The following is a 72,089-nucleotide window of genomic DNA, read 5'->3' as shown; positions in this document are numbered from 1 at the left end:
GGCTGGATGTAGTCAAGGACTATGATTGTGAGATCCTTTACCATCCTGGTAAAGCGAATGTGGTTACGGACGCTTTGAGCCGCAAGTCAGCTGGGTCTTCGACCCCGGCAAGGTGTATGAGGATAGCGGTGGATTCCCCGTTGGTGGGTTTGGTCAGGGATGCTCAGATTGAGGGTATGAGACCAGAGAACTGGAAGCTGGAGAGGATTAAGGGCGAAAGCGCCCGGTTTGTTCAGGATGGCCGCGAATTGTTGACTCGTTACGGTCGGGTTTGGGTTTCGATGTCCGGAGGGGTCCGACAGACAGTGATGGAGGAGGCTCATAAGTCTCACTTTTCTATACACCCGGGGGCCACCAAGATGTACCGGGATCTGAGTTTGAGCTACTGGTGGCCATGCATGAAGCGAGAAATCACTGGGTATGTTGAGAGGTGCTTGACCTGTAGGATGGTCAAGGCCGAGCATCAGAGGCCGCATGGCAAGCTGCAGCCTCTGGAGATTCCCATGTGGAAATGGGAGCAGATCACGATGGATTTCATTACAAAGTTGCCGAGGACGGCGAAGGGGTTTGATGCTATATGGGTCATCGTGGATCGGTTGACCAAGAGTGCCCATTTCTTGGCCATACGGGAGAGTTCGTCGGCAGAGAAATTGGCCGACATGTATGTCAGCGAGATTGTCTCTCGCCATGGGGTTCTAGTTTCTATCGTTTCCGATCGGGATGTTAGGTTTACTTCCCGTTTTTGGCAGAAGTTCCATGAGGAACTGGGTACGCGACTACATTTTAGTATAACATTCCATCCGCAGACCGATGGGCAGAGTGAGCGGACCATTCAGACCCTCGAGGATCTGTTGAGGGCGTGCGTCATTGACTTTGGTGGGAGTTGGGATTCCCACCTACTGCTTGCAGAGTTCGCCTACAACAACAACTATCATTCCAGTATTGGCGCCCCGCCTTTCGAGCTGTTGTATGGGCGGAAGTGTAGGACCCCAGTCTGCTGGGGCGAGGTTGGGCACAGGGTGATGGGTCGGATAGAGGTAGTCTTGCAAACTACCGAGATGATACAGCAGATTAGACAGCGACTGCAGACCGCTCAGAGTCGGCAGAAAAGTTATGCCGACCGACGCCGATCTGAGCTGGAATTTCAGGTGGGTGACATGGTTCTCCTGAAGGTCTCACCCTGGAAGGGAGTGATCCACTTCAGGAAGAGGGGAAAATTGGGTCCCCGTTACATTGGGCCGTTCAGGATTGTGGCCAGGGTTGGCAGGGTGGCTTATAGGCTAGAGCTTCCGGAGGAGCTTATCCGGATCCACAACACATTTCATGTTTCGCAATTGCGAAAATGCATTATGGACCAGGAGGCAGTGGTGTCGTTGGATGACATTCAGGTCGATGAGCGCCTGAACTATGTGGAGAGGCATGTGGCTATTTTGGAAAGGAAGAAGAAGATTCTACGGAACAAGGAAATACCTTTATTAAAGGTACAGTGGGAACATCGGAAGGGATCCGAGTGGACATGGGAGTCGGAGGCGGAGATGCGCGAGCATTACCCGACATTGTTTATTCCAGCGGACTTCGAGGGCGAAGTCTAGTTCAAGTGGGGGAGAGTTGTAACGCCCCGATTCTCAGGTATTGTTTAAATAAGAATTATTGGGTTAAGCTCTACTCGACGAGTTGGTTGACCTACTCGTCGAGTAGCAACGGGTGGGATCGCGTGTTAAGTGACCTACTCGACGAGTCCATGTTGGGACTCGGCGAGTAGGAGCTGGCAGATGAAACCCTAAATTCCGGGGTTTGCACCTCTATTTAAAGGAGCCTCAGCCTCCTTTGGCCTCTTTGCAGTCCTTGAGAGCTCCTTAAAACCCTAATATGCGTGTGTGTGTGTGTGCCATTGTGTGTTTGAAGCTTGAAAAGAGGATCTTTGGAGGGGGAAGGCTTGGAGGAGAAGGAGATTGGAGCAAGTAGAGTGTAGGAATCAACACTTATCTCAGTTATCATCTTCTGGAGGTAACCAAATCACCTTTTCCTTGTGAATCTCTTCTATTGGTTGAGTTTTAGGATTTTTGGTGAGATATTAAGTTGGAAAGATGAGCTATGGGCTAGATCTGAGGTTGTAACTTCAGATCTGGACCCTCCTTGGATTCTAGAATCATAAAGTTGTTGTATTGGTCGTGATTGAGGTCCCTCTTGGGGATGAAGCCCCATTAAGAACTTAAAATAGACATTTAGAGCCTTTATAGCCATGCATGCACGTAAAGTTTGCAACTTTACGTGATAAGCATGACCTAGAAGCTTGGATCTGTGATTTGGAGCCACTGCATGGCTCAAAACAAGTCTGTATGGAAAGAGGACTAAATGGACTCGGCGAGTCGCAAGGTTGACTCGGCGAGTCACATGAAGATGGCCGTGAACTCGACGAGTTGGATGAACAACTCGGCGAGTCCGATGATGATTGCCACAAACTCGACGAGTTGAAGAACAAATCGGCGATTCGCATGAGTTTTCCCTGGATTATGTATGCGTGTGTATCCGTCGAGTTGCAAGGAGGGAACTCGACGTGTGGCCTTAAGGTTTAAGCGAGGATCGAAGGAACTCGACGAGTGACCCTGATGACTCGGCGAGTTGGATTGTACTTCAAGGAACTCGACGAGTAGCCGAGGGTACTCGACGAGTTGGGGTCAACAGGGACTGTTGACCTTGACTGAGGACTTTGACTTTCACCAGGGGTTGACTGGTGGGTTATGGGGTACCTTATAAGGTTAAGGACTTATGAGTATATTGTACTATGATCATAGGTGGTGGAGCCTGTGTCAAGTGATCCGAGAGTTGGAGTGTATCTTCCGAGTCGACATCTGCAAGGTGAGTTATCATCACTGTATCGATAGGGTCTACGGCACCAAGGCCGACCCTTTAGTTGTTATTGTTATGGTATGCTACATGTGGTTATGATCTGAGATCGGAATCAGGGTAGACAGTATGTTATGCTCTTATGATCTGTGAGGATTGGTATGTTAGTGACCTGCTAGGTCGGTACTCTAGATACGAGAGAATTCTATGATTGATGATCAGTGTGATGGATATGTTTGATGCTTGTATATGCCATTATGTGATAGTTATGCGCACTTGGATATTTGCTTGTTGGTTGGGTTGAGGCGGTCCTGCTTTGTGCTGTAGGCCAACATACCCTATGAGCGGTCCGGGGAGACTGCAGGCCCACGTGGCGGACTAGTCATGCCGAAGGCTCGGGATAGATTCAGATAGACTGTAGGCCCAGTAGGGCGGTCCAGTCAGGCCGATGGCCCAGTATGCATGTTGATTGATTGATTGATTGTTACTGCTATGGCATTGTCAGTGTGGTATTGGTAGTTTGGGGGTACCTCACTAAGCCCTCGGGCTTACAGTTTTCAGTTTATTGTTTCAGGTACTTCAGGAGATCATGGCAAGGCGAAGGCGTGACTGTACCGCTCCTCATCCTTATGTTATGATTTTGGGACACTCTGATGGATATTGATTCGAAAACATTTTGTAAACGATGCTATTTGATTTTTATTCATGATCGAAAAAGTTTAAATTTGGCGTAAAATTTATGGATGTTACAGCTATGAAACGCATAAGAAGCTTGGATCGCCAATTTGCATTTGAAGGTTTCTTCATCTGGATCTGAAAGAGTATAATGCAGGTAATCTCTCATATTCAACAAGGTTGGTTGTTTTTATCAATGCATGTTAATATGCTATTGCTTTAAAAGAGTATGGGCTAAGGGGTTGTTTCTTTTTTGACTTAATGATTCTAATGGGTTTATACATGTATGTTTCTTTTTGACTTAACGATTTTGACCAAAAAACCTGGATTAATGGGTTAAAACACTAACTTTTTACGTATTTTCCATTCTTTTGTTTTCCTCCCAACTTCTCTCACGTTAAAACTGATAAATATTGAGATTTGTTTTTGTGAAATGTACTAGGAAAATAGTCATTTATTCTCAATCAGACGGTTTATTCAGTCTCATTTGACATGCATCATTACCCATTCAACCAATTTATTTATATAGGGCTTAATACAAAAACAATCATTGTTTCATGTTTAAATGATATAGCGTAAAACATTGACATTCATTTTACCAATATTGGAATCCCTAATAAATGGACTAGAGAAAGCATCAAGGAGAATTGGATATGCTACAACCCCGACAATTCATGTGCTTCTAGCTACCAGGGAATTAGTGTAACATCGCCTAAGGGAGCCCAATCTGGATCGCGAGTACGCGGGGCGTACGAGCCGAGTATGCTAGGCGTACTCGGTCTGGGTTTACTTTTCTTGACCCGTTGACTTTGACCAAGGTTGACCAAGTTTGACTTAAGGGTATTTTGGGTATTTTGAGCTATAGTTGAGCCTTGGTCTCTGTCTGTTGAATATGTGACCTGTAGAGTCGGTATTTGGAGCGGTTATTCGTTTAGCTTTTCGTCAGACTGTGAGGTGAGTTTTCCTCACTGTACTTACGGGTCGAAGGCGCCAAGGTAGGCCCATTGGATTGATATCCTGCTATACACTGATATGCTGAGTATGGGATAAATCTATATGAATATATGCTAGTTGCTAATATGCGTAGACCGGTAGATCTATAGGACTACCTGTGATTTCTGACTGCATGATTATCTGTCTATGGATTATGTTTGTTATCTGTTATATGTTGACATATTGTGTTGGGTTGAGACTTTACTACTTTGTGCGCAAGTCAACAGACCGGGGGTATTCCAGTCCGATGACTGAGTGGACCCGAAGGTATTCCAATCCGATGACTGAGTGGGCCTACTGTATATTGGTGTTCCAGTCGGATGACTGAGTGGACCTGTTGTATATTGGCATTCCAGTCCGATGACTGATTGGGCCAGGAGGGGGTAATCCAACCTCATGGTTGTGGACCCGTGGGTATTCCATTCCGATGATTGATTGGACCCATCATGCTTGTTCGTTTATGATATGTGTTTTGTGTGGTGGTACTTTGTGGGAACTCACTAAGCGTTGGCTTACCATTTTTGGTTATGGTTTCAGGTACTTTCGAGGATCATGGGAAGGCGAAGGCGAAGGCGTGACCGTACACATCCTAATTTTATGTTGTTGATGTTGGGAAACTCTATTTTGAACAATGTTTTGAAAACAATGATTTTGTAAGAACTTTTATTTTAAAATGGGTTGATTTGGAAAGTTTAAATTGGTTGTGATTCTTGAGATGTTACAAGTTGGTATCAGAGCCTTGGTTTGATCGAATTGGATGAACACCCGTGTGAATCCAGTCTCAAACTAAGGAACTGCAAAGGTTTTAAAAAGGATTTTCAAAATTGTTATAAACAAAATAATAATCAAGAAAGATGTGATGTGTACGATCATCCGGAGGCAGTAAGTAGACCCTAAGTTACCACACTGTTATTTGATATTATGTTATGTTAGAAAAGAATGCTCGTGATAGGCTAGAGATCTTCAGGAACTGCATGATAAAATTGCCTGATTATATGATGCCTGCTTGCCTAGAGTTCTTCTTTATATGAAATTGACATCATTACTGTAGTTGCTTAGTGTATGCATAAAAATTGTACATAACTAAGATTTTATAGCATGAGAATGTTTGATTAGCCTTATTTCGTGTTCCTTGTTTGATTGTGGGCTTAGGGTACAATCAAGTATTCGATTGTCTATAGGATCCAGTGTTATGTATGATTAGCACACACGAGTGCTGCAGGTGTAACGGCGTAAATTTTAAAAACATTTTTTCATTTTTAAAACATGCTTCTATTCATAAAATATCAGAGTAATCCAATGTATCACATGTTATCATAATACACATCCCAAGATCTCCAAATACATAAATCCTCTCAATGTGTACGAATCATGCCGACGCCTTCCCCCGGTCCTCGCTAGTACCTGAAACACATATCACCACAACTGTAAGCATAAATGCTTAGTGAGTTCCCCAAAATACCACATACAACACATACGCCACTCGAGGCTACAGTACGACCCTCCGGTCGATGTGTCTCAGTGGGACCCTCCAGTCCCGTAGCTCGTTGGACCCTCTGGTGCGGTCATAGCTCGTTGGACCCTTCGGTCCGGTCTGTATCGTTGGACCCTTCGGTCCGGTCTATATCGTTGGACCCTTCGGTCCGGTCTATACAACACATAACATGCATATATCACATAACATAAAATCTCATACATACACATAGCACACAAGACCCTCCGGTCTACACATAGATACCACTCTAGGTAATGTATAGTGAGAAGACTCACCTCGTATGATGTCTAGTAACTCACGTGCTCGAAAATCCTGAATCTCAAAATAACGACCTAGCCCCGCCTAATCACAGAAAGTAATTATTTCCAATCATTAACGGCTCTCAAGGCTAGACTAAATCCCTTTCTACAATCCCACAGAAGGGTAAAAGACCATTTTACCCCTCCCTGACCCAAAAGTCCACATGTTGACCAAAACCCTAAAAGTCAACGAAAGTCAACAGCAAGCAGTACGCGGGGCGTACCAGCTCTTGTACGCGGGGCGTACTCCAGCGATCCAGAATCGGGGTCTCGGACCCTTACGATGCGCGTACTGAGAGTTATGCCCAGCGTAAGTCTCAGTTTCAGCCATTCCAAGGTTTTTGGTCTTAAATGGTTAAGACACTTCTTCAACTTCCAGATCTGACTCTCCTTAAGCCTCTTATCCCATAAAGTCGGAACCTTTAAGCCTTTGCATGGCTGTAAAGGTCCCTACACCCTCTAACACCTTTCCTTTCTCCTCCAAAGGTCTAGATCTAATGCATGGCTCAATATTTACGTCCAAGATTGCATTTTTATGAACATACAACTCATCTAGTCCTGAAATATGATAGATCTAGGCCAATGGAGACCATTTGCTCATAAAGTCTCCATCTTGGGACCAATAACCCTAGAAATTGGTCCAAGAAGCACACAACACAAAAGACGAGGCAAGTTTTGAGCTTTTTACCTCAGGAAGAAGCTCCAACCTCTGAAAAGCTCGGATCTACTCTTTCCCACAAAATTCTAGCTTCCAAAATGGCCTCTTCTTCTCTTCCACCACCTTGAAATGACACTTAGAAGCTTAGAACACCAACACACTAGCTAGAAACGAAGGAGGACTCTCTTTTAGGGTTTCACTCTCTGGAATGGAGGCTGAGGTCAAGGCCATAGCATTCCTTTTATAGTGTACAAGCCCTAAATTAGGGTTTTCACCTGGGTCGGTTACGCCCGGCGTAACCTTGGGTACGCCCAGCGTACCTAGGCGCCTCCGCGTCCAAAATAAGCGCATGAGTACGCGCAACATACTCTTGAGTACGCCCAGCGTACTCATTTGCTACAAATTCCACTTAAGGACTAATCTTGACAATTTGACAAAAGAGAAGGGTTAAATAGTTGTACCTGAATTTTGGGATGTTACAGCAGGGTTGGTGGAAGTTTCATGGATGAGTTATGTGGGGTCAGCCGACCATTCAACGGATGTCTAGCATTTCTCTAGGAGGTGAGAATAGGGTGTATGTGTATTCTAGTGAGTGTTTCTAGGGTCGTTGTGATGATCCCCTGAAACAAATACGGGTAGGTGCGGAAGGTTGTATGGGCCCGTACTACTGGAAGCACATGACCCGTATGCATAATAGGGAAGTCACAACCCCTAGGGTTTTGTTGGGAATTGATTCCTATGGTATGATATGTGTTTTATCTGATATCTCCCTGGTTTATTTTCAGTGTGATGGTTACAAGATGATTTGAGTCAGGATCCGGATCCAGAGCTGGAGTAGGTGGCCAGGATGGGCCAGGATTGACTTAGGACCGGGTTAGGGACATCGTTCGTGAGGAGGTTGTTCTATTGTTCGGGAGCAGATACCGGAGTTGTTTAGGTCTATCAAGACCGTTATGATGGAGTTCTTCGATGACCGATACACTGCACTTTCTGAGACTGTCGTTGTTGCAGCTATCGCGGCCGTCGCTGTGGCAGGGATTGGCGCTAGAAGATCTTTCCAGTACCGAGACTTTGACAATACGAAGCCCCCGATGTTTGATGGGGTTCAGGATTCGATCATTTCCATGAGGTGGCAGTCGGATGTTGAGGTATGTTTCTTTACTTGCTCTTGCCCAGCTGAACAGAAGGTCAAGTACGCTCTGAACTTTCTTCGGTCTGGAGCGAAAGATTGGTGGAGACTGGTTACTAGTTCATACACACAAGAGCAGCGAGTTGCAGTGTCATGGGAGCAGTTGTCTGAGATGTTCCGCTCGATATATGTTCCATTGGTGGAGCGGGAGAGGCTGGCACATGAGAATTTGGATCTGAGGCAGGGGACTGAGTCGGTGACGGATATCACCAAGATGTTCACAGAGAGAGCTACGTTTTTCCCTGAGTTTGCTTCTTCTGAGCAAGCTCAGATGACCTGGTACTTGATCAGGCTCAATGTGAGAACAAAATAGATCTGATGCGTAGGGACAAGGTTTGAGAACTCAAACCTTGAGTGACTGCTTAAGATCAATGTCTGCTTGCTAATAAATATTCAAGTCAAGCCTGGAAAGACCAGTCAAGTCTTAGATAATATATTCAACAAATGATCAAGTCATTAAATGAGGAATGAGAATGAATGATCAAGGTAAAGCTAATAAATGAAGAACAAGAAGAATGTTGAAAGAAGTTTGAAATAACTTAGTAAATGCCAAAAGTTGAGTGAAATATCCGTTTTTGACTTTGCATTGAAAGCTCTTATAAATAGGAGTGAAGGTTACAACGAATTAACTAGAATACTTACATAGGACTGGACAATAGAAATGTTCCTGACATTCTGATTGTCTAATATTAAAAAAGACTAAGTCCTATGAAATGTCACATCAATACAAAGACAAACTTAATAAATGCACAAAGACAAAATATTGTTACTCCGGATCAACATCCATTCCGTACATGAGAATCATTCCGGAATTACTTCAGCTTCGCATCTTCTTCTCTTTTGGTCTGGACAGATTCCGGACCACTCTTCACAATTGACTCCGGACCATTTACTTCGGAACATGTGTTCTTCGGAATTCGGACTTAGGATTGCTATAGGTTCACTTTCAGGTTCCAACAATCTCCGCCTAAGTGAACTTAGCAATCCATCCATTTATGCTGCTTCTTCCTTGATGAAAGTGAAAGCTCGAAACAACCATTCTCTGACTTCAATGTACCAGGTCAGTTGACTTACAAACTTTGCTTTGACCTGTTCTGGAGCTTCAGACTTTGACGCACGAGAGATGAACTTCCAGAGTGCTTTGGTCGGAACTAGGTGTTTGTCAAGGACACGGAAAAAGTCCTTCTTGTTTGTCTTCTTGGTTGTGTAGACAAACCCTAGAACCGGGTCATCGATTGGACCATCTTCAAGCAGATCAGCTTCCGTAAGAACATAGGTGATCTTCGCAACGAAGTCTTCAATTCCGTAGAGATGAGCCAGCTCATAGTCGCATCTACAAAATTCCGCGACGTAATCTTTGAGGAAGCTTAGAGCAGCATAAAAAGCACCCATGCCAATATCGTTGTTTTGCATTCCTCGAAAGTGAGCAGCCAGAGTCAGAATGTCGTTCAGATTCATGGAAGGGAAGTCCACATCAGTAATGGTTCAGTAGTTAGGTTTGTTCCGGAAGACGTGAAATCGAAATAGTGGGCAGTTGAGTTCGAATTTCACTAGGATTTTTGTTGCAAATCCATGGACTTTGGTGATTCTTTTTCTAGTCCATACTTCCTTAAATGGTTAAGCATTCTTGGAGTAGAATGTCTCAAGCCTTGCTCTTTCAGTCAGGAGGATCACTTCCGGATCATCATTTGGGTGAAGAGGAGAAAATTTGATGTAGTACTTGTTGTATGGAGAGAGAGAGGAAGATCGAGCTATTCTGAATCGTTGGTAGGAACATCGTAGTACATATACGGAATGATTTCATGATCCCGGAGAATGCCTTCACGGCAAAGAGGAGATTTCCCACGCATCAAATCAGGATTATCCTTAAGAGCTTGGATCCGGATGTTGTCCTCTAACGCCTTGTTGATTTCCTCCTGAGACCATCTTTGTTTTTGCTTGAGAGGATGTCCGGAGTGAAAGGCTTGTTGTTTAGCAGTCATTGGCATTTTGCCTTTGTCTCCTTTTAGTGCAGTCATGATGAGCTGTATGTTTTCATCCACCACAAATTCCGGAGTGGGGTTCGGAAGAGGGTCTTTTGGAATGTCATCAGGGATCCGGAGTGGATAGCCCTGGTCTATTTCAGTAATTTTTGGTGCCGGAATTGGTGGGAGGATAGAAGGAGTGGCTCGGAAGGCTTCAGCTGTGAGGAAGGATTTGGCTTTGGCCATTTGAATGGCCCTTTGAAGAACATCTGGTAAAGAGGATGGCCAAGAGGTTGTGGACCATATCCTCTTCTCTTCCTCAGTCAACACCTTATGGAATAGCTTATTTCAGAGCTTTGAGGCCTAGAACTCCTTTGGTGGCATATTTTTCTTCTTCACTGTCTTCTTCATCATCAGAGGAAATTCCAAGAAGTCCGGACACAACTTGGACTTCATCGTCGGAATTCAAGTCTTCATCTCGGAGTGTGAACTCCGAGGCAGGTTTCCATGGTCTGCTTGGACCTTCTCCCCCTCTTGCATCGGTGGATCTCGGAACCGGTGCAAGTGCTAAAGATTCCTTTAGATCGTCAAACTTGGAGAAGACTTTCTGAAGGCCTGTATTGAGTTGAAGAGTGAGGGTATCGTATGCTTCGGAAGTAGGAGCTTGAGCAGAAAGGTGATCGAATAGATGACTGAGAACAGCTAACATCTCATCAAACTTTCGATTCGGAACACCAACGATGTTCCAAGTGGATCGAAGTAGCTTGATGAGGACTTGTTGAATTATAAGGTTCATCTCATCCTTCTTCTTGATCTCCTTCTCCAGCCTTTGAATTTGTTTCTCAAGACGAATATAGGTCTTCTTGATAAGATCGTTGGTAGCAGACACCAAGTCATCATGGACTTTGAGCATAGAGGTGATTGTGTTGAGATAGTGGTCAACCGAAGCATCATATCTGGCTTTAACTTCTTCCATTGAATGCTTGAGTCGGAGAGAGATCAGTTAATCTAGTTGGGCTTCTCGTTCCGCAACTGAAGGTCTGGACTGTTGTGAGAGAGACTGGAGGATAGCATCGAGTTTGGAATCAAGTCCGGAAACCTTTTGATCCATTTTTGTGTTGAGCTCTGTTACATATGTTTCGATTGAGGAGACCTTCTTCATAGTATCTGACACATTGGGTTGAATGTCGAGGAGAGAAAAAGGATCAATGTGATAACCAGCAGAGGATTTAGAGTCAGAGTCTGAGTGTTGCAGAGGAGCTTGTCGTGATGAAGTATGTGTGGATGGACCAGGCTTAGTGATAGCATCATCGTCATGTAGCTTGGAGTTGGGTCCACCATCCGGAGTGGTTGAAGAAGATGATCCGAAGTCAAAAGCAGACTTGGAGGTTGATGGCTTGGATTGAAAGCGGATGGATGACATGAAGTTGGGGTCCGGAACAGATTTGCCTTCATCAGTGATCATTATTTCTTCGGAGATTTCTTCATCCGAATTAGTTTGGAATACATTGGTATGAGTGGTGATTGGAGGTTGTTCCGAAGCTAGTTCTCGATTGGCATCATCATTTGTAGGAGGAACATACGGAAGATTGCTTTGATGAGCTCTGTTGTACATTGAAGTAAGAGTGGCCTCCACTTGAGCTCTTGTTAGATCTGGACATCTGGAAACAGCCCTGTTAACATAATCTTCCCATTGGGGATCGTTAACACCTGGTCGTCCTGTACACCTTCCGGTTATCAGACCAGTTGAGGCATCCGGAGTCGGAGGGACTGCTCCAGCTCCGGAGTGCTTAGGGTCCGGAACAGGGGTTCCGGAGTGTGTGCTTGTGTGAGAAACGAGAGGGATATCAAATGAGACTCGTGGGTGTGTTCCAGGGGGGCTGTAAGGAACTATTGTCAACACTGGCATCACCTTTTTGGGAAGGTGAGGGTGGATTATGTGGAGACTCCCCGTGAGTGTGTGCAGGTGATGTTGAAACATTGAGGGGGACCTCATATGAGTACGATGGAGGGGTGTTCGGACGGCCAGAGTCAGCCTGAATGTCATGAGCATCTTCCTTTGGAGAGGAAGAGTTGACTTTGGTTCTATTTTTAGGCTTTGGCTTCGTGGGGGAACTCTTCCGTTTCGCAGATTTCTTAATCTTAGGTCCGGACGTGGGAAGATTGGCCTCTTCCAAAGTGGGCTCAACTGAGACTGGGGCAGGTGGTGTTGGGTCAAACAGAACCGAAGTCTCTAAATGTTGTTTCAGATAAACAGAATCGGAAGGGATTTAGGCCAACATGTGGTCCGGAAGTCCTCTAACCGGACCAAAGGAGGATTGGTCCGGAATCCTATAAGCCTTGACAACTTTGAAAGAAACACATACCTCCGGAGGAACTGAGGTGACTGGAATTGGTTCAGAAAGCTCATTGAAGAGTTGTTGAATCGTCAGTGCCCAGAATCTAGGGCTCAAAACTTCGTTGTCCTTCCTTTTGATGGAAAATTTGCAGAAATCTTGCCATAGGACCTCTGGAAGATCAACCGCGTTGTCACGTCCGGAGTAGATGCTATAGACAACATGAAGCCATTCCTTGCTAAGTGTATCGGTTCCTCCGTGCTTACCAGATAGCCCTCGAATGATGAAGTGCATCAGTACAGTCCAGAGTCCAGAGACGGCTGATTTCTTGAAGTCTTTTGCTCTGTAGTCTTGATTATAGCCAATGTGATTCAGAAACGTCTGAAACTCTTCAGTGGTGGGTTCTTGGACTTTGAATCCCTTGGGGTTTGGTTTCACACTGATTGCTTTGAGAAAAGTAGATTTGTAGATGGGCACAATTCGATCTCCAATGATTTGCGTCTCCAACACACCGTCGACTTCTTTGATTCTTGTGAAAGCCCTGTGGAGATGATGAGGTGGAAGAGGTGGTTTAGGAACTTTAGTGAGAGGGATGGAGATGGGATGATTCACAGTGAACTCCACCATAACACAGACAGATTCATCGTAATCTTCAGGGTTTAGGGAAAACAGTTGCGTCGTGTCCCTTAGAAACGGTTCAGGGGAGGTTGATGAAGATGAACCTTTTGATCGTTTCTTCTTGGCCATGGACTTCTAGGGAGTTGAAGCGGTTGGGGCAGTTTTTGGTGGTGAAGGAGGGGAAGTCATTGTTGCAGAGTGATGAATGCTTGATGAACACGAAGAACTCAGAGATAAATTAAGGGTTTTTGGAAGTATTGGGCGCGTAAAGAGGTAAAAGGGGTTGTTAATTGGTATTTATAGGTAAGGGAAGTGGGTCGGGTCGGTGGGTGTAATGATGAGGATCCAAGTTCGAAACGGGTTGCATTAAATGAGTAACTGGTTTAGGGGGCTGAGTTGATCTGGGAGGTGAAAGGTAAGGTTGTTTGTAACTGGAAATGGAAAACCCTAAACGACGATTCGATGGTTGCTTTATGGGGGCGTGCATTCGTGTCACGAAATTCAAGGAAGATAGGATAAGGATCTTCCTAAAAATTAACCGTTGAAAAAAACGTTTCACCTTATTAAACTTTGGAATTCCGGATGAGCGGTTCCGGACAGAGTATGATCCGGAGGATAAAGAGTTGTGTTCCGGTACATGCTTGTTTTGAAAAGTGGTCCGGAATGAGAAATAATTCGGAGAGAGTTTCAATTCCGGAGTCAAGAATTTAGTGTCATTTCGGAAAAGATTTGAGATTCCGGAGCAAAAATTCAGTTCGATTTGGAAAAGGTTTGTGATCCCGGAACAGAAATTTCGGAATAATGATTTTCAAGTATTTCCGGAGTGAATTTGAAAAAGTTTCCGGAACATAATTGGGAAAGCATTCCGGAGTGAGATTTTAAATAAAATTCCGGAGCAAGATTTGTAAAACATTCCGGGGTGAGATATGAGAAACCTTCCGGAGTGAATTTTGAAATTCCGGAGTGCAGAAGGCAATACCTTTCCGGAGTGGAATTCCGGGATGCCATTATGAAGTATATTCCGATATGAAAATTTGAGCACTATGACAATGTGGACTTTAAATAGAAAACAATCAGGATGAACTGTACAGCTTAAAACTCAAGTGATAGTCAGAAATAAAGACAAGTAAAATGATCCTATGTATTCAGAGAGAAAGTAGTTTCGAGATGAAAATTTTAGATCGGAACTAATTTTCTTTCGAATACGTCTATCAAAGAGAACAAGTCTCTTGAAAGAACTGAGGATCTGGTATCATCATACCCATCTTGTTCAGAAAATCGTTGAATTTGATTTCGTCTAATGCTTTGGTAAAGACATCAGCAATCTCATCGTCAGATTGAACAAAAACGAGTTCAATGTTACCATTTAGAACATGATCTTTTATGAAATGGTACCTTATATCGATGTGCTTAGTCATTGAGTGCTGAATTGGATTGTGGGAAATCGCAATGGCACTTTGAGAATCACAATAGATAGGAATGCGTTGAAAGCGATAACCATAATCCAAGAGTTGAGATTTCATCCACAAAACCTGAGATGTACAGCTGGCAGCAGCAATGTATTCGGCTTCGGCTATAGATAGTGCAATGCAGTTCTGTTTCTTGGATGACCAACTGACCAAATGACCACCTAAGAATTAACAGCCACTTGAAGTGCTTTTTCTATCGAGTTGAAGACCACCATAGTTTGAATCTGAATAGGCTTGAAGTAGAAAGCTCTTGTTTGCTGGATACCAGATTCCGAGACTCTTTGTACCTTTGAGGTATCGGAAATTTTTTTTCACAGCCAAGAGATGAGACATCTTTGGGTTGACTTGAAATCTGGCACATAAACATGTGGAAAACATGATATCAGGACGACTTGCTGTTACATAGAGAAGGGATCCAATCATTCCACGATACTTCTTTTCATCAACTGAAACACCTGAGGGGTCGGCAGAGATCTTGTGTCTGAAGCCCATTGGTACCTTGGCTGAGGCACAGGTGTCCATTGAGTATTTCTTGAAGAGTTCCGAGATGTACTTCTCTTGGTGAATGAAGATTCCTCTATTAGTCTGTTTGACTTGAAGGCCAAGAAAGAAGCTTAACTCCCGATTCATGCTCATTTGGAATCGATTGATCATAAGTTTAGCAAAGTTTGCAACCATAGATGAATCCGTAGATCCAAAAATGATGTCGTCCACATAAATTTGTACTAGCATGAGATGTTTTTCATTTGATCTTCGGAATAGGGTAGGATCTATATTTCATTTTTGGAAACCGGAGCGTTTGAGAAAATCAGTGAGGGTCTCGTACGATGACCGAGGAGCCTGCTTGAGTCCGTAGACTGCCTTCCGGAGTTTGTAACAGTAGTTCGGAAAGGAGATATTAACAAAACCGGGGGGCTGTTGAATGTATACTTCAGTGTAAAGTTCACCGTTAAGAAAAGCACTCTTAACATCCATTTGGTAAACTTTGAAGCCTTTGTGAGCAGCATAAGCAAGAAAGATTATGATAACTTCAAGACGTGCAACAGGAGCAAAGGTCTCATCGTAGTCGAGCCCTTCAATCTGTGTAAATCCTTTTGCCACCAATCTTCCTTTATTTGGAATAATAACTCCTGCGTCATCTAGCTTGTTGCGAAATACCCATCTCGTACCGAAAATGGGATGATTCTGAGGAGGAGGCACGAGAGTCCAAACTTCATTTCGGTCAAATTCTATAAGTTCTTCTTGCATGGCTGTAATCCAGTCAGCATGCTCTAATGCTTCCTTAATGGATTTGGGTTCAACCATAGATATAAATGCTGTGAAATGGCATTCATTTTGGATACTTGTAGCAGAACGAGTCTGTACACCAGCATTGGGGTTTCCGATTACTTGGTTCGGAGGATGATCCTTTGTCCAAACATGTAACCTTGGGAGTTCTTGTGCAGCCGTCGATCCGATATCAACAGTGGAATTGATTTTCTCCCCCTGAATGGTTTGAATGTGAGGATGATGCTCCCCCTGAACTTCTGAACCAGAGAGATTGACATCATCATCAGAAAGGAACTCAAAGAAAATTTCATTTTCATAAATGTTGAGAGGATTGAAGTCATCGAAATCAGCAGTTGCATCTTGGAAGCCATCCACATCTGATTCAAGAGAGAGATGAGCATTCACCCCCTCAACCTGAGAAGGTTGAAATGGTTCGGAATCAAATGGAGGGTGGCTTGGGATCGGACCGGAGACGTTTTGCGAGACAGCGGATTCCGAAGGAGAGATTGGAATGAGAGTTGGCCTTATTCGAGATTCCAAATCAAGAGCGGTTTCGGAAGGACCAAAGAGAGTTTCAAAATCAACTTGAAGAATTGTTTGGGAGTTCGTACATCCTGGCGAAGGAGCATCGGACTCCATAATGTGAGTTCTAATATGGGTTGGGCCAGAATTCCGAACGAAGTTGTCATCGAAAGTAACGTCAAAGCTTTCTTCCAGAACACGAGTTCTCCGGTTAAGAACTCTGTAAGCTTTCGATTTTGAGGAGTACCCAAGGAAGATAGCTTCATCAGCTTTAGGTTGGAACTTGGTAAGCTGATCACGGTTGTTCTTGATGAAGCATCTGCATCCGAAAACATGCAAAAACGAGATTGTTGGCTTCTGGCCATTCATTGCTTCGTACGGTGTCATGTTGAGGCGTCGATTGATGATACTTTGATTTTGAGTGAAACAGGCAGTGGATACGGCTTCGGCCCAAAGGTAGAGTGGTAGATTTGCGAAGTTCAACATGGATCGAGCAGCTTCAACGAGAGTTCTATTGCGCCTTTCGACTACACTATTTTGTTGTGGAGTATAAGGAGCTGAGAAGTTGTGGTCGATTCCTTTTTCAATGATAAATTTCTCAATGGTGGAATTTGTGAATTCCGATCCATTATCACTTTGGATTCTCCTAACTGGAAGTTTGATAATAACTTCTATTCCTTTGATAAAATTGATGAGCTCGGAGGTTGTTTCGGATTTCAGCCTTAGGAAGAAGACCCAAGTGAACCTTGTAAAATCATCAACAATCACAAGAATGTATTTCTTATGATGAAGACTTTCTACAGTGGATGGTCCACAAAGATCAATGTGTAGAAGCTCCAATGGTTCCGAAATGGATTTTTCGATGATAACAAGATGACCCTTCTTCGATTGCTTACCACACTCACAAGCACCACACAAATGATCATTTTTGAATTTGAGAAGAGGTAAACCTCTCACCATTTCGCGGGATACGAGATCATTCATGTACCGAAAGTTTAGATGAGCGAGCCTTCGGTGCCATAACCAACTGACGTCAGGAACAGCTTTGGTGAGAAGGCAGAGTTGCGGTTTGCCAACAATCATGTTGATGTCGAACGGGTACATGTTCTTGTTGCGAAGCGACTTGATTAATCACTCTTTCTGGTCTTCAGTCATTACATAGTTGTACTTTTTGCAGAATTCCACACGTCGATTTGAATCAGTGAGCTGAGCAACACTTATAAAATTATGTTTTAGATCAGCTACACAAGCCACATGTGAGATAGAGAAGTTTCCATTGGTGAGGATCCCATAACGACGTATTTGAGAGTTGGAGTTTTTGCCATATGTCACGTAACCAGCGTTTGGAGAAAGCTTTAGATCTCGCAGAAAATATTTCTGCCCCGTCATGTGCATGGAGCAAGCACTATCAATATACCATATTGTTTCTTGCTCCGAAGCACAGAGTGCCTGCAAAATTAGTGAGTAATGGAGTTTTTAGGCTCCGAATTAGACTTTGGGACGTAGGCACGAGCTTTGGACTTTGATTGTGACTTAGGAACAACTTTGTGTTTCTGGGAGGTATTCTTTGAATTCTTTGGAAACAGACAGAAGGCTAATGTCTTTTCATCTATCCAGTAGTCATATTCAATGACTTGGAGGTTCCGAACGGTCTTCGTCGGACCTTTGACTGCCGGAGTGTTGGTAACATTTGTAACCTCCGGAATTGTTGTTTCATCAATGGGAGATTTAACTTTCCACACAAGATTTTTCTTTGAAGATTTTGAAGAAATTGTTTTCTTTGCATTTGTGGATTTGCTTGATGACACATTGGTTTTTGAAGGATTGGGTTTAAAAATTGTGCCATAAGATTTTGCAATAAAAACAGATGAAACAGTCTGAGGAGAAGTGTTTTGGACGGTCATGGCATTCACACGAGATTTAGGCTGAGTAGAACTGTCTACTTTCTTGGGATCTACACGATTGAGAGATTCAGAAGGTCTTTTGAGGATCTTAGTGGGAACAAAGGAGTTTTGACTATGGGTTGATGCATGAGAATTTCGGGATATACTCGGTTTGGAGTTTTCAATGAACCTGGAATTTTGTCTAGTCTTAACTTCCTTTTTATGTGCATTTCTAGGTTCTACTTTGGGATCTACAATATCCTTCCTATTCATCATTGGTTTTCTCTTAGGGTGAGACGAGGATTTTGAGGTTTGTCCTACGGATGGATTACTAAACTCAGGAGTAATGGGAACCAATTTAGTTTTTGAGACGACTAAGGAATCCGATTCGCAAGAATCAGAGGAGACACAGCTTGAGACTTCAACTTTATCATTTAAAGATGCTCATACAATCTTAAAACAGTTTCAGTTGTCAAGGAAGGAATTTCTTCAACAACACAGTTGTTGGGAGGGTTACTCCTAGGAACGTAATCTATGCAATTTGAAACACTGTGATGAAATTCCCTGGTCCGATTCAGGTCCAGGTTTATCAGAGGCGGAAGAGGCGTGGAATCGGGACATTTGACAACAATTGGTTGAAACTCAGGAATTAAGGACTCAAAATGATTTGTTGTCTCATGAAGAGGAGACAAGGGAGAAACGGGGGTGTCCGAATGTTTAATGTTTGGAACCTCTCCCATGAAGGTCAAATTTTGTAATTCTTTTAAGGGATGAGCAATAGGTTTTGGATACTCGCTTCCAAGACCTGGTGCTTTTGACCATGGATGACGAAAATTATGAGTCATCTGAAGATTTGATTCAAGTATGTCAATTGAATTGTGCAAAGCATCTATCTTAGCATTGAGACGTTTGTTATCAGTGATCAAAATATTTCTTTCAGAATAAGTAATTTCGCATTTGTCTTTCAAAATGATACATTCATCTTTGGACATTACAAGCTCATGTTCTAAAGACTCGATTTTCAATTTTTTATCCTCAAAACGCAACCTAAGACGATTTAGTTCATAGTCCTTCTTCTCACTGGCTTCTATGGCAGACTCATAGGCTTTATAAATGGTGATTATATCTGTTTGGATTTGGGTCAGATAAGGTTCACAAAGAGATAGATCAAAATTATTATCAGTAATCATAGATTTTACCTGCTGAACAATGCTTCGACCGGGTGGGTCATTGGTGGCCATGTAGTAGTAGTGAGGTTCAACAGCATCATCTTCATCTTCTGACCCAGAAGACCAATACCCTTCATCACATTCAACAGTTTTTCTTGCCATCAAACACATATTCCTTCCAGTTACCATGTCATCATCATCCCCGGATGACCAATATCCTTCAACATCTCTTGAAACCGTTGTTACAAAGGCTTTTTTGCTTTCAGCCATCTCTTGGGCTCTTCGGACGTAGTAAGCAGAATCCTTGGTTTTTGGTTTATGCGGAGCCTCAGCCATGCAATCTTTAGCAAAATGGTTTGCATGTCCACACTTATGACACACAATTTTTGGTTTGTCCGATTTGGAACTCTGAGAGGGTTCCGGAGTAGAGTTTGGCTTAGTGATATTTGGTTTGTATGCAGGAGGATTTTCCAAAGTTGGTTTAGGTTCCGGAGCTGAGTATGGTTGAGGATTGTTATGGTGAGGAGCATGGAATCGGTTTTGGTATGGTTTGTATGAGGGATTGAAAGGACGTTTGTATTTCATTGACAGTAGAGCAAACTCCTGTTGGAAATGGAGTTCAGAGTCCATGGCTTTGGAATCATCAACAAGATAGATTTGTGTGGGTAAGATGGGTGTGGATGTCTGAACAGATGGAACAATGGGTTTAAAGGGATCCGTAGTGGATGAGTTCGGAATAGTTGATTTGAGAGAACTGACAAGGGCAAGGGGACCTCCGGAGAGTTCCCTTATGGTCTGAGCAACATTAGACTAGTGTCCTTGAAGTTCATCAAAAAGTTGATAGAGCTTTAACTTTTTCAAGGAACCATTGCTTTGAAGACAAGATTTTACATTTCCCCATCCTTTGCCGAGACTGTTTATGAATTTGAGATTGTACTCCAAAGGAGTTCGGACAATCCCATGAGCAGTCATGTTGTTGACCACGATTCGGTAACGGTTGGAGGTTGAGGCCACTGATTCACCAGGAGTGGTAGTGAAGGTATCGAAGTCGTTGACAACTGAGGTGAGGCACTTGTCTTTCATATTTTCTGAATCTTCAATCAGGTCCTGAAGAGTGTCCCAAATCTCTTTGGCTGATTTGCACAGCTTGATGTGCTCGAAGAGTGAGGGAGGAACACCAAACACCATTTATGAGAAAGCAACTTGATCAGCATGCAGCTTCTCGATATCATCTGCAGTTAGAGGAGCTGGGCGAGTTTCATCTTCTCGCATGAGCTGAGCAGCTGCATCTCTTACAACTGTTCTTACAGGAACATGTGGACCTTCTTTGGCGGATCTCCAGCTTTCTTCACCTTTATCCTTGGCTAGTAAAAATCTTTCCATTCTAACTTTCCAGTGATCATATTCTTCCACAACTAGTAATGGGGCACGTGTAGGGCCACCCACACTATTTGCGATTTGCATTGAAATCATTTGCTGAGGATTAGAAGCAGCCATTGAAGTTAAGATATCTTCAAGCTAAAGTGGTATATGGAAGAACTTTTATCCTTATCATAGAAATGGTTGAAATACCAAGGTAAATTCAAACCAACTATAATCTGATCTTATAGATTCAAAGGACAACCACTCAAGCTCTGATTCCAATTGTGAGAACAAAATAGATCTGATGCGCAGGGACAAGGTTTGAGAACTCAAACCTTGAGTGAATGCTTAAGATCAATGTCTGCTTGCTAATAAATGTTCAAGTCAACCCTGGAAAGATCAGTCAAGTCTTAGATAATATATTCAACAAATGATCAAGTCATTAAATGAGGAATGAGAATGAATGATCAAGGTAAAGCTAATAAATGAAGAACAAGAAGAATGTTTGAAAGAAGTTTGAAATAACTTAGTAAATGCCAAAAGTTGAGTGAATGATCCGTTTTTTACTTTGCATTGAAAGCTCCTATAAATAGGAGTGAAGGTTATAGCGAATTAACTACAATACTTACATAGGACTGGACAATAGAAATGTTCCTGACATTCTGATTGTCTAATATTTCAAAATACTAAAGCCTATGAAATGTCACATCAATACAAAGACAAACTTAATAAATGCACAAAGACAAAATATTGTTACTCCGGATCAGCATCCATTCCGGACATGAGAATCATTCCGGAATGACTTCAGCTTCGCATCTTCTCTTTTGGTCCGGACAGATTCCGGACCACTCTTCACAATTGACTCCGGACCATTTACTTCGGAACATGTGTACTTCGGAATTCGGACTTAGGATTGCTAGAGGTTCACTTTCAGGTTCCAACACTCAAGACGAACATCCGCAAGTTTGTGTCTACGCATCGCTATGGTTCACTTGTGGATTTGCAGGAGGCCGCTAGGCGGCGGGAGATCAAGATGGATCTCCATACGAGGGAGCAGAGGCAAACCACGACGCAGTCACAAACCTGCGGCGAAGCGGTTCAAGGCCGCTGATGTTAGATCTGGGAGTCAAAGGGGTCGCACTTGTGGGAAGTGCGGCAAGGTTCATGATGGTGCTTTCCGATTATATTCTGGATACAAAAAATGTGGCGGGCAGGGCCACATTGCGAGTTTGTTATCATTGTAATTAGGTGGGCCATGTGAAGGGCAACTGTCCCTTGCTTGCTTCTAGACCGGCACAGGCTCTAGCGCTGGCTACTCTTAGGATCACTGATGGGAGCCAGGGCAGGGCGGAGCCCCTGAGGGCTCGAGGTCGCTATTTTCAGCTCACGGCGGAGGAGACCAAGGCGACGCCAGATGTCGTGACGGGTATGTTTCTATTTATTGTTCTGTCGATTATTTTATGGTATGCTTATATTTATGATTCTGTAAGGTGCCTTCCTAGTGAATTCCTTGCCTGCTCTTGTGCTTTTTGACTCGGCTGCGAGTTGGTATTTTATATCTTAGATGTTCAGTAGGGAGTTTGATATGCCTATTGGGGTGTTAGAGTGTCCATTGCAGGTTTCTATCGCCAACGAACACGGGGTTCTGCATCCATAGTGTATCAGGGTTGTGTATTGGAGATCTTCGGGGTGCCTTATCTGATAGATTTGATCCCTATCCCCATGGGGGATGTATGAATGATAGTTGGTACGGATTTTCTAAGTAGTTTTGGTGCTATGATCGATTGCGAGGGTCAGTGAGTAGTAGTTCGAACCCCAAGTGAGGGAGAACTGGTTATCTATGGAGAGGGTACCAGGGTTGGTTCAGGGTTTTATTCGGCAACCTGGGCTCGACAGTATATTCAGCATGGTTGTGTGGGTTATATTGCCTATGTGTTTGATATTCGAGTGGGGGAGCAAACTTCGGTTTTAGACGTTCCAGTCGTTAGGGAGCTTGCTGATGTTTTTCGCCAGGAGTTGCCCGATGTATGTCCGAAGAGGCAGGTTTAGTTCAGGATTTATCTAGTGCTAGGTGTGGCTCTGATTTCCAATGCATTGTACTGCTTGGCACCACCTGAGATGCAGGAGTTGTCCTCTCAGCTTCAGGGGCTGTTAGGCAAGCAGTTCATCAGACCGAACAGTTCAATGTGGGGAGTGTCGATACTGTTTGTCAAGAAGAAGGATGGTTCACACCGGATGTGCATTGATTATCGGGAGTTAAACAAGTTGATGGTGAAGAACTGTTATCCCCTTTCGCGGATTGATGACCTCTTTGATCAGCTGCAGGGTGTATCTTGGTTCTCCAAGGTCGACTTGAGGTTGGGGTATCATCAGGTGAGGTTGAGAGAGGAGGATGTGGAGAAGATCGTGTTCCGGACTCGTTATGGGCATTACGAGTTTGTGGTGATGTCATTTGGGCTCACTAATGCGCCTGCAGTGTTTATGGATTTGATAAATCGGATGTGCAGGCCGATGCTCGACTGATATGTTATTGTGTTCATTAATAATATCTTTGTGTATTCCAAGACCAGAGAGCAGCACGAAGAGTAACATCGAGAGCTTTTGGGAGTATTGAGGCGGGAACGGCTGTATGCCAAGTTCTCGAAGTGTGAGTTTTGGTTACTAGAGGTCCAGTTCCTGGGACATCTCGTTATCCAAGACGGAATTTTGGTCGATCCGAGCAGGATCGAGCCCTTGATGCAGTGGGAGGTTCCGAAATCTCCCTCATATATCAGGAGTTTCTTGGGTTTGGTGGGATACTATCGTAGATTATCCAAGGCTTCTCCAAGATTGCAGTAACCCTCACTCGTCTGACGAGGAAGGGAGTTGAAACATCCCAAAAATACAGACCAAAAATTTCGTTTTAAAAACTTATAATAAAACCATAAGTCATCCATCACCATAAAGAAAATCATAAATAATGTATCTCAAAACATCATGTCAAATGATGTATCAAAATCATATGAGAAAAATATCAGAGTCTAAACAATCCTAGGCTAAACTGTGGTGTGTGCCATGCGATCATCCCGAGCCCTTCCCCTTGCTAGTGGAAGTATCTGAAACCAAAACTGAAAACCATAGCACAAAGTTTAGTGAGCTCCCCAAACTACCACATATCATACATATAACATATAAAATAACTGTCGGACACCGCCCAGCTGCATCGGGACGAACCCGACATCGGGCCCCGCCCGGCATCGGGCTTACCCCGACATCAGACCGCGTCTGACATCGGACCCCGTCCGGCATCAGGTTTGCCCCGGCATACATACAACATATCATAAACAAATAACATAAGCATATAACTTTCATCGGGCTTGCCCCGACATACAACATATCATATAACATAAGCACATAACATAAGCATATAAACATTCATCGGGCTTGCCCCGGCATCGGACCGGAGTCCGGAACACATAACACATAACATATAGGCTAACATACATCGGGCTTGACCCGACATCGGACCGAATCCCGGAACACATAACACATAACATGCAAGAATCACAAAGACATCAAGCATACATAAACATTCCTCGGGACCGCCCCGACATCGGATCGTAATCCGAAAAGCATATAACCTACATCGGGCCATGCCCGGTGTAACATCCCATTTTTCGAGTCCAAAAATTTTGATTTTTATATAACGACTTAGAAAACATTCATAAGAAAATATCATGAAGTCATATCATTTCGTAAAAACCATAATCTCATGTCTGAAAATCATATCGTAAAAGTAGTAACAATGTCAAAGTACAATCCCAAGAAATCTCATAATGCGGAATCCAGTGTGTGTATGATGTGCAGCTACCGCGCCGGCTCCTTCCCCTTCGCTGAAGAGGTACCTAAAACAAAACTAAAAACTGTAAGCACGAAGCTTAGTGAGTTCCCCCAATCGTACCACCTACCATACAATCATATAGCATACATACTGCCAGGCAATTTTGGGGTGCCCGACCTACTCGGTACGGCCATTCTGGGGTGCCGACCTACCCGGTACGGCCATTCTGGGGTGCCGACCTACCCGTGTCAAGCCATTCTGGGGTGCTAACCTACCTGTGTCAAGCCATTATGGGGTGCTGACCTACCCGTCGGTCCTAACAACCGACCCTCGGGGACTATTCCACCCCCTACTGCTACTATCACATATGTCATAACATAAACATACTATCAGACATATCTGGGGTGTCCGAACTACCCTTCGGTCCTAACAACCAAACTTGGGGACTATTCCCCTCCTATTACCACTATCACATATAACATATCATGCCAACATATAAACATATCATCACATACTGTCAGACATATCTGGGGTGCCTGACCTACCCTTCGGTCCTAACAACCGAACTCTACTACTATCACATATAACATGTCATGCTAGCATACAACATATCAGGTAGTAGCAAACCTAGATGATATCACAAAGACGATCACCTAACATACAAATCCTACTGGTGGGCCGACATTATGGCCGTAGACCCACCACTACTGGAAGGTAACTCACCTTGAACGAAGTTGCTGATAATCTGCGCAGGGAAAATCTCTGTCTGCTGCTGCTCCGGAAATCCTCCGGCTATAATCCCCACAAAACACTTAGTCAGAGTCTGATATCTATTCTCAGGGTAAAATGACCATTTTACCCCTAACCAAGTCCAAGACAAAGTCAAAGTCAACTTCCAGTTGACCCGACTCGCCGAGTTGGGCCGCCAACTCGTCGAGTCCCTATCCTTTCATCCGTCCTTCTTCACGTCTCTACTCGTCGAGTTTGGCAACGACTCGAAGAGTTCTCCTTCTAGAACAACCCCGGATGAACCTTCATCCGACTCGCCGAGTTTTATGAACAACTCGTCGAGTTCATCCTCAAGAGTTGGGAGATTGCCTTGGACTCGTCAAGTCTGTTCATGTACTCGCCGAGTCCTATGAACTCCAGGTGTAACGTCCCAATTTCCGAGGCCAAAAATTTCATTTTTAAATAAGTTATTACATAAATCATCAGTTATAAAAACATTGATAATAATATCTCGTGTCAAGCCAAAGTGTCAGTAATCAAAACATATTATCATAAAACTCTATCAGAGTGTGATCCCCAAGATCTCATGTGCGGAAAACATAGTGTGATGCGTTGCGATCGAGCCGGCTCCTTTCCTTTGAAAACGAAGTACCTGAAACCAAAACTGAAAACCGTAAGCACAAAGCTTAGTGAGTTCCCCAGATACCACATACCATACAAACCAACTGATCCATACATGCCATACATAGCCAAGAATCAACATATCCATAATCAAGTAGGGTGCTATGTGCCAAACATAGTCTTGCTAAGGTGCTATGTGCCAAACATAGTCTTACTATTATGCCACGGGCCGCATGTGGTCTTCCTGGTCAAGCCTGGGGCCACTCCCTGGTCTTACAGACAGGTGCCAAGGTCCACCCCCTGGTCTTCCATGTAAGCATCACAAAGACAACTATACAGACTACTCTATTGGGCTACTCCGCATATAGGGTGCCAGGAGCCACCCCCTGGTCTTCATACAATAGCATATTGTGCGCCAGGAGCCACCTCCTGGTCTTTCATACATATTGCCTAGGGCTAACCCCCGGGTCTTCCTATCATATACAATAACATACTGTGTGCCAGGAGCCACCTCCTGGTCTTTCATGCATATTGCCTAGGGCTAACCCCCGGGTCTTCCTACCATACGTAATAACATACTGTGTGCCAGGAGCCGCCTCCTGGTCTTTCATGCATATTGCCTAGGGCTAACCCCCGGGTCTTCCTACCATACATAAACTAAATGGGCCAGCATTGTGGCCGTAGACCCATACAAACAGTGAGGAGACTCACCTCGCACTGCTGAACTTTGCTGATAAACCTCTGGCTGCTGTCCGACAACTCTCTGAACCGCTGCCCCACTAGCTCCTCAAGCTACTAGTATCAATATAACACTTAGTTTCAAATTGAACTCCAGAAGTCAAACTAAGTTAACTCTGGTCAAAGTCAAAGTCCTGGTCAAAGTCAACCATCCAGGTCAACCCTACTCGCCGAGTCTGCCTACTGACTCGCCGAGTTCATACGCTCAGAATCCTTTCATTCGCGACTTGACTCGCTGAGTCAGCTCCTGACTCGCCGAGTCTACCGATTTCCGAGTCCTGACCTGTCCAACTCACTGGGTCTCCACTCGACTCACTGATCCGAGTCTTTACTCGAAGGGTTTGGGGTTTCGCGACTTGACTCACCGAGTCCAAGAACAGACTCGCCGAGTTCCAAGGAAATCTTCAACAGACTCGCCGAGTTGTTCTTCCAACTCGTCGAGTTCCTGCCTATCTTCATCCAACTCGTCGAGTCCACCCATGTGACTCGCCGAGTAGCTTCAGCTCTTAATCCATATAGTGGCTTTTCGAGCCATGCAGGGGCTCCAAACTGCAGATCCACTCTTCTAAGGCCCATCTTTCACGTAAAGTTGCACACTTTACATGAACCCAAGATGCTATAGGCTTAAAACACTCTAGGGCTTGGTTTTGTGACAAGCATGCTTCACCAACACACCAAAGACTGCTACTTTATGGGTTTCTAGGCCAAGACAACCCTAGATCCGAAGTTCTCTTTGTTCACAAGGCACAATACACGAATTGGCCTTGGAAATGGCCGAAAATGACAAAATCTAACTAGGAAAGGGGATCTAAGTGAATAATAGCCAATGTATGAGCTTCATACCTTTCTAGGATCTGAAATGACACACCAACACAGAGTCCACTGCTATTTCTTGAATCACCCAAGGTCTTTCTTCTTCCTTCTAGCTTTAAATCACTCAAAAATGGCAAGAGAAGCTCAAGGACACGCAATGGCTGCTTAGGGTTTTGAGAGAAGGTAAAGGGAGTGATGGAGGCTGGGGAGAAGGCCTGAAATGATGCTTAAATAGGGCACCAAGCCCAGAAATTAGGGTTTTCCAACCCAGACCTGACTCGCCGAGTCGGTCCCTTCGACTCGCCGAGTCGGTCACTTAAACCTCGGCACGGGTCCCGCTCCAACTCGCCGAGTTCACCCATGGACTCGACGAGTTGACCCCTTTAACTTAGGGTTTTCCTTTCCTTTCTTGGTCTTCCTGATTCTGGGTGTTACAACACTCCCCCACTTAAACTAGACTTCGTCCTCGAAGTCTGCCACGGCCAACTACCTTACCATCTGGTCGCCACTTTCCACAAGGTACACACTCCGCCCCTTTTCGATCCAAACCTTGAAGATGCCATCTTCAGAACAACCCGCTACTTGCAACCTTCGAGTACAACACTTTTTCCAACCGGTAATCATACCAATACTCCTGATACACTTACCCTTGATTCGCAAGGGGTTTACTCTTTTACCCTACACTGTCACTGGCCTTTCTAAGGCACTTTCCACAAGCAACAACCTTCCCAATTTCCTTCGAGGATCAATCCTCTGCCGAAACCGCAATTCCAGCCACTCCCAGTGTCGACCATCATACCAATACTCGCGGAATGATCCCTATACAATGCTCTAATACTGAAAGCTCCATCCAATCGTGAGAATTTAGACAATCCTTCGGGTAGCAGATTCCTCTCTGCTACGTTTCAGGCTCAGACGAGAACGGCGTCACCGAGCCAAATCCTTAACTCTGAGATCATTCGATCCCGCGATGAGCAGCTTAGCATCATCCGATCAGCTCACGGCTTTTCACACCGAATCCTTTACCATCATTCCTGCCTGTAGTCCTGTTGACTCCCATCCGCCTACCGGATGAACCGAGACTGCCCTGGTCCCAACTGGTCTACCATTACCCGGAATACCAGTTTCCCCTCATGCCGCTTCAAAGATACGGGCCCTCGACCACACTCCACGAACTAAGCTACTAATGAATGCCACGGCTTACCCGCAGCCTTACGCCACTCTTGGTCTCCAATGACCTACCGTCTTCCAGACCCACTCATAATGTGGCCTGCTCACATCCGGGCGGCTACCCCGTCCTGAACTTATCTACCTGAAAACCCCGCCACTGAATCATACACCTGATACATTCGCTCTAGCGAATGGGGACCGACGAATGCTACGGGCCACCCCGTTGTCTTACAACACTTCTACGCTGCCAGCCATCCAAAGCTACGGGCCACCCCGCAGTCTTACTAACTATTCTCACATGCGATTGCTACGGACCACACCACAGTCTTACTAACTATCCTCACATGCGATTGCTACGGACCACACCGCAGTCTTACTAATGTAATGCTACGGGCCACACCGCAGTCTTACTAACTATCCTCACATACGATTGCTACGGGCCACACCACAGTCTTACTAATCTAATGCTACGGGCCACACCGCAGTCTTACTAAACTAATGCTACGGGCCATACCGCAATCTAGCTATACCAGTGCTACAGGCCACACCGCAGTCGCACCATACTCCGACGCTATCTGCTGACCATTGCTACGGACCGCCCCGTAGTCTTACCATACTCCTCTTACTTTCTGACCACTGGTGAATGCTATGGCCATCCGGTAGTCTGACAACACCTTTCCACACCGACTGGCTGCTAGTGGATGCTACGACTAGCCCATAGTCGAGCATACATGCACAATCTAGTACCCCCAAGTGGTACTCATGTCCCAGATGGAACTCCTAACCGATTCCTCTGTAATCTGCTACCTGACATCTCAAGAATAAGGTCTCGCAATTGGCAAGTCTTCCAAACTTCCAATTCTCACTATCCTCAATTCATACAGCCACCTGGGCCGTCTTTCTTCCTGACAGGGGAGCGGAACTTATCCTAGCTCAAAACCTCTTCTGCTCTCATAACATGATTGTTTCTCCCCCACTTAGCTTCAGCTAAGTCTTTACTGCACGCGAAAATCCGAAGATTTCCATTCCTTCCTTCCTTACACGATAGGCATGATAACCACCATCGCCCTATTCTTGCTAGCGATCCGTCTCTAGCCCACACCAAATACCGTGTGATTACCGAATACTAGATGAACACCTCCCGCATCCCTGATACTGAAAATCCCCTGAGCTCCAACTAATGTCCTTATGGTCCGAATAACTACTGCTCAGGGCAAACTCCTCGGTGATAAGCCACTTCCTCTGATGCTTCCAAAAGCTATCCCAAACGCCAAGACTAGAACCATCAAACCCTGATGATGTGGCTGACTACTCCGTGAACCGTTTTCAGCCATAACTGAGATGATACTGGACACTTTGAATCCGAAGTGAAAGATGACCTACACTAGCTACTAACAGCTCCTGGTATGCAATTGGTATATGACAATTCCAAAGTACAATCCGAATACGAGCAGAGAGACAACTCATACATACTATCACCTAAGTCCGGGGTAAGAACTTCCCTAATTCACACAGAAGTGAAAATAGCCATAGATACGTACCTGCAACATTCCCTGCTGTAATCCAGATCTCCCTCATCTGTTCCTGCCTATCTTCATCCAACTCGTCGAGTCCACCCATGTGACTCGCCGAGTAGCTTCAGCTCTTAATCCATACAGTGGCTTTTCGAGCCATGCAGGGGCTCCAAACTGCAGATCCACTCTTCTAAGGCCCATCTTTCACGTAAAGTTGCAAACTTTACGTGAACCTAAGATGTTATAGGCTTAAAACACTCTAGGGCTTGGTTTTGTGACAAGCATGCTTCACCAACACACCAAAGACTGCTACTTTATGGGTTTCTAGGCCAAGACAACCCTAGATCCGAAGTTCTCTTTGTTCACAAGGCACAATACACGAATTGGCCTTGGAAATGGCCCAAAATGACAAAATCTAACTAGGAAAGGGGATCTAAGTGAATAATAGCCAAGGTATGAGCTTCATACCTTTCTAGGATCTGAAATGACACACCAACACAGAGTCCACTGCTATTTCTTGAATCACCCAAGGTCTTCCTTCTTCCTTCTAGCTTTAAATCACTCAAAAATGGCAAGAGAAGCTCAAGGACACTCAATGGCTGCTTAGGGTTTCGAGAGAAGGTAAAGGGAGTGATGGAGTCTGGGGAGATGGCCTGAAATGATGCTTAAATAGGGCACCAAGCCCGGAAATTAGGGTTTTCCAACCCAGACCTGACTCGCCGAGTCGGTCACTTAAACCCCGACACGGGTCCCGCTCCAACTCGCCGAGTTCACCCATGGACTCGACGAGTTTACCCCTTTAACTTAGGGTTTTCCTTTCCTTTCTTGGTCTTCCTGATTCTGGGTGTTACACCAGGACTATGGCTTATCCCAATACGTTGGGGTCACTCCTCCGGGCCCTCTAAAACCTTTCCAGCACTCCAATGGGTCTCCTTGACCCATAACAGAAAAGGGGAGTCTAACCTCGGACTCGCCGAGTCTTAAGAATGACTCGCCGAGTCGATACAGTCTAAGTCTTATTTCTTCGATTTCTGGTGTACAACTCTTGTCCAAATGATAGATCTAGGTCCCTAAACTCGATCTAGCACGTAAAGTTACAAACTTTACGTGCATGCATGGGACTTTGAGTCTAAAAGGCTCTAAAAGAGACTCTTGGGTTGCATGGGGGCTTCCATGGGTGCAAAAGCAGCCCCTTTCTGCCTTGTAATTCCTCCATGGACCTAGATCCGAAGCCTCAACCCCCAACCATGCTTGCAATCATGGTTGGTTACCAAGAATGGCTTATAAAAGCCCTAAATCTCCCCTAAAAGGGATATAGCCAAAAGAACAAGCAAGGTATCGACTTTATACCTTCTGTGAACTGCAAATGGTGCACAAACTTGAACTCCCTTGGTCTTCTCTTGATTCCTCTAGGCTTTTCCTTCTCCTTTGAATTCAAAATCACCAAAAAGCACCACAAAAGCCTTAGCTCTTTATACAAACGGCTAGGGTATGCTATGGGGGTTTTCTGTAAGCAATAGGGACGAAGGGTGGCTGAATGAGATGTTTAAATAGGGTGCAAACCCTTAGATTAGGGTTTTGTCCAGTCAGAGCCTACTCGTCGAGTCTGAAGCCGACTCGACGAGTCCGTCATTTAAATCCTGAATCAAATCCGTTTCTACTCGACGAGTTGGTCCTTCAACTCGCCGAGTCCCAGGCAAAAAATGCAAAATACTTAAATAAAATACATACCAAGAACCAGGTGCTACAAATCTCCCCCACTTATTTTAGACTTCGTCCTCGAAGTCTGCTACTCGTTCCTGGAAAAGCTCTGGGTAATGATCCATCATCTCATCCCCCGGCTCCCAAGTCCATTCCGAGCCCTTCCGGTGCTGCCATTGCACCTTTTCCAGCTCGACCCTCTTGTTCCTCAGATCCTTCGACTTCCGGTCGAGAATCGCTACAGGCCGCTCGATGTAATTCAGGCTGTCATCGACCTGAATATCCTCCAATGGTACCACTTCCGAATCGTCCACCAAACATTTCTATAACTGGGAGACGTGAAAGGTGCTATGAATCTGACTGAGTTCGGCTGGCAGGTCCAGTCTATATGCCACCTTGCCCACCCGGGCTATAACCCTGAAGGGTCCAATATACTTGGGACCCAACTTGCCCCACTTCCTGAATCGGATGACGCCCTTCCATGGCGATACCTTCAGGAGAACCATATCCCCGACTTGAAACTCTAGGTCTGATCGGCGCTTGTCGGCATAACTTTTCTGCCGACTCTGAGCAGTCTGAAGTCTGCTCCAAACCTGCTGAATCCTCTCTGACGTCTTGAGCACCACTTCGGTGCTCCCCATGACCCTTTGGCCAACCTCACCCCCAACATATCGGGGTCCTGCACTTCCTCCCGTATAACATCTCGAAGGGAGGACGGTCAATACTCGCGTGGTAGTTGTTGTTGTACGAGAACTCAGCCAATGGGAGGTAAGCATCCCAACTACCACCGAAATCTAACACACACGCCCGCAGCATATCCTCCAGAGTCTGGATGGTCCGCTCGCTCTGACCATCTGTATGCGGATGAAATGCAGTGCTAAAGTGCAGACGAGTACCCAACTCGTCATGGAATTTCTTCCAGAACCTGGAAGTGAACCGTACATCCCTGTCAGAAATCACGGAGACTGGTACTCCGTGTCGAGCCACCACCTCTCGAATGTAGATGTCGGCCAACTTCTAGGCCGAGATACTCTCCTGGATCGGTATGAAATGGGCACTCTTGGTCAACCGATCCACGATGACCCATATGGAATCCACTCCCCGCGCTGTCCTGGGAAGTTTGGTGATGAAATCCATGGTAATATATTCCCACTTCCATAGGGGAATATCTAACGGCTGCATCTTGTCGTGTGGCCTCTGGTGCTCGGCCTTGACCTTCCTGCAGGTCAAGCACCGCTCCACATACCATGCTATATCCCGCTTCATGCAGGGCCACCAATAGTCAAGACGAAGATCTCTATACATCTTCGTCGCTCCGGGATGGATAGAAAACCGGGATTTGTGCGCCTCCTCCATCAATGTCTGACGCACGCCTCCATGATGGGGGACCCACACCCTACGGTGAAGAGTCAATAACCCTCGGCTATCATAGTCGAAGGAGGAAACCTGCCCTATTATACGCTCACTCTTCCGATGTTCCTCCTTCATAGCCTCCTGCTGGGCCTCCCGGATCTGTTCCAACAGTGGAGTCACTACTGTTATCCGCATGCAAATATCTCTGATCGGCGCTGCCTTACGGCTAAGCACGTCGGCCACCACATTGGCCTTCCCTGGGTGGTAAAGGATCTCGCAGTCGTAATCCTTCACCACATCTAGCCACCGGCGCTGCCTCATGTTCAGATTCGGCTGATCCATGAGGTACCTCAAACTCTTGTGGTCCGTGTAAATGGTACAACGGACCCCATAAAGGTAATGACGCCAAATCTTGAGGGCGAACACAACAGCCCCCAATTCCAAATCATGCGTCGGATAGTTCGCCTCGTGAGGCTTCAGCTGCCTCGAAGCATAGGCGATGACATGTCCTCTCTGCATCAGTACTGCGCCCAAACCTGTAATAGACGCGTCGCAGTACACCACAAAATTCTCTACGCCCTCTGGCAGGGCCAAGATTGGCGCCTCGTACAATCTCTGTCTTAGTGTCTCAAACGCTACCTGCTGCTCAGGCCCCCAATGAAAGACTACGGCCTTCTTCGTCAGCCGCGTCAAGGGTAAGACTATCTTGGAGAAATCCTGGATGAATCTCCGATAGTAGCCGGCTAATCCCAGGAAACTCTGAATCTCAGATGGAGACTTCGGAACCTCCCATCTCATCACGGCCTCCACCTTGGCCGGGTCGACCAGAATACCGTTCTGGTTGACAAGGTGCACAAGAAACTGCACCTCGGGCAACCAAAACTCACACTTAGAGAACTTGGTGTACAAGCTCTCTCTACTCAAAGTATCCAAAACCTCTCGCAGATGCTCCTCATGATGCTCCTGCGTCTTGGAATAGACCAAGATGTCATCAATGAAAACTATCACGGACCGATCCAGCATCGGTCTACACACGCGGTTCATGAGGTCCATGAATACGGCAGGAGCATTGGTGAGCCCGAAGGGCATCACCACGAACTCGTAGTGGCCATAGCTAGTCTGAAACGTAGTCTTCTGCACATCCTCCTCTCTGACCCTCATCTGGTGATAACCCGAGCGCAAATCAATCTTGGAGAACCAAGATGCTCCCTGCAACTAGTCAGAGAGGTCGTCAATCCTCGGGAGTGGGTAACGGTTCTTCACTGTTACCTTGTTCAGCTCCCGGTAGTCTATGCACATGCGATGCGACCCGTCCTTCTTCTTGACAAATAGGATCGGGGCTCCCCAAGGCGAACTGTTGGGCCTGATAAATCCCTTGTCTAGCAGCTCCTGCAGCTGCGTAGACAACTCCTGCATCTCGGGAGGAGCCAACCGATATGGTGCCTTGGCTATCGGAGCCGCACCAGGGACTAAGTCGATCCTGAACTCCACCTGTCGCTCCGGAGGTATCCCAGGAAGCTCCTCTGGGAACACATCCGTGTAGTCTCGCACCACCGGAACCTCGCTCACCGTCGCCTTACCCGCCTCTCGGGTATCCATAACATACACGACATACCCGGCGCAGCCCTGCTGTAGGTAGCGTCTAGCCCTTGCTGCTGAACATACTGTGGCTCCATACTGTGGCCTCTCGCCGTGGATCACTAACTCTCCCCCACCTGGGGTCCTGACTCGCACTAGCTGCTGTGCGCAATCTATCACCGCCCCATTAGGGCTCAACCAATCCATGCCTATAATCACCTTGTTCCCACGCAACGGAATGGGAACCAAGTATACCAGGTAGCGCTCCTCAAATAACCTCAGTACGCAATCTCTGAAAACTGCTGATGCTCGCACCGATCGGTCATCGGCAATCTCTACCTCTAAAGGTCAATCCGACATGCCCGAAGACTCAGGAAACCTCTTGCTAAGTGCAAGGGAAACAAAAGATCGAGTGGCACCTGAGTCAAACAACACGTGTACTGGGATACCTTTCACATGGAACGATCTTAAACGTATACACAGAGCACATATCAATATCATAAGCATCAAATAAATAAATCAGAGGGAAAGAATCATACCCGTCACCACATCGGGTGCGGCGCATGCCTCCTCGGCAGTCAACTGGAAGGCCTGGCTCCTCACCATTGGAGCCTCTGACTTGCCCTGCCGGCCATCAGTGATCCGCAGGGTCGCTGGGGATGGCACCTTCACTGGCGCTGCTGCTGTCAACTGGGGGCAATTGGCCTTCTTATGGCCCCTCTGGTTGCAGTGGAAACACAATAACTCGGACGTCTGAATAGTGGGTGCAGGGGCGGTACAATCCCTGCTGAAATGCCCCGTCTTGCCGCACTTGTAGCAGCCCGACGATCCCAACCTACATGCCCCCTCGTGTCGCCTACCGCATTTCCTGCAACGGCCCTGTCCTGACTGGCCTTTCGGCCTACCATCTGATCCCTTGGGCTTCTTCCCCGAAGCCCCAATCACCTGCCCCTCCTCTACCTTCCTCTTCCGGATGTGCTCCAAATCAATCTCCCTCTCCCTTTCCCTGGCAATCATGGAATCCAGGGTAGGGCAAGCTGAAAAACTAACATGCTCCCGAATATCAGCTCGTAACATGTCATGGTAGCGGGTCCTCCTCATGTCCTCATCTCCCGCATACTGGGGCACCAATAACGTCCTCTCCCGGAACTTGTCGGTGATCTCCGCCACTGTCTCAGTCGTCTGTCTCATATCCAGGAACTCCCTGGCCAACTGCTGAAGCTCCACCGCAGGTGCGAACTCAGCCCTGAACCGGGTCACAAAATCCGGCCATGTCATAGCCTCAACAGCCGAGGCTCCCAGAGAGTCACCAACTGACTCCCACAAATCTCTGGCCCTGTCTCTCAAACACCCTGCTGCATATCTCACCTTCGACCCCTCGAGGAAGAAGCTAGTCAACTGTGCAGACTCAATGTCTGCAATCCATCGACTGGCCGCAATGGGGTCCTTCGCCCCATGGAAATTCGGCGCACCACTGCCCCTGAAGTCCTTAAAGGACAGTGTGTGTGATCCTGACTGGTTGTTCGCCATGTCGCTCCTGAACGCCCGGAGGCGATCCTCCATCAGCTCGACAATCCCTTCCTTGATCGACCCAAAGATGACCGGGGTCGCATCAAGGATGCCTTTAGTGATCTCGGATGCGATGAACTCGCGTAGCATCTCATCCAATGGTTCGGAACCTGAACCCGAACCTGATCCCTCTCCTGAGCTGCCAACTGCTGGCCTCGGACGTAGTACCACCATTCTGCAATACATAATGACAACCGTTAGTGATACTGATACATCTAGAGGGATCACATCTATCACAAGTTCCCTGGTCTTGCCTTAGCCTTCCTCGAGTCAAGTATGGATCCTCTGCTTTCAGTAGTACGGGCCCATACTACCTTCCACATCTATTCGTACTTTCCTCAAGAACTTCCTTGACTCCACCAAGTCCCTTCTACAGCTACTGATCTCTGCTACTCTCTTCCTAGGCTTTCCGTAGGGTAATCACCAACCCACTCTCTGCCATCAGCTGCGTAGGATGTCCTTGCTTTCTTCCCCTAACTAGCTCGCAAATACTATTACATATCACTCAAACTAGATAATTCTTCGAATGAGAGATCCTACCCTACAACGGTTGGACTCAGACAAGAGCTGCGAAATAGAGCTAGACCTAACCTTCTGAAATTATTTAGTCCTTGCAATATGTAACTTAACATATTTGTTTACTAGCTAGTGAAAGACAACTAGAACTCCTAAAAGCACAAAGCAAGCAACATTCGGACATCAAGTGCACATAAGCAAGCATATACTACTCAGGCTATCCTCCTGACTAATCTGTACTAGCATGCAGTTCTCATAAAGCTGGAACACATATAGCAGGCACATAAGGCATCCTCCTAGATCCTTAGCCCTAATCTAGCATGTTGTTCTACTAAAACTGATAATCATAACATAAACTTGTATGGGTACTTTGGGGAATACTTACTTGAGCTCGGCCGGTCGCGCACATCACACACTTCGTTCTTTCTCAAAACTCCTTTAACTTATCTTTTAGAAAGCCATTTTCTTGTAAAAGCTTTTAATCCCTCGATTTGAGTCCGGACACCCCCGAGGGTGTGTCCGAATCCCTCAAACCATGGCTCTGATACCAACTTGTAACATCCCATTTTTCGAGTCCAAAAATTTTGATTTTTATATAACGACTTAGAAAACATTCATAATAAAATATCATGAAGTCATATCATTTCGTAAAAACCATAATCTCATGTCTGAAAATCATATCGTAAAAGTAGTAACAATGTCAGAGTACAATCCCAAGAAATCTCATAATGCGGAATCCAGTGTGTGTATGATGTGCAGCTACCGCGCCGGCTCCTTCCCCTTCGCTGAAGAGGTATCTGAAACAAAACTGAAAACTGTAAGCCTGAAGCTTAGTGAGTTCCCCCAATCGTACCACATACCATACAATCATATAGCATACATACTGCCGGGCAATTCTGGGGTGCCCGACCTACCCGGTACGACCATTCTGGGGTGCCGACCTACCCGTGTCAAGCCATTCTAGGGTGCTGACCTACCCGTGTCAAGCCATTCTGGGGTGCTGACCTACCCGTCGGTCCTAACAACCGACCCTCGGGGACTATTCCACCCCTACTGCTACTATCACATATATCATAACATAAACATACTATCAGACATATCTGGGGTGTCCGAACTACCCTTCGGTCCTAACAACCGAACTTGGGACTATTCCCCTCCTACTACCACTATCACATATAACATATCATGCCAGCATATAAACATATCATCATATACTGTCAGACATATCTGGGGTGCCTGACCTACCCTTCGGTCCTAACATATCAGGTAGTAGCAAACCTAGATGATATCACAAAGACGATCACCTAACATACAACTCCTACTGGTGGGCCGACATTATGGCAGACCCACCGCTACTGGAAGGTAACTCACCTTGAACGAAGCTGTTGATAATCTGCGCGGGGAAAATCTCTGTCTGCTGCTGCTCTGGAAATCCTCCGGCTATAATCCCCACAAAACACTTAGTTAGAGTCTGATCTCTATTCTCAGGGTAAAATGACCATTTTACCCCTGACCAAGTCCAAGACAAAGTCAAAGTCAACTTCCAGTTGACCCGACTCGCCGAGTTGGGCCGCCAACTCGTCGAGTCCCTATCCTTTCATCTGTCCTTCTTCACGTCTCTACTCGTCGAGTTTGGCAACGACTCGACGAGTTCTCCTTCTAGAACAACCCCGGATGAACCTTCATCCGACTCGCCAAGTTGTATGAACAACTCGTCGAGTTCATCCTCAAGAGTTGGGAGATTGCCTTGGACTCGTCGAGTCTGTTCATGTACTCGCCGAGTCCTATGAACTCCAGGACTATGGCTTATCCCAATACGTTGGGGTCACTCCTCCGGACCCTCTAAAACCTTTCCAGCACTCCACTGGGTCTCCTTGACCCATAACAGAAAAGGGGAGTCCAACCTCGGACTCGCCGAGTCCCAAGAACGACTCGCCGAGTCGACACAGTCCAAGTCTTATTTCTTCGATTTCTTGTTTACAACTCTTGTCCAAATGATAGATCTAGGTCCCTAAACTCGATCTAGCATGTAAAGTGACGAACTTTACGTGCATGCATGGGACTTTGAGTCTAAAAGGCTCTAAAAGAGACTCTTGGGTTGCATGGGGGCTTCCATGGGTGCAAAAGCAGCCCCTTTCTGCCTTGTAATTCCTCCATGGACCTAGATCCGAAGCCTCAACCCGCAACCATGCTTGCAATCATGGTTGGTTACCAAGAATGGCTTATAAAAGCCCTAAATCTCCCTAAAAATGGATATAGCCAAAAGAACAAGCAAGGTATCGACTTTATACCTTCTGTGAACTGCAAATGGTGCACAAACTTGAACTCCCTTGGTCTCCTCTTGATTCCTCTAGGCTTTTCTTTCTCCTTTGAATTCAAAATCACCAAAAAGCACCACAAAAGCCTTAGCTCTTTATACAAACGGCTAGGGTTTGCTATGGGGGTTTTCTGGAAGCAATAGGGACGAAGGGTGGCTGAATGAGATGTTTAAATAGGGTGCAAACCCTTAGATTAGGGTTTTGTCCAGTCAGAGCCTACTCGTCGATTCTGAAGCCGACTCGACGAGTCCGTCATTTAAATCCCGAATCAAATCCGTTTCTACTCGACGAGTTGGTCCTTCAACTCGCCGAGTCCCATGCCAAAAATGCAAAATAATTAAATAAAATACATACCAGGAACCAGGTGCTACACCCGGCATCGGACCGTATCCCGGAACTACTAACATCTAAACGGGCCGGAATTCTGGCCTTAGACCCGTTCCTATTGGAAAAAACTCACCTCGCAAAGCTGTCTACGAAATCTCGCGGTGAAGAATATCTGATAGCTACTCCAACGACTCCCCGACTATCAATATCACAATAATACTTAGTCAAAAATCTGATAATCCTTCTCAGGGTAAAATGAACATTTTACCCTTGATCCAAGTTAACAAACAGGTCAAAGTCAAAGTCAAGGTCAACTCCCAGTCAATCCCAACTCGTCGAGTTATCTCCTAATTCGGCGAGTTCATGTACTACTCAGAATCGTGGTCAATCGAGTCAACTCCTCGAGTCCCCTCCCAGACTCGTCGAGTTCTTCCTGTCATACATCGGGACAAGACGTATTAACTCGTCGAGTCCCTCCTTGGACTCATCGAGTTCTTCAGTTTCTGAGTCCTAATCTTGACCAACTCACTGAGTCATTTCCTAGACTCAACGGTTTCACTCAAACCAGAAAAGGGTTAGGGGTCCACGACCCGACTCGCCGAGTGACAAGAACAACTCGTCGAGTCCCCTAAGTGTCAAATCCATACAGTCGATTCTAATCAATTCTAATGCTTCCAACTCATAGATCTGGACTCCTTAGACTAGCATTACACGTAAAGTTGCTAACTTTACGTGCATGCATGGTGTTATGAAGATAAAACACTCACCACAAGCTAAAATGGAGGTCTAAGTCATAGAATTGGGCCATGGCTGAATCAAGGTGGCAAATTTGAGCTCTTAAAGCTCAAGAGTGCCCAGATCTGAAGTCCTTACATCCCCAAGAATTCAAATCTCGGAATGACCTTGGAAACGGCCCAAAAGTGACAATATGCAAGCTCAAAAGAGATCTAAGTGAATAGAAGCCAAGGTATAAGCTTTATACCTCTATCAAGACAGAAATGAGTCCCTAGCTCTGGATCTTCAGCCTTCCTTCTGCAACTCCAAGTCCTTGCTTCATTCTTCTAGCTTTAAATCACAAAAATGGCAACAAATAGCTCAAGATCACTCAAGGTTGATTAGGGTTTCAAGATTAGGGTTTGGAGGTGATGGAGTCTGGGGTAGAGACCAGATATGATGCTTAAATAGGGTGCAAGCCCTAAAGATTAGGGTTTCATCCAGACTGTCCTACTCGTCGAGTCAAGATTAGAGCCACCAACTCGTCGAATATCCCTTCCAAAATGGAAAAATAAATGATTTAAATGCATTTCAGGGCAACTCGACGAGTTGGAAGGCTCCAACTCATCGTGTAGAGTTTTAAGGGCCGCGCATTTCCAAGGTCTACTCGACGAGTTGGAAGGCCCCAACTCGACGAGTTGACGGGTGCTTATGAAACCCTAATTTTTAGGGTTTGCACCCTATTTAAAGGCCTTAACTCTCATTTTTAGCCTCCCTTATGACCCCCTTTGTCCATAGAAACCCTAGTTCGTGTTTCATCTCTCATTTTGAGTGTGTGAGCTTAGAGTGTGATCTTTGGTGCTCTTTTGGAAGGAACTTGAAGCTTGAGGTGGATTGATTCGGAGGAAGGCTTTGGATCTGGGATTTTAACTGTTGTTGCCGCCACATTGAGGTATAAAGTCGATACCTTGACAATTCTTTTGCTTGATCTCTTCCCTTGAGAGTATATGGTCTTTTTAGCTTATTTTGGGGTCATTCTTGGATTTAAGCCTGTCATGAAGCTATAACTTCAGATCTGGACATCTCATGGCCTCCATGGACTTAAAGTTGCCAACTTTATCAAGTCTTGGCCCTCCTTCATGCTCTAAGTCCCTTAATAAGCTTGATTTTAGTGTTTTAGCCCCTTGATTCCATGCATGGACGTAAAGCTTGCAGCTTTACGTGGTATCTCAATCCTAGAGGACCAGATCTATAGTTTGGGGCTTTGGTTTCGCTTAGAAGTGTCTGAATGCATTAAGGCTAGGAAAAATTCGACGAGTTGCTCTGCCAACTCGACGAGTTGATTAGGGTTTTCCCGCTTTCTGGATGCTGAAGAACTCGACGGGTCGCTCTGGTGACTCAGTGGTTTCCTCGAGTTTTTCCCGGTTTTCTGAACACTGAAGGAAATCGACGAGTTGCTAGATGCACTAGACGAGTTGGGTCAACATGAACTGTTGACCTTGACTGTTGATTTTGACCATGGTTGACCAAGCTTTTCTTTAAGGGGTATTTTGGTCATTCGTGATTTTAATGAAGTAAGTCGCATGGTGGTTGTAGGCAGTTGAGATCGGAGCTGGGAGTTGGGGTTTGATCTTTTTGATTCAGCAATACTTGTGAGGTGAGTTTTCCTCACTATACTCAAGGGTCGAAGGCACCAAGACCGGCCCTTTGGATTGTTATCCTGCTTTACTACTGTTGTGGTCTGTTAGATCGGTATCCTGGTAGATAAGATGTTTTTATGTGGTTATGATCTGTTAGATCGGTATCCTAGTAGATAGGATGTTGCTATGCTTACTGATCTGTAGATCGGTTTGACTATCTGTAGACTGTTATGTGATTATCTGATATATGTGCATATGTTTGATTGGTGGTTGAGGCTTTTCTGCTTTGTGCATGAGCCAACAGACCGAGGCATTCCAACCCGATGGTTGTGGGCCGAGAGTATTCCATCCCGAGGATTATTGGACTCATAGTATGTGGGTATTCCAACCCGATGGTTGTGGGCTGAGAGTATTCCATCCCGAGGATGATTGGACTAATAGTAGGTGGGCATTCCAACCCGATGGTTGTGGGCCGAGGGTATACCATCCCGAGGATGATTGAACCCATAGTATGTTGGCATTCTAACTTGATGGTTGAGGGCCTGGGGCATTCCAACCCGATGGTTGATTGGGCCCATAGTATGTTGTTATTATACGTGTGTTATTGTTGTACAGGTATTTTGGGGGAACTCACTAAGCTTCGTGCTTACAGTTTCAGTTTATTATTTCAGGTGCTTCAGATATTTTGGCAAGGCGAATACGTGACCCTACACATCCTTGCGTTTTGGACTTATGATTTCTGGGAAAACTCTAAAATGTCAATGTTTTGAAAACTATGATTGAAAGGGATTCTGATTTTAAACAAATGTTTGGAACGGTTTTTGTAAACACTTTTATAGAAAAAGGGTTGTTTTGAAAAGTTTAAATTTTGTTGAAAATTTTTGGATGTTACAAGTTGGTATCAGAGCCTTGGTTTGAGTGAATTGGAGGAACCCTCGTATGAATCCAGTCTTAAACTAAGGAAAAGATTTTCAAAATGAGATTTTTTTTAAAAATGGTTTTCAAAATACCTGAGGAGGATGCGATGTGTACGATCAACCGGAGCCAATAAGTAGACCCCAAATTACCACACAGTTATTCGCGCTTATGATATGTTAGAACAACGTGCTAGCAATAGGCTAGGGATCTTCAAGAATTGCATGGTAGAATTGCCTGATTATGTTATGCCTTAGTTCCTATAGAGTTTTCTTGTTTGGTTGATGTGTGACTCTTTTGCGTGTGAACTGGCTATTGAGTGGATACGCTAAGTTACATACTGCATGGTTTAAAGGATCTTAGGTGAGTGGTTTGATTCTGCTGCGCAACTCTCGTCTGAGTCCAACCGTTGTGGGATTGAATCTTTTAGCCTAATATTGTTTAACCGGTGGGGTATGTGATTGTATTCATGCGATATTCATCTGGCACCAATGAAGGGTCGTGTGGCAATTAGTGGTATGGTGAATCGCGTGGGGTCCACCGGCCAGTCGCGTTGTTGGATGATGGTCAGTAGCTTTCTTTGAGTGGGCGCAGTGTATAGCGGGTCATCACGAGGAATGATTAGCCACTCTTGGAGGAGTTAGAGCAGGACGAAGGTGCACCTGAGATGTTGAGATTGGGAGATCGGGGATTTCGGAAAAGGATCTCCTTTATTTTATTGTATTTAGCGCCAGTCAGCTCCTCTGCACGAATGATGCTTGCTTTGTGCTTTGTGGAACTCATGAGTGATGTGGGTTAGTCATTAAGTGAATATGTCAAGTCGCATGTGAAAAACGTAGGATAATCTCATAGTGACGGAGTTGACCCTATTGCGCAGCTCTCGTTGGAGTCCAACCATTGTAGGTATGAGTCTGTTACTCGAAGGATTATCTGAGCTTTGTCGCATGTGATTATGTTCATAAGATAGCTAACTGACATTGTGATGAGTTCTTCAGCAGGTGATGGCAGAAGGGTGTGGGATCCTAGGATAGCCTAGGGAGTATGTTAGTATGGTTGTTTCGCGGTTGAGCAGGTTTCAGGAGTATTTTATGACTAGGACTTAGAGGACCCGAGATGATTCTTGAGGAAAGGATGGATAGGTGTGGAAGGTAGTATTGGGTCTGTACTGCTGAAAGCACAGGATCCATACTCGAATCAAGGAAGATCTCGGGGATTCTCAGGGTTGGTCCGGGAAGGTAGCATGGTTGGATACTATGGTTCGGAGAAGTGGTTTTGTTCCTGTCAATCATTTGGTTGTGGCTGCTCAGACATGAGGATGGTCCTGGTATTTGGTGTGAGCCCAGTGACGTTATCGATTTTGGTTGTTTGGTGCAGACCTAGTGAGTGTTGGTTTGAGGCTTCGGGGGTTTTTCTTGAGGTGGGGATGCGAGTCGCGGGACTCAGGAAGGGAGTGATGATTATGATCAGCTTGAGTTTTGTAGCTGGAAGTAGAATGGTTGATTGATGTATTGGAATGTCGTTTTCTAGGGCAAGGGTCGTGCCTTTTCAGTTTTCCGAGTTCGAAGGAGTGAGCAGGTTTGTGACCCCAGGGTCAGATTGTATTTTGTAGCTTGGGATCAGTTGGTCACAGGGGTTGGCGGCAGTATTTCAACGCTAGTGAGCGCAGGTGGGTCGATGTGGCATGAGTATCTTGCGAGGCAAGTTAGGTACCATATTCTCGGGTAGGTCGGGTGTCGGATTGTCATTTGGATTGCAAACAGGGATTAGTTCATGCCACCTGGGATCGAAGGGGAGTTTTCCTGCGTGCCCTCAGGTTAGTCAGGGTAACTCAGGAGGAGGAGGAGGTCAGGATTTCTTCGGATGTTTTGAGGATGGGTCATCCCCTGTATTCTTCGGGGTTGTATCGGGAATTGTATTGTGTTGGAATTTTGCTGGATTGGGTAAGTTATATCCCGGGTTTACTTTCTGCTATTTTTTTGGGTTATTGGGGGTCGTTATATGCCATTCTACATGTCGGAAGTCTTCAGCTGAAATTCAGGTTTCTCTTGGGTTCCGATTGATCTGTAGCGGGAGGATCATTTTGCGTACGTTATCCATTCCATGGTCAGGAAAGATCGTACTTGGTTGAGCCGGTTTGAGTTGTGAGTTGATTTCTAACCATTGGGTGGTAGTTAGAACCCTAAGTGGGGGAGAATTGGGAATTCTCAAATTGCCATTGAAGGTTTTGACTGCTGCTGTTCGGATTACGGCTTCCAGAGTGGTTGGGCAGGCATTGACCGGTGAACCTCTCCAGAAGCAGGTATGTTCAGCCCCAGGTGGGTTTGTGATTCTCTAGTTTAGGTGTCAGGATGTCCTCGACCATTAGTCATTGAGTTCGTCTTTCAAAGAAAATTCATTGAAGGATTCAAGAGGCAACAATTAAGAGCAAGGAATACGTCACCCACCCTCCAGTGCAGTGTGTTTATGTTTCCCTTGGTCCTTGGGTAAGTTCTCCCTCAGTGGTAGAGTGGAATTTGTTATTCATAACAGACTCGGGTTTGGCAACCTTTTAGATCACCTTGGAAGTCTTCACATGCTAGTTTCGTGTGGGTAGGACCCGTACAGTCTCGATCAAGTATGGGATCTTGTTTCGATCGGTGATGTGGACGTCTTATGTTATTGATGGAGGTGGTATGTTGCTTTATCTCGGGAAACCTTTCCTTTTGGATGAGCTTTGGGTTCCCTAAGAATATACATGGTCCTGTTGGGTTATAGACTTCGAATTGCGTAAAGAGTTCGACCATTATCCTATCCTCGGGTTGGGTGCGACCATGGGTTCGTGAGCTTTTGCTTGAGTAGCAGCTTGTTCTATAAGTGAATCGTACATGGTAGGGTTGCAGCATAGTGGTGCGCGTTCGGTGTTGTGTGGGACGTTGATTATGCCCTTTTTTGGGCAATGGAGGGAGGTGAGTACCTTCAGGCCGGAGTATTGGGCGACTGATGTGACGACGACAGTGTCGATAGGTTAGCGAGAGCATTCCAGTTATTAGCTGAGGGCCAGGGAGGGCATACCAGGCTCATGCTGTGGGCTCAGAGGCAATCCAGACCTATGTTGAGGACCACGTAAGGGTATTCCAGTCATGGGTTGTGGGCCTAGTGATCTTAATGGTTCATTTCTCCTGTTTGGAGCACTTTCGGAATGGATGCATTGTTGGGGTTCGGGCGAGTCGTAATCGGTTGCGATGAATCAGAAGATTTTGGGCGAAATACAAGGGTAGGTCCTTGGATCTCAAGTTATGAGTTTCGACCCGAGTTATGTATATAGTGGTATTCCAATCTAGGGTATTCCATCCCGAGGATGACCGGAACCTATGATTGATTCGACCTGACATGTTTGGTATTCCAACTCGAGGGTTGATTAGGCCAAACATGTGCAGGATACGAGGGTATTCCATCCTAAGGATGACTGGACCCGTTGTAGGCATACCTGGTATTCCAGCCCCAGGCTGATTGGGCCAGGTATGAGTGTTTATGCTTGTTAGTTGGTTGTTATACGTATGATGGTTCAGGAGTTAAAGGAAGCATTAGCCTGTCAGCACAAAATGACTTCGTTCCCCGATTTGTCTCCCATTGAACATTTTATCCCAAGAGATTTGGTCATATGAATGAGCTTTCTCTTGAAATAATATCTAATCTCTTGTTCCAACAACGAATTGTCGGCAACAACGTATGATCTATGATTCTGTTATGGCGAGAACTTCAGCGTTTCAGGGTTGAGTAGCCGGTTTAGGGAATAAGGGGAACGAAACTAGCGATGGTTAGTATGGGCGGAGATTTCATACCCCAGTCTGTTGGGGTGAGGTCGGTCACCGAGTCATGGGTCGGACGGAGGTGGTCCTGCAGACTACCGATATGATTCAGCAGATCAGGCAGCGGTTTCAGACTGCTCAGAGTCGGGAGAAAAGTTATGCCAACCGGCGCCGATCCGAGTTGGAGTTTCAAGTCGGCGATATGGTGTTGCTGAAGGTCTCACCCTGGAAGGGTGTGATCTGCTTTGGGAAGAATGGAAAGTTGGGTCCCCGATATTGGACCGTTTCGGATTATTGCCAAGGTTGGCAAGGTGGCGTATAGATTGGATCTTCCGGAGGAGCTCCGTCATATTCATAGCACTTTCCATGTCCCGCAATTGCGGAAGTGCATATTAGCCGAGGATACGGAAGTGTCATTGGATGACATTCAGGTCGACAAACGCCTGAATTATGTTGAGAAGTCGGTGGCTGTTTTGGAAAGGAAGATAAAAGTCCTGCGTAACAAGTAAATACCTTTGGTAAAGGTATAGTGGCAGCATCGGAGGGGGGATCCGAGTGGACTTGGGAGCCGGAGGCTCGGAAGTGGGAGCATTATCCGGAATTATTTACCGCAACAGGCTTCGAGGACGAAGCCTAGTCTAAGTGGGGGAGAGTTGTAACATCCCAATCTTCGGGTATAAATTTAAAGACTTATATATATGCATTTCAGGAAAACTCGATGATTTGGAAGGCTCCAACTCGTCGTGTAGAGTTTTAAGGGGCGCATTTTGAAGGTCTACTCGACGAGTTGGAAGGCCCCAACTCGACGAGTTGACAGCTGCTTATGAAACCCTAATTTTGAGGGTTTGCACCCTATTTAAAGGCTTTAATTCTCATTGTTAGCCTCCCTTATCGCCCCCTTTGTCCAGAGAAACCCTAGTTCGTGTTTCATCTCTCATTTTGAGTGTGTGTGAGCTTAGAGTGTGATATTTGGTGCCCTTTTGGAAGGAACTTGAAGCTTGAAGTGGATTGATTCAGAGGAAGGCTTTGGATCTGGGATTTTCACTGTTGTTGCAACCACATTGAGGTATAAAGTCGATACCTTGACCATTCTTTTGCTAGATCTCTTCCCTTTGAGAGTATATAGTCTTTTTAGCTTATTTTCGAGTCATTCTTGGATTTGAGTATGTCATGAAGCTATAACTTCAGATATGGACATCTCATGACCTCCATGGATTTAAAGTTGCCAACTTTATCAAGTCCTGGCCCTCCTTCATGCTCTAAGTCCCTTAATAAGCTTAATTTTAGTGTTTTAGCCCCTTGATGCCATGCATAGACGTAAAGCTTGCAGCTTTACGTGGTATCTCAATCCTGGGGGACCATATCTATAGTTTGGGGCTTTGGTTCACTTTGCAGTGTCTGAATGCATTAAGGCTAGGGAAAAATCGACGAGTTGCTCTCCCAACTCGACGAGTTGATTAGGGTTTTCCAGCTTTCTGGATGCTGAAGAACTTGACGAGTCGCTCTGGTGACTCGACGAGTTTCCTTGAGTTTTTCCCAGTTTTCTGAACACTGAAGGAACTCGACGAGTTGCTAGATGCACTCGACGAGTTGGGTCAAAATGGACTGTTGACCTTGACTGTTGACTGTTGACTTTGGCCATGGTTGACCAAGTTTGACTTTAAAAGGTATTTTGGTAATTCGTGATTTTAATGAAGTAAGTCACATGGTGGTTGTAGGCAGTTGAGATCGGAACTAGGAGTTGGGGTTTGGTCTTTTTGATTCAGCATTACTTGTGAGGTGAGTTTTGCTCACTATACTCAAGGGTCGAAGGAACCAAGGTCGGCCCTTTGGATTGTTATCCTGCTTTATTACTGTTGTGATCTGTTAGATCGGTATCCTGGTAGATAAGATGTTTCTATATGGTTATGATCTGTTAGATCGGTATCCTGGTAGATAGGATGTTGCTATGCTTAGTGATCTGTAGATCAGTTTGACTATCTGTAGACTGTTATGTGATTATCTGATATATATATATATATATATATATATATATATATATATATATATATATATATATATATATATATGTGCATATGTTTGATTGGTGGTTGAGGCTTTTTTGCTTTGTGCATGAGCCAACAGATCGCGGCATTCCAACCCGATGGTTGTGGGCCGAGAGTATTCCATCCCGAGGATTATTGGACTCATAGTATGTGGGCATTCCAACCCGATGGTTGTGGGCTGAGAGTATTCCATCCCGAGGATGATTGAACTAATAGTAGGTGGGCATTCCAACCCGATGGTTGTGGGCCAAGGGTATACCATCCCGAGGATGATTGAACCCATAGTATGTTGGCATTCTAACTTGATGGTTGAGGGCCTGGGGCATTCCAACCCGATGGTTGATTGGGCCCATAGTATGTTGTTATTATATGTGTGTTATTGTTGTACAGGTATTTTGGGGGAACTCACTAAGCTTCGTGCTTACAGTTTCAGTTTATTATTTCAGGTGCTTCAGATATTTTGGCAAGGCGAATACGTGACCGTACACATCCTTGCGTTTTGGACTTATGATTTCTGGGAAAACTCTAAAATGTCAATGTTTTGAAAACTATGATTGAAAGGGATTCTGATTTTAAACAAATGTTTGGAACGGTTTTTGTAAACACTTCTATAGAAAAATGGTTGTTTTGAAAAGTTTAAATTTTGTTGAAAATTTTTGGATATTGCACCTACTCTTGACCTGGACTTGGGGGCAGTGGTGTTTGCCCTCAAGATTTGGAGTCATTATCTTTATGGGGTCCGTTGTACCGTCTACACGGATCACAGGAGTTTGTGGCATCTTATGGACCAGCTAAACCTTAACATGAGGCAGCGCAGGTTGCTGGATGTGGTCAAGGATTATGATTGCGAGATCTTTTACCATCCAGGTAAAGCGAATATGGTTGCGGATGCCTTAAGCTGCAAGTTGTTTGGATCTTCAGTGTAACGACCCAAAAATCATGACCAAATTTTTTCATTTTAAAACTATAATAAAACCCATAGTTGTCAAACCATTCATTCAAAACATATTTAATCAGAGTATCATGTCTAAACATATAATATCAGAGTAAAATATCCCAGGCTAAAACATCACGGTGTGTGCGATGCAGTCATCCCGAGCTCTTCCCTCTGCTACTGGAAGTACCTGAAACCAAAACTGAGAACCGTAAGCACGAAGCTTAGTAAGTTCCCTATACTACCACATACCAGACATATAACCACATACTGGGCCCCCGCCTGCTGCATCGGGACTTGCCTGGCATCGGACTCGCTCCGGCATCGGGCCCCGCTCGGCATCGGGCCCCGCCCGGCATCGGGCCCCACCCGGCATCGGGCCCCGCCCGACATCAGGCCCCGCCAGGCATCAAGCCCCGCTCAGTATACAAATCTGTCTCTCACCGGCCCCGCCTGTCTCTGGGCCTCGCCCGCTATACACATATAAACATATAACATATTAGCACGTAAAGACACATACTCTATTGTACTCCTGTTCTAAGGCCTCGTCTACCTTGGGCCTCGCCCATGTTCTGCTACTGAAGAGTCGTGGAACCCCGTCCACACTCGGCTAGTGGTGAGATACGGGACCTCGCCCATACTCACCTCCCTACCAGGCACATACATGTATCACAAAGACAACAAGTATACTCTACTATGCAACATATAACATTCCTCGGGCTTACCCCGACATCGGACCCTGGTCCGGAAACATACTATCGGCACATGCAAGAATCACAAAGACCTCTAGCATATTAACATACCTCGGGCCTCGCCCGACATCGGATCGTAATCCGGAACATATATCATAAAAATGCCTAGGGCTAACCCCCGGGTCTTCCTACTATACATAAAGATAATGGGTCGGCATTGTGGCCGTAGACCCATGCACACAGTGATGAGACTCACATCGCAAGGCTGAATGCAGACTTTCACTGAAAACCTCTGGCTGCTAGCTCGCAGATCCCCGAACTACTGATCTCTCAACTTCCCGAGCTATTATATCCCAAATATCCATTAGTCCAAATCAATAATCTTCCATAGGGTAAAATGACCATTTTACCCCCTTAGACCAACTTGGTCCATAACTAAGGCCCAACACTAGGTAGACTTCCCAAGCCCACTAGTGGTCCACTAATGGCCCAATTTGCTAAATTGGGCCCAATCCCTCTAATGGGTCTTACCCTAAGCCCAATCATTTCCTTGGCCCTTATTATCTGACTTCTGATGGCCCACTAAGGCCCAGAGACCCAAAGCATGGCCCAAACCGACAGAGTACGCGGGGCGTACATTCACGTACGCTAAGCGTACTAGCTAAGTGGTGCGTACGCTAGGCGTACCTGCACGTACGCTCAGCGTAAACCTCCTGATAAATCCTTTTCCCAATTCAGAAGTTACAATCACAGATCCCGGTCCTTTTCCACGTCTTAATCCATAAAGTCACTGACTTGGTGACTTTACTTGGCCCAAACAAGCTCAAACTCCAAAAATGATGTATTACTTCCATGAAGATGGTCTTATCTCTTGCATGAATCCATTAAGACCATCAAGGTGTCAACTTTCTGACCTAGAGAATCATTTAGCACCAAGGGTGGCAACCCTTGGCTTGGAAATCGGATTTGGGCTATAAAGCTTCCACCTTTTGGACCAAAATTACTTCAACACTAAACCTCACTAGATCTAAGCACCCTTAAGTAAAGTTATGAACTTTATACCTCCAAAGAGTTCCAAATGATGATGTTATTCCAGATCTATGAGCTCCAACTTCCCAAGTTCTTCCTTGCCAACTTCTTCTTTTCTTCTTCCAAGCTTACACCACCAAAATGAGCTTCTTGAAGTCAAAATCACCCAAGGATGAAGAGATGAGGCGTTCTAGGGTTTCTCTGAGGTTGGGGAGGCTGATAAGGAGGCTAGGGTTTGAGCCATTATGTTCTTTATATAGTGGTTGACCCTAAAACTAGGGTTTCTGGACACTCGACGTACGCTGGGCCTACGCCACAAACACCCGCGACCATATCCATTTATACGCTGGGTGTAACCCAGTTTACGTTGGGCATACCCACGCGCCTTCCACTTTGCATGCATGGTCCTTCCTTGTAACCTTTTCCATTAGGGACCATTAATGCCAAAAACTTCAAGGTGTCACATCTTCCTTATCCAAGGTCCGTTTCCAACAAACTTTATATCCACGGAAGTGGTGAGAAGCCCTACGCTTCTAGCGACACACCCTGGCCCCAAACCTCTCGAATAAAAACTTCAAGACCCATAAAAGACCGAAACACCCCTAGCCTAGGCCTCTGAAATCCATAAACAAACATTTTCAGAACAGGGTGTTACATTCAGTTGGAGAGATGTGTATGAGGATATCCTTTGATTTTCCACTTTTGGGTTTAATTAAAGAGGCACAGACAAAGGGAGTTAAGAAGGAGAAATGGAAACAGGAAAGGATCAGGAGCGAGATCTAGAGGTTTGTCACCGATAGTCGGGGGTTGTTGACCCGGTGCGGTCGGGTTTGGGTTCTATTTTCAGGTGGATCAGGCAGATAGTGTTGGCGGAGGCTCATACGTCTTGCTTTTCTATACACCCGGGAGCCACCAAGATGTATCGGGATTTGAGATTGAGTTAATGGTGGTTGTATATGAAGAGGGAGATAACCTGGTATGTCGAGAGGTGCTTGACCTGTAGGATGGTCAAGGTCGAGAATCAGAGGCCGCATGGCAAGTTGCAGCCTTTGAAGGTTCCAATGTGGAAGTGGGAACAAATCACCATGGATTTTATCACCAAGTTGTGGAAGACTGCCGAGGGTTTTGATGCTATATGGGTCATCGTGGATCGATTGACCAACAATGCCCACTTTTTGGCCATACGAGAGAGCTCTTCGGCCGAAAAGTTGGCCGATGTGTATGTCCGAGATATTGTTGTTCGTCATGGGGTTCCGTTCTCTATCGTTTCAGACCGAGATGTTCGATTCACTTCCCGATTATGGCAGAAGTTCCACGAGGAACTGAGCACGAGGCTACATTTCAGCATTGCTTATCATCCACAGACTGACAGTTAGAGTGAGCGGACCATCGAGACACTTGAGGATATGTTACGGGCTTGTGTCATAGATTTTGGTGGGAGTTGGGATTTCTACCTACCTCTTGCGGAGTTTTCTTACAACAACAGTTATCACTCCAGCATTGGTGCCCCACCTTTTGAGCTCTTGTATGGATGAAGATGTCGTACCCTGGTATGTTGCACAGAGGTTGGTCACCGGGTCATGGGAAGGACCGAAGTAGTCCTTCAGACCACGGAGCTTATTCAACAGATCAGGCAGATACTGCAGACAGCTCAGCGTCGGCAGAAGAGTTATGTCGACCGGCGCCGATCGGATTTGGAATTTCAGGTCGGCGATATGGTATTACTGAAGTTCTCACCATGGAATGGTGTGATAAGCTTTCGAAAGAGTAGGAAATTAGGTCCCCGGTATATTGGACCATTTCGTGTGATAGCCAGGGTAGGCAGGGTGGCCTACCAGTTGGATTTGCCAAGTGAGCTCAATCAGATCCACAAAACTTTTCGTGTCTCTTAGTTGCGGAAGTGTGTGTTGGAAGGTGAGGCAGTGGTCCCTTTGGATGATATTCAGGTTGATGAGCGCCCGAATTATATTGAGAGGCCGGTGGCTATATTGGAGAAAAAGATGAAGGTTCTGCGCAACAAGGAGATACCTTTGGTAAAGGTTCAGTGGCAACATCGGAGAGGCTCCGAGTGGACCTAGGAGCTGGAGGCGGAGATTCAAGAGCATTATCAGGATATATTTGAGACGGCCGACTTCGAGGATGAAGTCTAGTTCAAGTGGGGGAGAATTGTAACATCACAACAATGAGATATTTCTAAATTTATCCCCAATGTGAGGAAATGTTTCATTTTGACCCTTGGAATGAGTTTTGTTTGCAAAATGGCCTATAGTGGCTTTGTTGTAATTTTTGGACGAACCACACGTACGTTGGGCGTACCAGCATGGTACGCAGGACGTAAGGCCTATTACTGGGAACGACTTCGTTTTGAGTACGCTGGGTGTACTCCCAGAGTACGCCGGACGTAACTTGTCTGGACTCAAACCCTAATCCAAAGGTTTTGGACCCTATTTATTGATCCTTAAGTCCCATCCCCTCACCCTATTTACAGCCTCCATCACTAAAGACGTTTTCTTGCAGACCTTAGCCCCCTTTATGGCATTTTGACGCCTTTAAGTGTGTTTTTCTGTGATTCCAAGGAGGAAGAAGGTGGTGGTGAACCTTAGAAGCTAGAAGCAAGCTTGGATCTGGAAGTTTGTATCATTCTCCATCTCCAGAAGGTAAAAAAGTTTCCACCTTGATGATTAAGTTGCTAGATCTAGCTTGCATGATGATAATATGAACTTTTTGTCCCTATTATGGCCTTTCTTGTGTATGGCATGTTATATAAGTTTTGGGCTATCCTTTTAGACGTGTTTCCATGTATTGAGTCACAAAAATATGATCTTGGCCCCTGATATTCCTTCATGTAAGCCATTAAGAGCTTTAGTGTTTAAGATAAGTTAGGTTATTGTTGTTAGGCTTGATTTAGACATGCAGAACCATAAAGTTGGAAACTTTATGGTTTGGGATGCCATTTGGGGCTAAGACCGAAAATTAGACGTAGTGACTTAAGGAATTAAGCCCTCAAAATGAAGTTATTAAGCCATTGCGTACGCTGGGCGTAGCTTGTCGTACGTCGGACGTACGCCTAAGGGAGCCCGAATTGGATCGCGAGTACGCCGGGCGTACTCGGTCTGGGTTTACTTTTCTTGACCCGTTGACTTTGACTTTGACTTTGACCAAGGTTGACCAAGTTTGACTTAAGGGTATTTTAAGCTATAGTTGAGCCTTGATCTCTATCTGTTGAATAGGTGACCTGTAGAGTCGGTATTTGGAGCAGTTGCTCGTTCAAATTTTCGTCAGACTGTGAGGTGAGTTTTCCTCACTGTAGTTACGGGTCGAAGGCACCAAGGACGACCCATTGGATTGATATCCTGCTATACATTGATATGTTGAGTATGGGATAGATCTATACGATTATATGCTAGTTTCTAAGATGCGTAGACCGGTAGATCTGTAGGACTACCTGTGATTTTCGACTGCATGATTATCTGTCTGTTGATTATGTTTGTTATCTGTTATATGTCGACATATTGTGTTGGGTTGAGACTTTACTGCTTTGTGCGTGAGTCAACAGACCGGGGGTATTCCAGTCCGATGATTGAGTGGACCCGAGGGTATTCCAGTCCGATGACTGAGTAGGCCCGCTGTATATTGGTATTCCAGTCCGATGACTGAGTAGACCTGTTCTATATTGGCATTCTAGTCTGATGGCTGATTGGGCCAGGAGGGGGTAATTCAGCCCAATGGTCGTGGACCCGTGGGTAATCCATTCTGATGACTGACTGGACCCAGCATGCTTATTCGTTTATGATATGTGTTTTGTGTGGTGGTACTTTGGGGGAACTCGCTAAGCGTTGACTTACAGTTTTTTGTTATGGTTTCAGATACTTCCGAGGATCGTGGGAAGGCGAATGCGTGACCGTAAACATCCTGATTTTATGTTGTTGATCTTGGGAAACTCTGTTTTGAACAATGTTTTGAAAACAATGATTTTGTAAGCACTTTTTATTTGAAAATTGGTTGGTTTGGAAAGTTTAAATTGGTTGTGATTTTTGAGATGTTACAATTAGCAAAAGCAAGTATTAACTGACTTTAAATGCTATGGCGATGTTGTGAGCTTGACATCATGTTGTTTGTATGGTGGAGGATGGGCTTCTATTTCTCCTCAAACTGTGTAATTAAAAACAGGGGCGGATATACTTGTCATTGCAGTTGGTCGTGTTAAGGTATTAATTGTTTTTTAAGAGAGCTTGTTTTCTTATTATTTTGTTGATATGTTAAAAAAATATAGAACTTGCATTTCTAAAGTTGCGTCATCATGTAATGTGATAATTACTTGAAAGTTAGCAATTAAACAATGCATTTGTCTGGTTTAATGGCGATGTGGATTAACATGTGCTCCTCAAATTGCATCATTTTTTCCATATAGATAACCTTCTTTTTATGATTCTAGGTTTGTACTCTATCATTGTTTCTTGAAAAGGTTTGAAAATATTGGTAGGAGATACCACAAGGATGTGTATGATGTAGGTCACAATGGGGGGTTTTTAATACAAATCGGGTCGAAGGAAGTCAAAGATAAAGAATCAGCCCACGTAGGGCTACGCTTCTGTTTTGGATGGTAAGTGCATCTACACTTCATGTATTTATAAAAAGTATATATGTGCGTGCATGTGCGGCATAAATAGAAATAATAGTGTACTTTTTGGTTTTGTATAACAATCTTCTACTACATCATAGCTTCAATTTTTTTCTGATTAGCATTTGTACCTTCATTATCTTTCAAATTAGAATAAAAGTAAAAAAGAAGTAGAAATGAAAAAAGGATGCTATGTTCCATAAACAAAAGAAAGTACTTCGCTATTTTTTTCATTTAGCATAATGAAGTGCTAAATGCAAGAATTATGACCTGGTGAAAGACAAGGCAATGTCCAACTAATGATTATAAGACATTTATTTTGTCTATTATTATATGCTATAATTTTTGGATTGAGTTAATAAAAAACTAAACTTTATTGTGTAGAGATTGTTTATGTGTTAATAACTGTGTGATGATATGTAATGACAAGTGTTCTAGAACAGAGAATAGGCGAATGTCTTTTGTTCGACAGCTGGACCAGACTGCATATACATTCAAATCCACAAATTACTTCTCGGTTAATAGCAAATGCTTAATAAACATATATTTACCTTATTACTCAAATATCTAGAATCCCCTTTGTTGGGTAAATTACTTGGACCTGACTGGGGATAATGAATCTTACAATGTAAATAATATACAAGAGATAGATATCGTTTTGACTAGTCGTAAGATTGTATATAGATTTACTTGTGTAGTTTCCCTTTCCACCATATTGCATGACACTTAAAGATGATCATCTGCAGAAGTTTCATACACATTTGGATATAATTATATAATTGGGTAGGTATTTTTAATGCTTTTATAGGAAAAAAATGAAAGTGGATGCTATAACAAACAAATAAATAGAAGTACTTTGTTGTTTCTTGCATATAACCCTTCCAACTCATGGAAAGCATGGGTCCTCCTTCTAGTTTCTATGAAGTTGTGTCAAGTCATTTAACACTCCACCTTTCATGTCAAGGTACACAAAATGTTAAGATTCAACTTATTAGCATTTCCATACTTGAGATATTGTTGATTAAGCTATTCAATATATATATATATATATATATATATATATATATATATATATATATATATATATATAACGATTGAATTATATAAAAACAAAAAAAAAGACCCTAGCAAGAAACTAGAGACCAAGGCAAACAATTACATCAGAACGTTTGGAATAGAGTCTTGAAACCATGAATTCCATAAAATGTAAAATTTATGTTTCTTATGAACCACCCAATTAAAAGAAAAAGTAACAATATCTTCAAATAACTAATCCTTCTTAGGCTTAATATGATCAAACACACATTTATTTCTAAAGTTTCAAATCACCCACAATGAAGTGTTAATGATAGTCGTCAAAACTGATTTGTACTTACTTTAGAGCTTCACCAAATCCAGAAAAACGTCAAACACACCCATGGACATGAGAGAGGAAAAGTCGATATCACACCAATTAGCCACTTAACAACCTCACATTCAAAAAAATGTGTGTCACCGTTTCCACTTCACTCAAACAAATGAGGCATAAAGAGCAAGGAACATCAGTTCCTCTAGCAATCAAATTATCCTTTGTAGGAAGACAAAAGAAATTAAAAAATGTCAAATAAGTCATTTTATATAGCTCAGATACCATTGGTGCAAGTTTTAGAAATCACATGGACCATTCATGCAAGTTTAGAAACCACGGGACCATTTGTATAAAAACACTAGCATGAATTGAGTTTGTGATTTTTGGTAAACCATATAGACCATTTATGTAATTTTCTTTAAATTAAATGTGTAAGTATAATTTATTTATAAAAGTAAAACATCTAAGTATTTAATTGGATAGAAAAATTTGTAGGAACAAAAGTAGAAGGATATTTAATTTCTCATAGATATGAGATGGTATTTTTGAGTTTTGGATACGGTTATTCTTTACTATAATATCGGTAGTTTCAAGGTAGAGATATTAATGTTTCATGATCAATATGCTTAAAATATATGTATCTTTGCAATATTGGTAAAATATGTTGGTATTTTAGGTAGTCCTACCGTGCTTGATCTCAATTTAATAGTATTTAATTTTTTTATATATAAATTACCCTTTAATGTCATCAATAGTTTAGTTTTATGAGTAAAAAACATAACAATAGCAAGTAAAATGAATGACAATCGAAGCCGATTAAGATTGTTAAGTTAACAAAAATTCTTTGATTTGAATTAAAACGGGTCCATTTCTTTTTATCGATCTTCAATGAGTTGGGCCTCCTTTTGTTAGACTTGTTTTATTAATTAAAAATAGTGTAATCTAACCACTTTTAAATGTTACTTTAATTTTTCTTTTTGAAAAATGATCACAAGGTCTGAAACAGGTCATTCCAGACCTGTTTGTAGGAAAATGGTCACAAATATAAGATCCGACCCAATCCGGTTTCTGGCCCCTTTATAAATTCTGTTTCGGAGTTCAATTTTGAGTTCACTTATTCCGGAAACCGTTTCGAACTCCTACAACATTCTGAATACCGTTTCAAACTGCTACAACCTACATCCTAGAGACATTTTGAACCCAGTAAATCACATATGTCTTCTTGTAGCGATGAAGCGATTCACTTTTTATATGTAAGTTTATAACTATGTCTTTATTGCATATTGTATGTTAACACTTATATAATTTATGTAATTATATAGGTTTTATTTGTTTTTATGTGATTTTTGGTAGTTTAAAGGCAATTATTTGATTACATTTACTTATATATGTATGCCACATCAAGAAATCTTACAAATGTACACATTTTCACTCGTTCAGAACGAATCTGGAATCTGTAAAACAACTCTGGAATACGACGAACAGTTCCGGAATATGGATCCGTAAAACAACTCTGGAATACAACGAACAGTTCCGGAATATGGATCCGAATTGTTAAGTTCTTCTTTGCTTTTGAACAGTTAGAATAACTTCACATAGGAAGTATAATTGTGGGTTGTGGCACCTTTACGTTTTTGTTGAGCTAATTCATGCAATAGTAAAGGTTCAGGTATACCCCAATTTGTGGTTTGTGTTTCTTCATAATCAGAAAAATAAAAAGGAAAATTTTCCTCTTGTTGTTTTTGGGGTTTAGGGATCAGTTTCCTCCACTTCACCTTCTGTATCATCCCCATAAAATCCAGTGTAACTCTGAAAATGTTCAACTGCCTCTCCATGTGGAATTATATTAGCATCATCAACCAAAATCATTAGTTTTTCTATATCGTTTGCAGATTCATCAACATCAACTATAGGAGAAGCATCAACAACAGTCTTACCTTTATTCCTATAATCACTCCCATCTATAGGATCATTGTAAGAAGGAACATGGTTGGTTGTCATAGGTAATAAATTACAAATTTGGTTACTTCCAGCACTGGAAGAACCATTTCCACCAAAACGATTTTCCTCGGAAAATCGATGAATACCACTTTCCATTACATTGTGGGTTAGTGATGTTGTGTTGGAGTTTGTTCTTTGTCAGGTGGTATAGTTTTCGCTTAAAATGGTGTTAGTGTAAGTGTCGGAAGGTGGTCGACTACTTAAGAGATGTTGTGTTAGAGGTGATTCAGATCTTTGGAGTCTTTGCTTGAATTGGCTTAGGGGCCTGGTTTTTGGAACCCTTGTGTCTATGATTGCAGATGCTGGCATTCAAATGATCTTAACTCATGTTGAAGGAGTCGGGTTGGGAGACCCCGTAAGGGGTTCGCAGGGTGTTGCAAGAGTATAATATGAGAACATATTTCGATGACGAAATCTAATTTAAGTGGGGGAGAATTGTCACCCGTTTTCCAGAACAGATTGGTTGAAGGTTAAGGAGGATCAAATGTAAGGTTTTTAGGAAAAACCTTGTGCACGACGTGATGAATGGAGCATCACAAGGTGACATGATAATGGGATGATCGTGTATCCGGATGATTGTCACGGCGTGATGAAAGGAAGGTCACGACATGACCCCAACTATAGCCCAAGCCCATAATCTTTTAGGGTTTCCTCCATATTTAAGCCCCTGAAATCAAGGTTTAGGGCATCCTATTGAGCCTCCATCCCTTCTAAACGAAACCCTAGCCTCCTTGAAGCTTTGAGAGCTTGTCCCTTTGGTTTGAAGCTTAGTTCTTACTCTTTGGTGGAGCTTGAAGAAAGAAGGAGAACATATTGGTGCAAGGTTGCAAGGAACTAGTTTGGATCCACCATCTACTTCATACATCTACTTCATACATCTGAGTGATTAGCGATATAAAGCTCTCATCTTGGCTTATGTTCTTCTTGGTGCAAGTTTGAGTCAGTTTTGTAAGATTTTGGTCCCTTCCTTGAATGTTCTTGGAGTTTGAAGAACTCTAGAGCTTGTGATGGCTTTTCTTGGACATTAGGATTTTGTGGACTGAAAAAAAGGACCATGTTTGGTGTACTTGTATTCATGCTCAAGTTTTAGCCTCAATAAGGACTTAATGGACTTAGGATTTAAGATCTAGCCTTGGTATGGAGTTCTAATGGATAAAGTTGGAAACCTTATCCATTAAGTCAGTGTGAAAGAGTAAATTTGAAGTTTTGGGGCTTTGATTTGAAAGGATTAAGCACTTAATGGGAAAATTAGCATTCTGCCAGATCTCACGACGTGCCCAAGGGCTTGCCACGTCGTGATGGAACTCGGGTGATTGACTGTTTTATCCTTAGCTGGCCACGATGTGACCAAGAGCTTGCCACATCGTGAGGAGTTGTTGACCTGTTAACCGTTGGCTTTTGTTGACCGTTGAACGTTGACTTTTTGACTAGTTTGACTTTGGGTCAAACTTGAAGGAATTGGATTATTGATTAAGGTTCTACCGTGGTTTTGTAACGCCCGGTTCCCGGTATGTATTTTTATTACAAGTTTTTGCATATTTATACAGGGACTCGACGAGTTGGAGGCCCAACTCGTTGAGTAGGTGCGAGTGATTGGACATGGGTGGACAAGTCTACTCGTCGAGTCGGAAGCCCCGACTCGACGAGTAGGACTGTCTGGATGAAACCCTAAAATTTAGAGTTTGCACCCTATTTAAACAACTTATAGGGTCTCCACTCCAGCCTCCATCACCCTCAGACTCTCTTCACGAAACTCTGATCGATTATTGAGTGTTCTTGAGCTTTTTGTGCCATTTGTGTGTATTTGAAGCTTGAGAAGAAGAAGGAAGCTTGGGAGATCAAGAGAAAGCAAGTAGATCCAGAGGTTTTGGCACATTCCCAACTCATTTGAGGTATAAAGATGATACCTTGACTATTCATTTCTTATATCTCCATTTAGGGCTATTTTCTACCTTTTCTAGGTCTTAGTGAAGCCATATTCGGGATTGTGAGTATCCATGGAGTTGTACTTCAGATCTTGAACCTTTAAGGGTTCCCATGGCATAAAGGTGCCAACTTTATGGCCATGGAAGTCCCATGCATCTTGTAGACTTCATTTTAGGTCCTTATGAGCTAGTTAACCCATGTATACACGTAAAGTTTGTAACTTTACGTGCTATATCGATCCTAGGAGGCCAGATCTATGTTCTGGATGCATTAAGCCCGACTGAAATCGACTTGGTAGACTTGGACTTTGGGGGACTCGGCGAGTCGCTCATAGGACTCGGCGAGTCGGGTTATGGTTCCGCAACCTTTTCTGTTTCAGATCGATCTGGTTGAGTCTAGAAGAGGACTCAACAAGATGGACGCGAATATGGACTTGAAGATCAAAGAACTCGACGGGTTCAAGGATGAACTCGGCGAGTTCAAGGTAATGCACCAACTTATATGAAGAAGAACTCGACGAGTTCAAGGAAGAACTCGGCGATTCAAGGACTAAACGCTTCAACTTGTATGAAGAAGGACTCGACGAGTTCATGGACGAGCTCGGCAAGTCAAAAGCAAAAAGATCTCGATTCTGTATGAATGAGAACTCGACGAGTTCTTGAAAGACTCGACGAGTAGGAGCGAAGTTCCAAGGTTTTGGTGGATTATAGAACTCGACGAGTTGGTGGACCAACTCGGCAAGTTGAGTCAACCAGATGTTGACTTTGACCAAAAGTTGACTTTGACCAGGGTGTTGACATTGACTTTGACTTGACCTGAGTTGATCCTTGAAAGGGTTAATAGTGTGAAATGGTAATTAAGGAAGGATGTTATGTGTAGAAGTTTGAGAGGAGTTGATTCCTGCATCGAGGACAGTTTAGACACTTCACGACATTGAGGTAAGTTACCTTCCAGTAGAAGTGGGTCTAAGGCCACAATGTCGGCCCACTAGTAGGAGACGTTTGTTAGATGATTGTCTTTGTGATAATTATCTGGTATGTTATGTTATGTATTGGTATGCTATGATGATATGTGATAATGGTAGAAAGGGTAGGATAGACCCTAGTATCGGTCGATAGGACCGAAGGGGTATGCCAGCACCCGAATAAGCTAGGCAGTATGTGTTTTATATGTTATGCACTAGAATGCTATGTGGTAGAAGTAGGGGGTGAAATAGTCCCCGGTACCGGTCGACAGGACCGAAGGGGTAGGCCAGCACCCTGATATGCTAGGCTAGGCACCGGTCGACAGGACCGAAGGGGTAGGCCAGCACCCTGATATGCTAGGCAAGTTACCGGTTGAAAGAGACCGAAGGGGTAGTCAGTACCCAGACATGTTAGACAGTATGTGTTATGTATGGTATGTGGTATGATGGGGGAACTCACTAAGCTTTGTGCTTACAGTTTTCAGTTTTGTTTTCAGGTACCTCTTCTTCGAAGGGGAAGGAGTCGGCACGGTCGCAACGCATCATACACACACACACAGGATTTCCGCATTATGAGATTCTTGGGATTGTACTATGACATTATTACTATTTTTATGATATGGGTTTGAGACATGTGATTATGGTTTTATGAAATGATATGAATCGATGATGTTTTAGTAAACTGTTTTACAAGTTACTTAATTAAAAACAAAATTTTTGGTCTTGAAAATTGGGTTGTTACAGGTTTGGTTCTAGTCGGTTCGCGGGAACAACCAGTGCAGGGAGTAAGCATGTTGTTGTGTTTCTTAGGTCTTCGATTGAGGTGAGTTTCCTCACTATGCTATGCATTGCAGTGTATATCCTTGTATTTTAGGAAATAGGGGTAGTGGTGTACTGGTTAGAGTACCAGTAGGATGGTGATCGTCTAGTGGAGTGCCATAGGGGCTGCATGTAGTCACGTAGGATAGCCTAAAAACTCTTTATCTACGATTTCTTGCTTGTTCCTTGTTTGGTTGTGCTCTAGAGTGGGATCTCCTGTTCGAATTTCTATCTCACCTCTGGTTACATATAGCTATGCATTCATTAGGGATTCACCAGCAGTGATGTAGTGTATTGTATGAGGCCTGGTATGCGGTAGTGAGTTGTTATACAAGTAAACTAGGATAAATAGTTGTGGTAGGACGAAAAACAAGATGATGGGTGCGGAATCTGAAGAACAATCATGAATCAATCACCATAAAGTTGCAAGTAATCTGTAAAATTTTTTGTATATAATTGATTTGGAAATCGGACGTACAAAAAACTTTATGAGGAAAAATCTTACCTAACAAGCTAAGCTAATGACTATATATAGGGAAAATAAAACATTTACAAAAATACAAAACCCTAAAAAGTCTTCCATAATTAACAAAAATGTCAAATCAGTTTCAGTATCTCAAATACTCAACAATCTCCCCCTAGATGTTGAAACTGATGAAGATCACGATTTCCAATCTCCTTGGTATTACTCCCCCTAAATTGTGAGACTCATCAGAACATGGGGTCTTCAAACAATTATCATTCTACAAAGATAATCCATTGGGCCGACATTGGTGCCTTCGACCCACAAGTACAATGAAGGAAAACTCACCTCCCAATCTAAAAGATCATTGAACAGGACACTGCTCCGAAAATCAGCTCTACCACTCACCAAATCATTGGAACCTGACCAAACTTAACTTATCATCAATACACCCAAAATGCCCCTAGGTCCATCTTGGTCAAAGTCAACTAAGACAACCAGGTTAACTCGGTGAGTACGTTGGGCGTACTCAACAGGTAGGTAGGTCGTACTACGTGTTTGACCATAGTCGAGGGGCTGACCACGTACGCGCAACATACCTTTTTGTATGCCCAACGTATGCGACTGCCACTCCTTTCTTCCCATTAAGAACTGAATCCTTAAGCTCTTTTGTCCACAATTCAGATCTAGCCCTCAAAAGATGTTCTTAACCATAAAGTTTCCAACTTTATGGTCTTGCATGGCTAATAAGACATTAACATCAAGATCCTAGCTGCTTGACCCATTAAGACAACCTAGATCATGCATGGAAGGAAACTAATGCCCAATATCACATTTTTGTGGTTCCTAATAACTGCATAATGGATAAAGTTTCCAACATTATCCATTATAATGGTCCAAACAACTAAGATCTAGTCTTCAAGTCTCAAATGGACCAAAAGTGCATATTTTTCAACCTAATCCATTAAGTCCAAGTCTCCAACCTTTAGATCTGAATAAATATGATGTTTAGATGGATAAAGTTTCCAACTTTATCCATAACAAGGGCACAAACTTTCAAGATCTAAAATTTATACACTAAAGTGACCAAAAGCTCATAACAACCAAAACTAGCTAGATTTAACAAATGCATCATCAAGATTCAAGATTTATACCTCTAGAAGAAAGATCAAGGTGAACAAAGTCTGGATCTACAAGCTCTAATGCAACCAACACTTCTCCAAGGTGCTCTTTCTTCTCCAAGATGCACCAAAAACACTCCAAAGTACTCAAGAACACATTATTTTGCTCAAAAGGCTCAAACTATGGTAGGGTTTTCAAGGGAGGGTGTCGGAGAAGTGGAGGCTGAGAATGGAATGGATATGGTTTCTGATAGCGTAAATAGGGCTCAAACCATGAAAATATGGTTTGGTTTCTGATCGCGTAAGCCCAGCATACTCCAGGTACGCCCAGCGTACTCCAGGTATGCCTAGTACGCCCAACATACATCTTGTACGCCCAACATACATCTTGTATGCCCAATGTACTAGACTAATACTAAAACCTTCCTAACTTCAAATGGTCATAACTTCTTCGATCCAAGTCCATTTTCGACGATCTTTATATCCACGGAACGGTATTGAAGAGCCCCTCAATATTATCTTGATATCTTGGACTAAACACTTCTTGAACAAAAATCCATATTTGATGCAAGAAGTCTGAAACGTCAGTTTTCCCATTTTACCCTTTGACTCAAACACAAACCAAACTCTTGGATCCCGTAATCTACATTACCCACATCCAAATGGGTCTAAACCTCTCTTTACCAAAGCCCGAAGCCATATGATACTTGATCTTCAGGTCACGGCCCCATATTATGAAACGACTCGAAACAGGGTGTTACAACTCTCCCCACTTAAATTAGATTTCGTCCTCGAAATCTCTCCTTAGTACTTTCCAGGCAATCAGACGATCTGACCATATCTTCCCGACCCTGAAAAAAGTCGACCCTAACATACGATGGCCTTCCAGTAATTGAACTCATCCTTAGCAGAACTCACATACTGGCGACAAATGAATCCTTGCTCCCGCTGACCTTAACCAGTAAAGGACAACCATCACTACTCAACTCAAATCTAGGAATCCAATACCTTATATGTCCCGACATACAAAACCATTTTGAATCACAGCCAATATGGCTCCACTTCACAATCTAATCCGAACAAAATCCTTACCACCCTAAACTATCGTGCTGACCAAACATTCGCATTTTTGATCTATCCAAGATCTTTTGAGCTCCGACCTGATCTACCAATTATCTGAAGCGTCGGATTCCCGACCGGTCGCTGAAACCAAAATTCTTTCAAACGACTGTACCGCGAGACTCTATCCAAGATTCTGTCTCGCAAAGCTACCCTAGCCTACTTGTATATAAGGCTTGAACATCCCTCCTGTTCCAACCAGGGATATCATAACCAACCATCACACTGATGCAATGTAACTTACTTTGCTCTAAATGAATGCTACACGCCCAACTGTAGTCTTACATCACGACCGGTCCCATACAGCCCACAACCTTCCTTGATTCCATGAATGTTGTGGCCTTCCCACAGTCTCACTACCCATCCTGCCATGGTCTAATCCCACCTAGAGGAAACTACGATCCAAATCGTAGATTTACCACACTCTCACAATTGCTCATGGACCAGGTGATTGCAATGGGTCACCTCACAATCTTACAACACCTCTATTACTTTTTTCCAACCTAGTGAATGCTACGGCTACCCCTCTGTCTTACGATATTTCTATCACTAGCTGCCAAACTAGTAAATGTTACGGCCACCCCGTAGTGTTACAACACTTCTATCACTACCTGCTAACCAAATAAATCATGGGTCGAAGCCTCATTCGACTATACCCCAATCAGGTATTCGGGTCATGCTTTGAGTCCCAAAGCCTTTATCAGACAAGAACAGGTAGAGATTCTCTATCACAACCCTCAAACTGAACCTATTCACATACCCTCCATGCGTCACCACTAATGTGCAAGGTAACCGAAAATCTCATTCGTTGTGCAATCCCTTAGTCCAAGCGGTTCTCACCCACTTGGGTTCAACTGTTCTCTTCCAACCACAAAATTGATAGATTTCCAATCTATCTCGATACATGACTACTTGAAGCTGTCGACAACCTGATCCCATAAGTACTAGCGTTCTATTACTAGCCAATCCTAGTGAACACACACCTGCCAAAATTGAATGAATACTCCTGAAATCGCAACGAGCTCAATATTCCCAAGCACTTTCCACTAAATCTACTATAAGTCCTCGGCGGCTTCATCGGATGACGAAGAACAAAATCTCAACTATAGAACTGGGCACCCAACCAATACAACGACCTACCTGTACTAGAGTAAATCCCATGCGAATTTGAAACTAGCCACACTTCGAAGGTATGAACTTGATAATTACCAATCTTACACCCACGATCAAACTAATTCCTCATTTCCTCGGATCCTCGAAAGACCCCCTGCAAATCCTGCATTCAAACCCAACATGCCCACCTTGCGGATTCCTTGAGTTCCTTGTTGATACCACCAAAGATCGAACCGGCTGCTAGTCTTCTCTCACTTAAAGCTTGCTCTGACGGTGGTCAATGTCTCCCAACCCAAAATCCAAAACTGGTCCACCCGGTTATCCTCTAAGCACGGCTCTTGGTATGCAAAATGGCATATGAAGATTCTCAAAATAAAATGTCTAGACCATCATGAGGAAATTTTTTATTTTCTAGGTAGAGACTTAGATAAACCACACATAGCGTCTCACACACAACATACCATCACAAACACAAACAATAAGAGCATGAAGGAAAGAAAACAACACATACCTGCGACGTTAACTGGTGGAACTCGGATCTCCTCATCCTGTGACTGCAATGCTCGGCTCCTCACCATGGGAACATCCACTCTGCCCTTGTGACCATCAGTAATCCTCAGAGCGACTGGATCAGGTTCCCTCACTGCTCCCCTCATCAACTCCGGATAGTCGGACTTCTTATCGCCCACTTGGTTGCAGTGGAAACATAACGGACTCGTCCCCTGGGACAATCTCTACTGACATGACCAAGCCTGCCACACTTGTAGCAACCTGAACCCCTAGATTGACATAATCCATCGTGCTGCTTCCCGCACGTGCTACACTGGCCTCGACCCTGCTGGCATCTCACTCCCTGATTAGAAGTCTTGGTTCTCTTCGCAGGCCCCCCAATTGTATGCACCTGTTCTGGTTTCCTCTTCCCGAGGCGCTCCAAATCAATCTCTTGCTCTCGGGATCTGGCTATCATGTCCTCCAAAGTCCGACAAGTTGAAAAGCTAACAAACTCCCCGATATCATCTCGCAACATATCAAGGTACCAAGTCTTCTTCATCTCCTCGTCTGCGGCATACTGTGGAACCAAAATATCCATCTCCCTTAATTTAGAGGTGATCTCCGCCACAATCTCAGCAGTTTGGGGAAGCCCTAAAACTCCCTCGCCAGCTGTTGCACCTCAATTGCTAGTGCAAACTCCTCGTGGAATCTCGTGACAAACTCTTCCCAAGACATGGCCACCACGGCCGTAGATCCCAATGCCCTACTGACCTCCTCCGACCAATCACAGGTTCGGTCCCTCAAAAGACAAGATGCAAAACCCACCTTCGCCCCCTCAGGGCAGAAGCTCATCCGCTGAGCATTCTCTATGTCAACGGTCCATCGGCGGCTAGCAATGGTGTAACGTCCCAAAATAATAAGGTAAAAATTTCATTTTTAAAACAACCAAAACACTCAATTATCATTTATTCAAACTCTTAAAGGTATTTTATAATAAAAGCAGTTATCAGAGTACAATCCCAAAATCTCAAGTTGTGGAAAATATGGGTGTATGCTTTGCGATCAAGATGGGCCCTTCCCTTTCGAACCGGAAGTACCTGAAACCATACACAATAACTGTAAGCACATAGCTTAGTGAATTCCCCAAAATACCACATACCATACATAACATATGACTCATATAAATCAAACATGCAATAGGAGGTGTTATGTGCCAACCATAGTCTTGCCATTATGCCACGAGCCGTATCATGGTCTTTTCTTTCCAGGTCGGGGGCCAAAACCCTGGATCTTACAGACAAGTGCCAGGAGCTACCTCCTGTTCTTCCATGCAAGAATCACAAAGATAACTATCATACAATCTACAACTACTTATCTAATTAACTCTTAGAGTCCAAACTCTAGTCTTACATACCATACATAACATATGACTCATATAAATCAAACATGCAATAGGAGGTGCTATGTGCCAACCATAGTCTTGCCATTATGCCACAAGCCGTATCATGGTCTTTTCTTTCCAGGTCGGGGGCCAAAACCCTGGATCTTACAGACAAGTGCCAGGAGCTACCTCCTGTTCTTCCATGCAAGAATCACAAAGACAACTATCATACAATCTACAACTACTTATCTAATTAACTGTTAGAGTCCAAACTCTAGTCTTGCATACAGATTTGCCAGGAGCCACCTCCGGGTCTTTCCTACAATTTCCAGGGGCCACCCCGTGGTCTTCCAATAACATAAACCAAATGGGCTGGAATTGGTTCTTTCGACCCATAGTACAGTGAAGAGACTCACCTCAAACAGCTGAATCCACGAATAAGTCTCTGACTGCAGATCCGCTAAAATCCCCGTCCTATCAAACACAAATAACATCTAATTAATGATTGGGTCCCGACTCACACTAAGCGTCCAAATCAGGGTAAAAGACCTTTTTACCCTTCCTCTAACTTGGCCCAAGGCCAAGGCCCAATCTGGATGACCCAAAAGCCTAAAATATAACACAAGCACTCAAGGCCCAAATATGGCCCAATTTACCAAATTGGGCCCAATCCCTTTCATGGGCCTTCACCCAAGAGAGTCCATTAAATTCTTAATAGTCGAATCATAAAATCAAGATAGCCCAACATGGCCCAAGACAACCAAGCCCATCCTAGCCCAAAGTTGAAGCCCAAAACAATGAAATCCAAGCCTGCTGAGTATGTGGGGCGTACTCAGCCTGTACGCTCAACGTACTGCATGAAAGGCTTGTACGCGCAGCGTACAAACTTGTATGCCTAGCGTACTCACCAATCATTGCCAACTTTCCAAATTAGCTCTTACTCCATTAAGACTTTGATCCAAACGCATATCTGACATCCCCAAGGTGGTTAATCACATAAAGTTGTCAGCTTTATGTGCATGCATGGATTAATGGGGCTCTAGAGCTCAAATAAGCTTAATAAATGATTTAATACTTACATGAGACCAAAACCACCATAAAGTTTGTACCTTTAAGCTTAAGGAGTCCATAACAAGCTCAGATCTAGAAGAACAAACCCTTAAAATGTCTAAACTCTTCTATCACCCCAAAAAGTGACCAAAAGCATAACAAAGCAAACCATAAAGAGATCTAAACATTTACAAGCCAAGATTTAAACTTTATACTTCATAAAGCTTGCACAAAAGATGATGATTCTGGATCCAAAACCTTCTCACCAAGCAAGACAACTTCAAGCTTCTCTACTTCCTTCACAAAGGCAAAAATGGTCACCAAAGTCTTCTTAATAGCTCAAGAACACCACAAAGAGGCTTAAGGGTCGATTTAGGGTTTTAGGATATGGAAACTGGGTAGGAAATGATCAAAAGAGGCTAACATATGGATTATATAGGGCACACTTGAAAAATTAGGGTTTCTTATCTCCCCCCCCCCCCCCCTGTACGCCCCGCGTACTCCTCGTACACCCAGTGTACGAGGCTTCGGACCCACGACCATCTACCATTAGTACGCTAAGCGTACACATGAGGTACGCCCCACGTACTAGCTTCTCAGCTAGTACGCTAAGCGTACCCTGTTGTACGCCCCGCATACTACTCATAAGGGTCAAGTTGCAATTTTTCAAATCCCGAAGGGTAACTAGGAACATCTTCATTTCCAAGCGTTACAACTCTCCCCCACTTAAATTACATTTCGTCCTCGAAATCATTCCCGACACACCATACAGCTTGAACCACACAATCACAACCCCACGCATACTACATCCTCCCCAAAGGCGATCGAACCCTACCCTAGAAGAAACTCTCCAACCCGCTGAAGAACGAATCCTTAATACCATGCAGGAAACCACCTCTACTTTCCTAAAACCTGAAATCTCGAATTGGTCTGACTCTCCGACATACCGCCCACACTGAACCACTACTAGGCCAAATCCTCATTGAATTCCAACTTAACAAAACGACTCCAACCCTCGATGTAACATCCCGAGTCCATGTATACTTCGTAACCCTTAATCATTTGAGTAATTGGCCGTTTTAGTACCTTTATGAGAAAAGGTGGTGGATGAGTATGCGGGGCGTACGCGAGTGTACGCTCAGCATACTCATATGCGTGCTTTTGACGTGGAAGCCACCTAGTACGCTGGGTGTACTAGGCCCAGAGTGAAAACCCTAATTTAGGGTGAGTCCCCTACTTAAAGGATATGATGGCCTCATTCCTGGACGCCATTCTCAGACACCAACCCTCCTAAACCCTAGTTTTCGTGCTTAGAGATTGTGAGTGCATTTGAGAGCCTTGAGAGCATTCTTGAGTTTCTTTGGACTGAAGAAGGAGTCTTGAAGAATAAGGAGTGGGATTTCAGGCCTTGGATCTGAGCTTATCTGAGTGTGGAGCTTCACTTTGAGGTATAAAGCTCAAAGCTTTTTCATTCTTTTAGTTTTTGCATCATATTAGGGTATTTTAGGGTTTGGTCCCAAAATATGGAGACTTTATGTGATATTGTACTCCAAAGACTATGATCCAACCCCTTTGAGTGTATTTTGTGGTGTAATTCCATAAAAATCCAATCTTGGTCGTTGGTATCAAGCCATGCAAGAGCAATGAGCTTGTTGAGAAAAGAGAGTGAGTGTTTTGTGTGTTTGTGACCATTCCAGCCATGCAAAGGCTTAAAGTCACTAACTTTATGGAGTAAGAGCTAATAGGGAGTCCAGATCTGTGATATGAGCCAAGGTCTTAACTGATTAAGACCAAATGAGTGAGTAGGGTGAAACTGGGATGTACGTTAGGCATAATCCCAGTACGCGCAACGTAGGGGTCGAGCATCCCTGATGCCTGCATGGCAGCCGAGTACGCCCAACGTAGAGAGTTGGTACGCGCAGCGTACTCCCTGCCGTTGACTTTTGGTTGACTTTTAGGGTTTGGTCAATTTGTGGACTATTAAGGCCATAGAGGGGTAAAATGGTCTTTTTCCCTTCTGTGAGTTGGTAGAAGGGTTAGTTTAGCTTCAATGAGAGCCTTATTGATTAGGGATTATTATCGTTGTGTTAGGCGGAGGCTAGACCGGTGATTCGAGTTCGAGATTATCCGAGTTCTTACGAGGTGAGTCTTCTCGCTATACTTGCCTTGAGTGGTAACCTATGTGTAACACCCAAATTTTCAAAACAATTTTTCACATTTTATAAAACACATTTTCATTCATAATCGTTATAAAAACACCATTGTATCACATAGTCAATCATAACATCATATCCCAAGATCATAATAAAAGTCTACCCGTGTGTGTACTGATCAAGCCGGCGCCTTCCCGCGATCCTCGCTGGTACCTGAGACACATAACACAACACTGTAAGCATAAA

The sequence above is a fragment of the Lactuca virosa genome, chromosome 9 (assembly GCF_052849685.1).
Source record: "Lactuca virosa cultivar CGN04683 chromosome 9, Lactuca_virosa_CGN04683_v6, whole genome shotgun sequence".
In the NCBI taxonomy this organism is placed as follows: Eukaryota; Viridiplantae; Streptophyta; class Magnoliopsida; order Asterales; family Asteraceae; genus Lactuca; species Lactuca virosa.
This window is presented reverse-complemented; position numbering follows the sequence as displayed.